The following is a 71,709-nucleotide window of genomic DNA, read 5'->3' as shown; positions in this document are numbered from 1 at the left end:
CTCCCATCCCTGTTCCCCGTCAGATACAGAATCTCCCTTAGGAAGTCCTCCTGCTAACATGCTTTCTCCAACAGTGCCACTCCCTTCAGCCTCACCACTACCGCTGACCCTTGCTCCCCGTTTCTTCTCTCTCTGGGACAATGGCACGTCTCCACCCATCTTACTCCCTTTTGGCGTCTTTGTCTCCCCGCTCCCGTCCTGCTGCCCCTTTAAGGCTCCTGCCTCTTGCACCCTCTCCTGGTCTTGCCCCCTCCTGCTCCCCAAGATGTACAATTCCCCGTCTTTCTTTGGAATACTTACACTTACCCCACACCTGCCTCTGCTCCCCCCACAGACACCTGAAGGTGAGCCATATTATGGCTTGACTCTTGTCCCTGACCCGTGATGTCCTTCACTGATTTTGTCCTTTTCCACCACACTTGGTGTGTTTTCCACCATTTCCATCCTGTTTTCTGCTCCGCAATTTTCTGTCTCTTCTTGCGCTCTTTCCTCATTCCATTCGGCGGCTGTGTCCTCCGCCTGCTCCGCTCTTCTGGCCACTCCACTCTCACCTCCTGCTCCTTCTCCCATCTCCTCATCACTCAAGTAGCTTCCTTCTGCCTCACACTCACAGCGTGTGGGGCCTTTGCGACAAACCGCACAGCTCTCTGCCTTGCAGTTCCGAGCGATGTGCCCAAACTTGCCACAGGTATAACAGTACAAGACTAAATAGTTGTGTCCAAGACAGTAATAGTAAACCTTCACCTGGTTATCATGCAGAACCCAGAAGTACTGCACTCCTTCCATTGTCTCGAATTTCATGCTGTAGGGTAATGACTTCACTCCCTCTGGGAACCGCACCTTTACATATCGGGTTCCATTGACAACTTGCCTTCCAGGATAGTATCTCCTCTTTATTACTGAGCAAAGTTTAATGTCCCATGATTCTAACTTTTTTATCAGCACATCGTCCTCAACATAAAGCGGCAGGTTTAAGAATGAAAGCACCACCTCTTTGGAATACAGCAAAGATCCATCCAAGTACTTCTCACTAACCTTCAGGCTCAGTGAAAGTCTTTCCACCTCCTCTTGGCCACTGACCGTCACTTCGAATCCAACATTCAGCTTTGGTCGGCAAGCAAAGCAACTTCCCTCCCCGCAGTCCTCATGTACGACCTGGATAATATCCCAAGCTCGTACCTGCTTATCTTGACAGTGAACCACCACCGTGTTTTCTTTTCCAAACCTCCTGGGGTCCCGGCCTAAATCTTTGGGCCTTTTATTCTCCCTTCTCAAGACATTCTCTCCCCTGATTAAATTCACACTGAGAGCATTGTCCTCGGAGGGGCCCGGCACTCCAGGCCCCCTCTGTGACCATCTGGCTGATGTTTATGGGCCAAAAAGGCCCTAAAATTTGAAATAAAACCACCCCAAAAATTGACTCGCAACTTTTTACAAACTTACTCCAACTCCTGCAGTAATCAGCAGGACCTGCTCACTCCTAGCCCCTCCCACCGAGAGAGTGCTGCCCACTGAGCCACAGCTGACACCGGCTCACGCTTGTAAAATCTTTCCTTATTGTGGGAGCTTCAAAATATCAAATCTCCGCTTTTGGAGATTGGAGAATTGTGACGGATCCTGGGGAGAGCAAAAAAAAAAGCAGGCCTAGAATTTCTCAGGATAATTTACAACTCTTGCGGTATTCAGACGGGGCTTCCTGCAGTGGAACGACAAAGGGAATGGTCCTGGATATCGGAATTCCAGACTTGGATCAGAAAGGCATTTACATGCATTCCAACTGAGAACAGTATTCCTATTCCTAGGAATTGGCTGCGTGCTAAATATCTGTCTTGCACTCAGAGAGAGAGAGAGAGAGCGAGAGAGAGGAGCATAGATTTAAAATGCACAGAGATCCCAGGATTTTCCACAGCCCCCAGTAACCCAGTGACTGGCAACCTGAGCAAAGAATGTTGGGCGGGGGGGGGGGGGGGGGGTAGAGAGAAAGAGGGAAGAAAGCGACAGAATATTTGCTCTCCGAGCCACGCTGCTGATTCTCCTCCATATATCTGGCTGCCGAGTGTTTATCATACAAGTAATATATCTTCCTTTGTCCGGGACCGTTCCTAATATCTTTCCACTTGCACATTTCCATGTCCAATTCTCCAGAACAATTTATGTCACTAGGAATTGCACAAAGAGCGCTGTTTATATACGACTGGAATTTTAATTTCCACTTCCAATAACATTTCGACCTTCTGATATAAATAAAGCCCTTAAAAGAGAGGCATTATCCTTTTAGGCGGCCTAACAGTACCTTATTTTGACATCACTCGCATTCTCTGACTAAATTTATTTGATCAAAGATATTGTCCAGATCCCAATAGAACGTACTTTTTCTGTCAGCTGCAGAGGTCAGTTGGCGCCTCTAGTGGCTCGCTGAGTAACTGCACGGCACTGTGTCGAATGACTCGCGTGGACCGGGAGGTTTTCAGGCTTGATCCGCTGGCTGTGCTGCCCGGCCAGCGTTAGGCGAGCTGTCATTAGCCTCAGTGCCTCCCTCCAGGGCCAAGAGCAGGAAAGGAAAAATCAGCCTGGGTTCCTGCCATCGAGCTTCCCAAAAATAACTGGATTCATTCGAGTCGCCATAGATGTACGTGTGCTTATTTCACAATTAAACCACAAGCAAAGGATATTCCCTGCCAGTAGACAAATGAAAGTAAAGTCAGGTCAATCTGCAGAGGCTTCAGTTTTCCTTTATTATGGAGCATATTGTTTTCTTCTTTATTCATTCCTGGGATGTGGGCGTCGCTGGCAAGGCCGGCATTTATTGCCCATCCCTATTTGCCCTTGAGAAGGTGGTGGTGAGCCGCCTTCTTGAACCGCTGCAGTCCGTGTGGTGAAGGTGCTCCCACAGTGCTGTTAGGGAGGGAGTTCCAGGGCTAGACTTTCCATCAGGGGGCCATCACTGAAAAAAATGGGCCTTGTTCCAGCGATGTGGAACGTCTCAGCCTTGCTGCTCGCTGGTACAGCGCCCATTTTTTTTTTGTTGCGATTTTCCACTTGGCCTCAGCCCGGCGATGTGGAATGGGCGATGTGGTTTTCCAGCAATGTCACGATTGCCCACAGAAAACGGAAGTCAAAAGAAAAAGCTTCCCTAGCAACGGCATTCTGCACATGTGTTAATTTTTTGGGAGGCCGATTTTTTTTTTAACTGCATTTTGGGAGGTCAGGGGTCATCACACATGCTCAGAAGGTACAGGGTGTAGGAGAAAGAGGGAGAGAATCAATTGAAAAGGCACTGAGACACATGGCTGAAATGAATACATCGCAAGTGGAGGCGTCGGAGGGAAATAGGAAAAGAGCAAAGCACTTTAGCGATGAGGCTAACGAGGCCCTCATCAGCGAGGTGATTGCACGCTGGGGGGACTTAACTCAGGGTGCTCATGGCAAACCCTCACCGCGTGCATATCGAAAAATCTGGGTAGAGATTGCTGCCGTGGTGACCTCAGCATCTAATGAGGCAAGGGGCTCGGACCGATCCGCAAACATTGGGATAGCCTGCACCAAGAGTAAGTAGCATTTTATTTTACTTATGAAAGTTGTAAGTATAAAATTGAATCCCCGGATGGAATTGTATTTAATGATTCATACATGTATTACATAAACTCCATGTTAAGATCCCATAAAGTCCATAGCGAGATGTATATGTGTAAGTGTGTTAAGCGATAGCATGTAATGTTTTAACTGTTGTGACTCCATGATACTACCTAGTCTATTAGCTTATGCTTGTGTGCTGCTCTTTTCTCGTTTGCAGAAGAAGATATCGAACAATAGGGCAGAGCAGAGGCGTACCGGAGGGGGGACTCCACCGATGGACCTGGAGGAGCGTGCGGCCGCGCTCGTAGGTTCCGAATCTCGTTCGGTCACCACACGCGGTCTGGCGGAGCCCAGCGATGCGTCTCGTGAGTAATGTGTCAAACAGTATTAAAGAGTAATGTACTGTGATGTCCTGCAAATATAACGCAATACGGAGTATACCATTTATGTCGTGTCATGTCATGTCATGCATGTAGCCTTTGTGCATAAGAAGCAGCCGCTGCAGCTTTCTGGGGTAGTGAAATATATTGATATGTAAAAGCCGCTCGTTAATGTGTGCATCCTTATGTTCTAAGCTCTTCGATAATCTCTAATTTGCTTTTAAGGTCACCCTGAAACCTTGGTTGAGGTGCAACCCAAACCTTCGCCTGCACGAAACGCGGAAGAGGAGGAGGCAAAGGAGCACCAGATGCCTACTGAACCTGACGAGGAGGGTGACATTTTTTGGGGGGGGGGGATGATCCTGCGGTCATCTCAATTGAGACAGAAGAGGCACCAGCACCAAGCGGCGTGCAGCCGGCAACGCCGAGGGGCACAATTTTGCGCACGCCGACCCCACGGAGGCCGGCTCAGCGAGGTCAGCAAATCGCCTCCGGCTGATCACTTGGAGGGCTTGATGTCCCTTGATGTCGCAACCTTCTCCAGGGGTTCTCACAGCTCGCGCAAGACTTCTCTCGGGTGTCTGCCGTGCTAGCCGAGCTATTGGAGGTAGCACGGCCGACCCTGGAAGGGGTACGCAAACAGAGCGCCGCAACAAATGCCCTTTGGCTGGACACGGCACTGCACCCCAAGGTGTCGTGTTACGTCCTGGTGACACCCCGAACACAACCCTTGTCTTCCACTCCGACACCACCGCCACGGCAGGAAGTCTTGGCGTTGCCCGCGGCAGGTCAGAGACGCCTCGGTCTGCGGGGACCAAAACGGGCAGGAGGGCCTAGGATGCAGGGGGGGGAAAGGATCTGGAGGGAGGCGTGGCTGCAGGTAGGTGGGGGAGGGCATGTTTAAAGTTCATATATAGTTGTGGGGGGGGGGAGGTGTTGGTGGGTGGGGGTTGAATAAAATCGTTCTGTCAAAATTAAAACTTTTATTTGAATCTAACAATTGTTGTGCATTGTCTTACAACAACAAAACTATAACTTTAGCTCAGTTAAGCATTAATGTAAATGTTGTATAACAATGGACAAGCAGGGCCAGTACAAGCGAGACTAAAACTAAACTCAATGTAACTCTAGGCAAATGCAACTTTTGTTTAACCATATCTGTTAATGCACATTTCACTGTCCCCAATGTAAGTTCATGCAAAGCGTTCATTTATGAGCTGCTGATGCAACAGCTTTGCAGGCGCGTAACTCCTACAGGGTAATGTCTTCCGGGTCTTCTGGGGGAAGGGGGCCATGGGACCACAGTTACATCGCCAGGCTGATTGTCCTCCCCGAGGCCCTCACCAGCCGCTGCCGCCGCCTCCTCCTCCTCCTCTCCCTCCTCCCCTCCCCCTCCCCTCCTCCTCCCCTTCCCCCTCCCCCTCCCCTCCTCCTCCTCCTCCCTCCTCCCCTCCGCCTCCTCCTCCCCTCCCCCTCCCCTCCTCCTCCGCCCTCCCCCTCCCTCCTCCTCCTCCCTCCCCCTCCCCTCCTCCTCCTCCCCTCCCCCTCCCCCTCCCCTCCTCCTCCTCCTCCCCTCCTCCCCTCCTCCTCCTCCTCCCCTCCCCCTCCCCCTCCTCCTCCCTCCCCTCCCCTCCTCCTCCTCCCCTCCCCCTCCCCTCCTCCTCCTCCCCTCCTCCCCTCCCCCTCCCCTTCTCCTCCTCCCCCTCCCCTTCTCCTCCCTCCCCTCCCCCTCCCCTTCTCCTCCTCCCCCTCCCCTTCTCCTCCCCCCCTCCCCCTTCCCCTTCTCTTCTCCTCCTCCCCCTCCTCCTCCTCTTCATCCCTCCTCCTCCTCCCCTCCCCTCCCCTTCTCCTCCCCTCCCCTCCCCCTCCCCTCCTCCTCCTCCTCCCCTCCTCCCCTCCTTCCCTCCTCCCCTCCCCCTCCCCTCCTCCTCCTCCCTCCTCCCCTCCCCCTTCCTCCTCCTCCCTCCCCCTCCCCTCCCTCCTCCCTCCTCCCCTCCCCCTCCCCTTCTCCTCCTCCCCCTCCCCTTCTCCTCCCCTCCCTCCCCTCCCCTTCTCCTCCTCCCCCTCCCCTTCTCCTCCCCCCTCCCCCTTCCCCTTCTCTTCTCCTCCTCCCCCTCCTCCTCCTCTTCATCCCCCTCCTCCTCCCCCCTCCCCCTCCCCTTCTCCTCCCCTCCTCCTCCTCCTCCCCTTCCTCCCCTCCTCCTCCCCCTCCTTCCCTCCCCCTCTCCTCCTCTCCTCCCCTCCCCCTCCTCTTCTCCTCCTCCCCCTCCTCCTCCTCTTCATCCTCCTCCTCCCTCCCCCTCCCTCCTCCCCCCTCCTCCTCCCCCTCCTTTCTCCTCCCCTCCCTTTCTCCTCCTCCTCCTCCCCTCCCCCTCCCTTCTCCTCCTCCTCTTCATCCTCCTCCCCTCCTCCCTCCCCTCCCCCTCCTCCTCCCTCTTCTCCCTACTCCCCTCCTCCCCTTCCCCTCCTCCCCCCTCCCCCCTCCCTCTTCTCCTCCTCCCCCTCCTCTTCTCCTCCTCTCCTCCTCCTCTTCATCCCCCTCCCCCTCCCTCCTTCCTCCTCCCTCTTCTCCCCCTCCCCCTCCTCCCCTTCCCCCCCTCCCCCTCCCTCCCCTTCCCCTCCTCCCCTCCCCATTCCCACTCCTCCTCCTCCTCCTCCCCCTCCCTCCTCCCCTCCTCCCCCTCCCCTCCTCCTCCTCCTCCCTCCTTCCTCCTCTCCTCCTCTTCCTCCTCCTCCTCCTTCTCCTCCTCCTGCTCCCCCTCCACCCTCTCTTCTCCCCTCCCCTCCTCCTCCTCCCCATCCTCTGCCCCTCCTCTCCTTCTCCCCCTCCCCCTCCTCCAACCCTCCCCCTCTTCCCCCTCCCCCCTCTCTTCTCCCCCTCTCTTCTTCCCAACTCCGCTCTTCTCCTCCTCCTCCTTCACCCCCCCCCCCCCCCCCCCCCCGGCTGGCTCTTCCATCTCCCCTCCTTTTGGAGGTGCATCCGCAGTCCCATCTGGCATTAGTTGTCGTCTCCTTATAGCTAGGTTATGTAGCATGCAACACACCACAATAAACTCAGTGACCTGGTCAGAGTGGTACTGTAGGATGCCACCAGAGTGGTCCAGGCATCTGAAGCGCTGCTTTAGGGCTTCAATTGTCTTTTCGACGATGTTGCATGTCGCTATGTGGCTTTCATTGTAACCTTTCTCTGCTTCAGTGACGCGGGATTACATAGTGGGATCATCAGCCAACTGGCAAGGCCATATCCCTTATCCCCCAGCACCCAACAGTGACCTTCTGGTCGGTTGACAAACAGGTCAAGGATAGTACTCTCACGTAGGATGTGCGCATCATGGATGCTGCCAGGAAATGTAGCATTTACTGTCGATTATTTGTTTGTGGTCGACAACAAGCTGCACAATTAGGGAGTGGAATCTCTTTCTGTAACGAAACAGCTTCGCATTCTGTAAAGGGGCTTTCAGGACGATGTGCGTGCAGTCTATTGCTCCCTGCACCTTGGGGAAGTCTGCTCATCTCGAGAAACCCAATGCCCTCCCGGTCTGTGCCTCCCATAGGGAAGCTTATAAAGTCCATCCTGCGAGCGTAAAGGGCTTCAGTCACCTGCCAAATACAGCAATGTGTGACGTGCTGAGAGATATGACAGATGTCGCCAGCTGAAGCCTGAAAAGATCCCGATGCATAGAAGGCTAGGGCACTTTCACCTCCACCTTCACCTCAACGGACAGTGCAGATCTGATGGTGCTGGAAGGCTGCAGATCACGCTCGACGGGCTGGAAAATCTCATCGATGACCTCCTTCCGGAAGCGCAGACTCCTAAGACAGGCGTTTTCAGACAAGTTGAGGTAAGATTGCTTTTCCAAGTAGCTTCGTTGGCTATACACTTGCCTCCTCTGTCCCCTCTGTCTCTGTCTACGCATTACTCTGCCACCTCTTTGATTGATCCTTTCAGAAATCATCGTGTGAGCAGTTACGAGTAAAGGCGCAGAAAGCCATGGCACTATCAATAACTACTTTCACTTAATTAAACTACTCTCTCTCTCTACTACTCTCTCTCTACTTTCTACTCTCGCTACACCAACCCCAGTCTAACACTGTATACCCGTCTAATAGGCCCCAACAATATCAATAATTGTTTTCACTCACTATAAATGCACTTTTCACAAAAGAATGCCTATCCACTAAGCTACTGTCAATAAATTTATATATAATTTAATATTCTGAGTTGATCTGTCCGTAAATACCTCTATAAATAACTCACAGCTATCGAGCTCGTTGTTTTCGGTTTCCTCCCCCCCCCCCTTCCTCTGATCTACAAAATGCCGTCCGTAGTGCCCAATTCCTTCTGTAAAGCCCGGGAAAAGCAACTATTTCTCAGCAATGTTTTCGGCCTTCCATCAGCCCGGCAAAGTGCTGGCGATGTGCCGAAAGTTGGGATGGGCCTTGTGTCACCGATCAGCTCGGCGATCAGCTCGGCGATCAGTTCGGCGATCAGCTCGGCGATCGGTTTGGCGATCGGTTCGGCGATCAGTTCGGCGATCAGTTCGGCGATCAGTTCGGCGATCGGTTCGGCGATCAGCTCGGCGATCAGCCCGCCGATCAGTTCGGCGATCTGTTCGGCGATCAGTTCGGCGATCAGCTCGGCGATCGGCTCGGCCATCAGTTCGGCGATCAGCTCGGCGATCAGCTCGGCGATCAGCTCGGCGATCAGCCCGCCGATCAGTTCGGCGATCAGTTCGGCGATCAGTTCGGCGATCAGTTCGGCGATCAGTTCGGCGATCAGCTCGGCGATCAGCTCGGCGATCAGTTCGGCGATCAGTTCGGCGATCAGTTCGGCGATCAGTTCGGCGATCAGCTCGGCGATCAGCTCGGCGATCAGTTCGGCGATCAGTTCGGCGATCAGTTCGGCGATCAGTTCGGCGATCAGCTCGGCGATCAGCTCGGCGATCAGTTCGGCGATCAGTTCGGCGATCAGTTCGGCGATCAGTTCGGCGATCAGCTCGGCGATCAGTTCGGCGATCAGTTCGGCGATCAGTTCGGCCATCAGTTCGGCGATCAGTTCGGCGATCAGCTCGGTGATCAGCTCGGCGAAGTGAGCCGAAACTTGGGGGCTTATTTTTCCGGCGATGTTTTGGGCCTAGTTTCCACTTTTTATTCCAAATGAGCGATAGAGGTCCATTTTGGGTGATTTTTTAAAATTTCAAAACATACTTTATTCATAGAAAAATTTGCACAATACATTGGAAAGCAGTTCAGTACATTTGGATGCTAACGGCAGTTCCATTCAATACATTTGCTTGCTTTACATTTCGAGGTGCAATTCAGTACAATCCAGGATACATTGTAATACAGTCATCAAATTACGTTACATGTGGCACTATACAATACACGGAATGGGTGAGGGTACAGTTACATTTCTTTGCAACATACATTACTAAACAGAACTTGCATTATACATGGCACTACATAGGTGTTTTCAGATCATGGTGCTCTATGTATACAAAAAGTTTACAAGTGCAGCCGGAGGAGAGTTTTGTACTGATTCCAGCCCCTTGGTTTACCGTGGTGGAAGGGCTTTAAACTGTGGCTCTTCCCCACCGTGCCTTTGCGGCGACTGCACCAATTTTTAGTGCGTCCCTCAGCACATACTCCTGGATCTTGGATTGCGCCAGTCTGCAACACGCAGACGTGGACATCTCCTTGCTCTGGAAGACCAGCAAGTTTCGGCAAGACCAAAGTGCGTCTTTCACCGAGTTGATGGCCCTCCAGCAGCAGGTGATGTCTGTCTCGGTGTGTGTCCCTGGGAACGGCCCGTAGAGCACAGAGTCCTGTGTTACAGAGCTGCTTGGGATGAACCTCGACAGCAACCGCTGCATCTCCTTCCAGACCTGCCGTGCAAAGGGGCAATCCTGAAGGAGATGGATGACAGTCTCGTCCGCACCACAGCCAACTCGGGGGCAGAGTGCCGTGCCTCTGAAACCCCAGCTGTACATTAAGGATCTGACGGGTAGGGCCCTCCTCACCGCCAACCAAGCTACGTCTTGGTGCTTGTGTGAAAGCTCTGGCGATGAGACATTCTGCCAAACGAGTTCAACAGTCTGCTCGGGGAACCACCCGACAGGATCCATCCTCTCCTCCATTTTGGGCGATAGATGGGCCTTAGATGGGCGATGTGAAGTGGAAAGTCTAGCACCCAGGATTTTGACCCAGCGACCATGAAGGAATGGCGATATACTTCCAAGTCAGGATGGTGTGTGACTTGGAGGGGAACTTGGAGGTGATGGTGTTCCCGTGTGCCTGCTGCCCTTGTCCTTCTATGTGGTAGAGGTCGCGGGTTTGGGAGGTGCCGCCGAAGAAGCCTTGGTGAGTTGCTGCAGTGCATCATGTAGATGGTACACACTGCAGCCACGGTACGCCGGTGGTGGAGGGAGTGAATGTTGAAGGGCTGCCAATCAAGCGGGGCTGCTTTGTCCTGGATGGTGCTGAGCTTCTTGAGTGTTGTTGGAGCTGCACTCATCCAGGCAAGTGGAGCGTATTCCACTACAGTCCTGACTTGTGCCTTGTCAATGGTGGAAAGGCTTTGGGGAGTCAGGAGCTGAGATTTTTCTTTGTGTCTCCTGTGTCACAAAGTACAGGCCATGATCTGTCTTTTCAGACACAAGGCCACCAACCATCGGCTTCAGCAGCCGCACATCCATCGGAAACTCCTCTATTGTTCTCCTGTGACTCCTTTTAAAAGACTGCATGGCTCGCTCATTGTATCCCCCTCCCTTGGTTGAATAGCTGGCTGCCCCTCGCTGTCTAGGCTCACACCTGTTGAACAGTGATATACTAGAATATGGTAGGGGCCAATGGAGGTGGACCCCGTCATGAGGTAGTGTCTGCTGGAGGGGAGGGAAGAGCATACTGGAAACCAAACATTCCCCGCCCCACTCCCACTCCGACATCTCCGTCCTCGGCCTCCTCTACTGTTCCAACAAAGCTCAACGTAAGCTCGAGAAACAGCACCTCATCTTTCGATTAGGCACTTTACAGCCTTCTAGACTCAACATCGAGTGCAACAATTTCAAACCCTAACATCTGCCCCAATTCTTTCAGATGGCAGCTTCTGCCATTCCCATTTACATCTCTTCTGGATCCACCGTTTGTTTCTTTACTTGTCCCATTACCATCTCCTTCTGCCCTGCACCATCGTCCCATTTGCCATTTAATCTCTCCTGCCTCCCACCCTATCACAGAGCTTCCCTTTTGTTCATTCCTCCCCTCCCCCTTTCCCTGTCCCTGCATTTGCTTCAAATCGGTTACATCTCGAACTTTTTCCAGTTCTGACGGAAGTCATTGCCCGGAAACATTTCTCTCCACAGATGCTGCCTGACCCACTGAATATTCCCAGCATTTTCTGTTTTTGAAGCCGAAAATATTGTTTTGTTCTTTCATTCGTTCCTCGTCCCTTCTTGGGTTTATGGTTCTTGTTCAATGTTCACACTTTGACTTTATCTCTTCTTAGCTCTTTTAGTGCCGTCACTTTCTCATCCATATTCCCCATGGGTAAAAGTTGCTGTTTACGGTGTTAACACATTAGTTTTAACAGCCGAGTTCAGCCATTGGGCAATAAATGCCGGCCTTGCCAGCGACACCCACATCCCGTGAATGAATAAATATACTCACAAATATATCAAGTAGGATATCCCGGCAGCGGCCTCAGAGGAAGGTTTGTTTGATTCCTGTTCCTCTTTCTCTAAGAATCTCATCATCATCATTATCATAGGCAGTCCCTCAAAATCGAGCAAGACTTGCTTCCACTCCAAAAGTGAGTTCTCGTGATAAATGGCAACATCCCCACCGACACTTGGGAATCCCTGACCAAAGACCACCCTAAGTGGAGGAAGTGCATCCGGAAGGGCGCCGAGCACCTCGAGTCTCATCGCCGAGAGCACGCAGAAATCAAGCGCAGGCAGCGGAAGGAGCGTGCGGCAAACCAGACTCCCCACCCCTTCCCTCAACGACTATCTGTCCCACCTGTGACAGAGACTGTGGTTCTTGTATTGGATGTTCAGCCACCTAAGAACTCATGTTAAGAGTGGAAGCAAGTCTTCCTCGATTCCGAGGGACTGCCTATGATGATGATTTGGAGTGTAGTTACTTTTGGAATGTGGGAAACGCGGCAGCCAATTTGCGCACAAGCAAACAGCAACGTGATAATGACCAGATAATCTGTTTTCGTGATGTTAGTTGAGGAATAAATATTGGCCAGGACACTGGAGAGAACTCCCCTGCTCTTCTTCAAAATAGTGCCATGGGATGTTTTACGTCCACCTGAGAGAGCAGACGGGACCTCGGTTTAACGTCTTATCCTAAAGACAGCACCTCCGACAGTGCAGCACTCCCTCAGGAGTGTCAGCCTAGATTTATGTGCTCAAGTCTCTGGAGTGGGACTTGAACCCATGGCCTTTTGACTCAGGCGAGTGTGCTGCCCACTGAGACACAGCTGACTATTGCACGTCCTGCTTTCTGAAAGTGTTAAAACATATAGCCGTAAAACCACACATGATTTCGAAGGAATGAAATGAGAATGTGGGCACCATGCCACCATTGTTTATTCTCAGTTTAAGCACCGTTTGGTCAGAGAACACAGCCACCTCTCTGTGTGTTGGGCAAGCAGATCTAAGGTGCTTTAGCAGCCTTGTGACATAAAATCTGTCGTTGTGACCCCGAAGCACCAGCGGACCACGGTCAGAGGTTTACCAACTGCTGATTGAAGCAGAAATCAGAAGAAATCTCGAGGAAACGTCAGGAAACAAATTTATCGCAACAATTTAAACGAAACAAGGCCCTGAGAGAAAGCTGCGAATAGCCAGCGAGATTGTCAGCACCCTCCGAGGGGCAAAAGACAGCTCCTTGACAGAAAGGGCACCTCGATAATCCTTCTCGTCAGCCACTGACCGAATTTATAAAATCTGGGCTGCAATTTTTCATTCATAATTCACAAGAGAAATGTTCACCCTTGCGAAGGTTTGTCGGCTGAAGTATTAAAAGCTCCGGTTACTTCTCCTCGGTCTAGATGGTTAAGGAGATGGCTGGTGAGATGCTCGGGGGTTAGAGATTTCGCTTTTCACACCTGCTGGGTAAAAGCTTTTGTAAGCAGGTTGTCCCTGATAGTGGTCCGCAAGCAAGGAGTGCATCAGTCGGCTTTGGGCAACTCTCCGACTGCACAATGCCTGGGATTTCGTTGCCCCGTCCAGCACAATTTACCAAGTTATACTTTTAACTCTCTTAGATGCACACTAGCATTTCTCCTCCGTCCCAACTTTCTCTTCTCCTCAAAATGTGGACTCGTATTGGCATTCCACAGGTGGCAGCAGCCCTTTAATCCCTGCTTGGTGGGGGACGGGGGCTATTCAACTGTGGGGTTAATCGAGCCGAATCTGACCCCGTGCTCAGCCACCTCCGCACATACACCTTCCAATTCGGGTTCCCAACCCTCCAGGGTTGGCCTGGAGTCTCCAGCAATTGAAGATTAAGCTCTTGCTCACTGCTGCAAGCAACCCCAAGAGGAAAAAAAAATCATAGCGGCATTAAGTTTTTCTCAATTTCTTTGAACGCTTTCATTTATTGGTTGTAAAACGTTTTGGATATGGGCTGGTGGCGGTGGGGGAGGCTGTTTGGGGGGTGGAGCGGGGCGGTTGGAGGCAGAAGGTCATGTGATAAAACCTCCAGGAATGTGTCCAGAGTTGGCAACTTACTTCCAATAAGCTTCCTGGATAGCAATCAGGAGCTGGGACCCTGACGAGGTTTTCTCCCCCCTGACAGATTTGGCTGGTGACAATTGCACTAATCCCTGGCTGTCACCGTCACTGAAATTGGCTAATGGCACGGAATCAGGATTGAGGCCTGCGACCTCCTGGTTCCGCATAGCCCTTGAGGCCTTGCAATACTCATTGAGCCAATAGCCAAGGTCCACAGGGGGTATTCTCCCGCCAGCGTTAACCTGCCTTTACATTAGAACATAAGAATTAGGAGCAGCAGTAGGCCATTCGGCCCCTTGAGCCTGCTCCGCCATTCAATAAGATCATGGCTGATCATCGACCTCAACTCCATCTTCCTGCACTATCCCCATATCCCTGGATTCCTTTTGTTCCCAAAAATGTAACGACCTCTATCTTGAATATACTGAAAGACTGAGCCTCCACAGCCCTCTGGGATAGAGAATTCCAAAGATTCACGACCCTCTGAGTGAAGGAATTCCTCCTCATCTCGGTCCTAAATGGCCGACCCCTTATTCTGAGACTGTGACCCCTGATTCTAGATTTCCCAGCCAGGGGGAACATTTTCTCAGTATTCACCCCGTCAAACCCCTTAAGAATATGATATGTTTTATATTTTATCCTCTATTGAGGATAGCTTGTGCATTCAGAAATGTTTTTTGATGCTCATCATATCCAGCATTGGGGACTTCCTGGATAATCGTATCGTAGTAAGTCTAGAAAACAGAATATGTAAAAATACTATGTACTATGTAATTCAATGGCAAAACAGTACACTGCTATATATCTTTATATATATATATATATATATATATGTGTATCTGAATGGTCCCTGATCTTGCTTTGTCTGTCTGTGATCTCTAACTCCACCCCCCAACCCCCTTAACCCCCCTCCCCTCCTCTCTCAGTTCCAACTGTCTCTTGTTTCTATCCATGAGGGAGGTGCCCTTACAACACGGCTTGTGGGCCAGGAGGAGCACAAGTGTTTCCCCCCGGCCCAACAAGTTTACCTCAGTAGCCCCCACCCACCGTGATCTCTAACTCCCCCCCCCACCGATCTCCGACACTCCCACTTCCCCACCGGTATACGACCCCGCCCCCTCCCCCCACGCCTTTTCTGACAACTCCACACCCCACGCCCCCGCCGATCTCCGACCCCCGCCCCACTTACCTGGCATCCGCTCCCTGGCTGCGTTCGTGCCTGACAGGCAGCCAAGCCTGCCAATCACCCTGTCGATTACCCTGTCGATCACCCTGTCAATTACCCTGTCAATCCCAATGTCAATCCTCCTGTCAATCTGGCTGTCAGGCCGGGAAACGTACTGAAAAAATGTAAAACCTGCAGTTAAATCCAGCAGGATGTCCGGGAAAGCCATACTTCCAGGTATCAGCTCCGGAGACCACCCCAAGCTCACGGGTATAGAGCGCGGCCTGTAGCTCTGTCCCATGCTGATCGGTGGATTACTGACCGAGTCAGACACTGAGCTCCTGTTGATCCTGACAGAGGGATTGACAGGGGGATACTGACCTGCACATCCCCAAATTTTCATCGCTCCACTATTGGGACCATGTCTTCAGTTATCTGGGCCTTAAGCTCTGGAATTTCCCCCTTAACCCCAATCCCTGCTCCCTCTCTATCTCCTCCTTTAAGGCATACTTAGTGCCTGGCTGTGAGAATTGTCCTGCCCGCTCGCTGTCTTTCACCGGGGTGGGCTTCAATTCGCTCTGACATTCAATTATTCCATTCAGGTTACTCGTTAAACAGACTGTCCCGTCTGTCAATTCCGGGAGCGAGACAGATGTGATTTGCCTCGTCTGAATTATTCTCAAGCTCAGGTTGTCTATTTGCTTTCTCTGTCCCTGCGGATTGACGCAGTTAATTAGACAGCTTTCCGACACACATACTGGAAGGCTTCCCGCAGAGTTTGAAAAAGAAGGGATTGTCCGTGTCCGTGCCTCTGCTGGAACAGGCTGCCATGGAACGGTCCTGTTAAGGTGCTTGACTGAGCTTGTTTGACTAAAGCCCAATTGAACAGAGCGGGTGAATTAAAAGGAGATGTTCTGCTCTCGGTGCAGTGGTAACATGATTGGAGGTTCACTGGGGCATCTCACGCCTCGGGTGCAGAGAGGATCCTGGTTTACCCCTCCCACATCTCTGCCATCCTCCAATTCTCACCTCCTGCACATCCCCGATTTCCATCGCTCCACCATTGGGGACCGTGTCTTCAGTTATCTGGGCCCTGAGCTTTGGAATTCCCTCCCTATACCCCTCTCTCTCTCTCTCTCTCCCCTCCTTTAAATCACTCCTTAAACCTACCTCCTTGACCAAGCTTTTGATCATCTGTCCTGGTTTCTCAATTATGTGACTCGGTGTCAAAGTTTGTTTGATAACGTTCCTGTGATGGGATGTTTTACTATGTTAAAGGCGCTATATAAATGCAAGTTGTAGTAGTTTTCTGATACCCCCTTACCCAATTCATGGCTGTGGGGAGGTGGGAGGGGGTGTTTCGGTATCTAGTCACAATGCTCCAACCACCATGAGTGTTGGGCAGACTGGATGGACCAGCTGGTCGTTTCCTGCCTGCCATTTTCGGATGTTCGAATGTAAATAATTGTTCAGTGCTCTAAACGTGGATTGAGACCTGTTCTGGATCAGTGGAGACAAAAATGAGCAACTGGGGTAACTTCAATACACGCCTTACTCTACCTGTGCTATCACTGTGGAGCGTTTAGCCATTGTTCCTTCGCACCGCACCATAGAAAGGATATATCGGCCTTGGAGTGGGTGCAGAGGGGATTCACCGGAATGATATCGGGGCTAAAAGGGTTAAGTTAATGAGGACATGTTGCTTGTATTGCCTCGAGTTTAGAAGATTAAAGGGTGATCTAATTGAAGTGTTTAAGATGATTAAAGGAGGTGATGGGGGAGATAGAGAGAAACGATTTCCTCTGGTGGGGGGGGAGTCCAGAACGAGGGGGCCTCACCTTAAAATTAGAGCCAGGCCATTCAGGGTGACATCAGGAAGCACTTCTTCACACAAAGGGCAGTGGGAATCTGGAACTCTCTCCCAACATGCTGTTGAGGCTGGGGGTCAATTGAAAATGTCAAAATTGTGATTGATGGATTTTTGTCAGGCAAGGGTATTGAGGGATATGGGGCCAAGGTGGAGTTCAGATACAGATCAGCCACGATCTCATTGAACAGGCTCGAGGGGCTGAATGGCCTCCTCCTGTTTCGATGTTTCTTGCTGCATGTCTATGAAATCTGCAGGGTCTCAAAAAGCAAGGAGGACCGTTGCCTTTTCAGAGAGAGGGTACGTTGAGCGAGCGGAGCTAAGGGAAGGCTCGGCGGCCTCGGTTTGGTGAGGCGCTCACCTCAGGAGGCACCTGGCCGGTCTGCTTGGGAAGTGACGGCGGAGCAGCTGAAGGCGGGGGTCTGTGCTCAAACGTCCTTCGTGCCAGATATGCAAGAGGTCTATAACTCCCTGGCGAGGCTCACTATGGCAAACGTGCGCTGACATTCTCCCTTCCTGCTGCTCTGGTCTGCCAAGGCTGGCACCACACACGCTGATCCCCACCATCCCCGGTCCCATACAGGGTCCGTGTTCATCTGGATGGCAAGACATGGGAGAGGGTGCAGAGGAGATTAACCAGAATGGTATCCAGGATGAGGAACTTCAGTTATGTTGAGAGTCTGGAGAAGTTGAGAACGTTAAGGGGAGATTCAATGGAGGTGATCAAAATTATGAGGGGTTTTGATAGATTTGGAGAAATTGTTTCTACTGGCAGGAAGGTTGGTAAGCAGAGAACACAGATTTAAAATCATTGGCAAACAAGCCAAGGGCAGAGACTTGAGCAGAAAATCGAGGCGGACAGTCCAGTGTAGTACTGCCATTCAGAAGTGCCATCATAGAGGATGCTATGAGGCTGCAGAGCGACTTGGATAAGTTAGGTGAGTGGGCAAATGCATGGTAGATGAAGTATAATGTGGATAAATGTGAGGTTATCCACTTTGGTGGTAAAAACAGAGAGACAGACTATTATCTGAATGGTGACAGATTAGGAAAAGGGGAGGTGCAAAGAGACCTGGGTGTCATGGTACATCAGTCATTGAAGGTTGGCATGCAGGTACAGCAGGCGGTTAAGAAAGCAAATGGCATGTTGGCCTTCATAGCAAGGGGATTTGAGTACAGGGGCAGGGAGGTGTTGCTACAGTTGTACAGGGTCTTGGTGAGGCCACACCTGGAGTATTGTGTACAGTTTTGGTCTCCTAACCTGAGGAAGGACATTCTTGCTATTGAGGGAGTGCAGCGAAGGTTCACCAGACTGATTCCCGGGATGACGGGACTGACCTATCAAGAAAGACTGGATCAACTGGGCTTGTATTCACTGGAGTTCAGAAGAATGAGAGGGGACCTCATAGAAACGTTTAAAATTCTGACGGGGTTAGACAGGTTAGATGCAGGAAGAATGTTCCCAATGTTGGGGAAGTCCAGAACCAGGGGACACAGTCTAAGGATAAGGGGTAAGCCATTTAGGACCGAGATGAGGAGGAATTTCTTCACCCAGAGAGTGGTGAACCTGTGGAATTCTCTACCACAGAAGGTTGTTGAGGCCAATTCACTAAATATATTCAAAAAGGAGTTAGATGAAGTCCTTACTACTAGGGGGATCAAGGGGTATGGTGAGAAAGCAGGAATGGAGTACTGAAGTCACATGTTCAGCCATGAACTCATTGAATGGCGGTGCAGGCTAGAAGGGCCGAATGGCCTACTCCTGCACCTATTTTCTATGTTTCTATGTTTCTATTTGACATTTTCTCTCAGGTGAATGAATGTAAAAGATCCCGTGGCACTATTTCGAAGAGCAAGGCAGTTATCCCGGGTGTCCTGGCCAATATTTATCCCTCAATCAACATCACAAACAGATTATCTGGGTCATTATCACATTGCTGTTTGTGGGAGCTTGCTGTGCGTAAATTGGCTGCTACGTTTCCTTCGGTTATATTTCTGATAAAGGATCATGGACCTGAAATGTTAACTCTGTTTCTCGCCACAAATGCTGCCTGACCCGAAGAGATTTCCAGCATTTCTGTTTTTATATCAAAGAATATTTAATTGGCTGTAAAGCGTTTTGATGTGTCCTGAGGTTGTGAAAGGCACTATATAAATGCAGGTTTATTCTTCAATGAGACCGATACAGTTGGAACACAAAGCAGACAAACAGACAACTCTCAGGTTGATCGCGATCAGTAAAAGCTCCTTTTTATTGTCACAGACGTAGTACACGGGACGAAACACGACATTCACCAACTCTTGTTTCTCTCTCCTTTTTATTTCTTGTTTTGTTTTAACGGCAAGAAGACAACAAACGGACTTCGCGTCAGTTCACGGGAACCGTACAAAAAGCAGCAAAGCAGAAGAGAAATGAGAGGAGGACCTTGGGGAGAAGGGAAGCGCCCCGTGGCAACGCCCAAGGCCCGTGTTGTAAGTATTGCCGGCCGAAGACATCTAAGGGTGGGCCGAGCGTAACGCTGGAACATTGCGCACAGGCCAAGGTAGCCAAGGTGGCGAACATGCCGGGAAGCATACCCAAGGAAAATTTACACCATACATTCAGAGGGGACCGCATCAGATCCACAAACAGCCCCAGAACTTGAGTCAAGAGTCTGGGCATGGCCAAATCTGCGTAAAGTGAAAAATGACAGTTCGCCCACCAGCAACAGTACAGCTCCAATGGATGAGAATGTCTGCCTGAGAGTATCACATACAAAAGTCTTTATGTCATATATATGTACATATATTTACAGGTTTATATAAATTAAATTGTGCAAATAGGCTTTAACAATTCATAGATTTTGTGGGTTTTTTTCTCACATGTCTCCAAAGTCCGGTCGATTCAGAATTCATTACACATTTGATGCACTCAAACACTTCTCATACAACTTTAAAGCAAAAAAAAACTGACATTAAGCCTATTTATAGTGGCCCACTGTGCAAAAACAGTAAGAGGTGAGGCTGTGTGTGTTACTAAGCATCGTACCTGACCTCAATATACAAATCACCCAACAAATGCTGCCATTAAACGAAGCAAGACATGCTACATGGGACACCATGGAAGGGACTGTCAATAGAAACACAAGGGTGACTGTCAGCAAACCGCACCCTCCCCCCCCAAGACATGCGTTGCGGGTACTTAAAAAATAACGTTACGGTCCCATTTATAAATCTGCGGATTAAAAAAAAACATTCGATTACAAAGATAAGCACAAAAGTTTCCCCAAGATCAAGTTGCCCCCTTTAAGGGGTATTTACTGCTAGCTTCTTTTTTCCTCCTGAAGATTTTGTGTGTAAACCAGATCATCAACCCATCCTTTACAGTATCACAGAGGAAAGATTCTCCCAGATCTCCGCACACCGCTGAACAATATTGGTTCATCACTAGCTCCACATCCCCACTGAACGCACAGTTTTTCGGGGTGGGTGGGATAAGAATTAGGAGTAGGCTACTCGGCCCCTCGAGCCTGCTTCGCCATTCAATAAGATCATGGCTGATCTTCTACCTTAACTCCACTTTCATGCACTATCCCTATATCTCTTGATTCCCTTAATATTCAAAAATCTATCGATCTCTGTCTTGAATATACTCAATGACTGAGCATCCTCATCCCATGGCACTATTTTGAAGAAGAGCAGGGAAGTTATTCCCGGCGTCCTGGGGCTAATATTAATCCCTCAATCAACATCATAAAAACAGATGATCTGGTCATTAGCACATTGCTGTTTGTGGGAGCTTGCTGTGCGCAAATTGACTGCCACGTTTCCTACGTTACAATAGTGACTACACTCCAAAATGTACTCCATTGGTTGTGAAGCACTTTCAGACATCCGGTGGTCGTGAAAGTCGCTATATAAACGCAAGTCATTCTTTCTTTTCCTCCCACAATCGTCAGGCTTTAAAACTCCAAAACTTGGCATCGCTGATTTACCTCAACTTCCCTTTTACACTTTTCAACCTTTGCTGGAGTCTTTCAATTGCCTGAAACTGGCCAACTCCGCAGTGGCCGCCGATGGTACCTCAGGCTTGTTTGGTTCTGTTGCCATGGAACTCCTGCCGAGCAGTCACCTGATCCTTCCTAGTAACCTTTGAACTCTTTTCCTGACCAATGGTACTTGCCGCCTGGGCCCGGGGGACAGAGTCTAGTGGCCAAGCCTGTTCTAAAGAAGCTCAACTGCACAATCAGGAGAAGTGAGAGCCAGCACGAGAGACTAGGAACTGGTGAATACACAAGAGCCCTGCCCTCTCCGTCTCTTTTTCCTCCTTCGAGTTGCTCCTTAAAACCTACCTCTCTGACCAAACTTTTGCGCTAATTTCTACTTATGCAGCTCAGTGTCAAATTTTAAAAAATCTTATAATACTCCTGTGAAGCGCCTTGGGACGATTCACTATGTTAAAGGCGCTATATAAATACAAGTTGTTGTTGGTTAGATGTAGAATTCCAAAGCTCGGATTCTTATCCAATATTGTAATCAAGGGGTTAAATCCGGCGGGTTTGCAAAAATGGCGGCTGCACATTAAACACCCCACCCTGGGCTTGAACTGAAGCCAATGGAAAGGAAAATGGAGCGGGGTGTATAACGGACTCTCCCCATTGGGCACTTCCATCGAATTCAAACCTTAGCCCCCTAGGAGTCACAGAGAAAGAGCGTTGAAGCAGGGACGAGTAGACAACTTGCTCTTGTTAAGTTTGCACCAGCCTTTATCTTCAATCATTTGACTGGCTGCCCAGTTTGGACACAGCTAGCAGGGCGGTGGCTGAGAGGGGTTTAGGAGTGGGGGGGGGGAGGGTTCACCTTCAACGTACTGCTGGAGGGCAATACTGACATTATGGGCCGGGCACCCAATACAGAAACTGCCCAGCTTTGTTCTCCATTGACTTGAACAGAATCGGTAATCGTGTGGGTCCTGTAATGAGCCCCCACCCGCCCCTGGCTGACCCCCAATGCCACGCAGGGACATGGCTCACAGTTAGCACCTGGTTCAGCACATTTGGCAAAATGCCGATGCCCCTCATTCACAAATAATTTGCTTGAACGTCTTTGGTACCCTTTTTCTCAGATCCTGCAATAGGCCATTTGTCAAAAAGGATCACCAATTGTTGATGGTGGAACAGCAGAGTGGTTGGGATAGGACTTGTTTGAGCCCTGTCATCTTCATAGAATCCTACAGAAGGCGACCATTCGGCCCATCGTTCCAGTGCCAGCTCACTGAAAGGTCAATCCAATTAGGCCCACTCGCCCAATACTCTTTCCGCAAAGCTCTTCCTTCTCAAGTATGTATCCAATTCCCTTTTGAACATCACTATTCAACCATCCTTTCAGGCAATGCATTCCAGATCACAATAACATTTCTCATCTTCCCCCATGTCTTGTTCTTTTGCCAATCATCTTAAATTGGTGTCCTCTGGTTCCTGACCCTGCTGAAAGTGTAAACAGTTTTGCCTCCTCGACTCAAAATCTCACATAAATATTAAACACCTCTATTAAATCTCCCCTTCACCTTCTCTGTGCTAAAGAGAACACTCCTAGCGTTTCTCTTTTTGAAATTGAAGATCTGTCACTGCATGTTCTGAAATTCCCCAGTGTAACAGAACTCTCCCTAGTGGACCAGTGATGTACTACAACTACTGTTGTAAATACAGTCAAAGGATCATGTGGAAAAGTCACATGATGACAGTGTGTGTTAAGGAGCCATCTTGTGCTGTATTAGTGATGTTGTAAGGATATATCACATTGACGATGAGGATGGGATAATCGGATTCCCTAGCTGAAATTTTTGTTGGTGGATAATTCAGCCAACTGACAGAGAGACGCTGAGAGGTACTTTGTTTTGCAGAACAGCAAAAAATCCGCGGTAAAATTCAGGCACACTGGGTCCTCCTGTTTAACATGTGATCAAATCTGGATCACAACACACCCTTCAATCCAAACCCACCCTGGCTCCAAAAAAAACCCTGACTACATCCCACCCCACCCCGACCCCACCCTCGATCATACCCCACCCCATCCTGACCCCACCTTCGATCACACCCGACTCCATCCTGACCCCACCCTCGATCACACCCCACCCCATCCTGACCCCACCCTCGATCACACCCCACCCCACCCTGACTGCAATCCTACCCACTTCCTTCTGCACCGAGTGGAAAGCAACAGCCCAATTACTGAATGTTCCAGCGAGCCTGCTGAAAATTATAGTTAGAACCTGTTCCAACCACTGAGCTGCTGAACTGAAATTTGGATCTGGGTTGGGGACCTTCAGTCAAGTAAAGGTGTTCTTATATTTGCTGTGTGGTTCCAAGAATTGCTGCTTAAATTAAGACTCACGACCTTCCCCTCTTCTTCCGACAGCTGGAGACTCACAATTTCTCTTAGGACAAAAGCACCACCTCCATTTACATAGCGCCTTTCACACAGGAAATGTCCGAAGGCGCACCTTCCTCACCCTGCCGCCGCAGATCAAATTCTATTCAGAAACTCCCAAAATAAACAATAGGTTCCAAAACTGGTGTGTGGTGGAACTTTTGCTTTCATCGCTCCCCCCACCCAATATAAAACGACACATTCTCGAAACCAGGAAGTGCTTCTTTTTGTGGTAGCCCTCTGTTCCGAGTCAGAAGGAATTTGGCTGTACCTGCTCCTGCTGCATGGAGACCCAGGAGCAACTCTCAAGTCCCATAGGTGGCTTGACCCATCCACCTCCACGGGGGTGTGTGGGGGACCTGACCCATCCACCTCCACGGGGGTGTGTGGGGGACCTGACCCATCCACCTCCACGGAGGTGTGTGGGGGACCTGACCCATCCACCTCCACGGAGGTGTGTGGGGGACCTGACCCATCCACCTCCACGGAGGTGTGTGGGGGACCTGACCCATCCACCTCCACGGAGGTGTGTGGGGGACCTGACCCATCCACCTCCACGGAGGTGTGTGGGGGACCTGACCCATCCACCTCCACGGAGGTGTGTGGGGGACCTGACCCATCCACCTCCACGGAGGTGTGTGGGGGACCTGACCCATCCACCTCCATGGCACGAACCTAGTATTGCAGTACTTCCAGGAACAGTGCAGTGGCTCTAGGCCTTTTGGTTAAGAGCATTGGCGCAGAGTGATCCTTGGCGTGTGCAAGGTGACCTCTGGCGTTTGTGATTTGACAAAGAATTGGAACGATTGGCTACGAATTTCAAAAAAAAAAACTCTCAAGTCCCATAGGAAGGTGTCTCCCCGCTGGTGTGAGAATAGAAGGTTATGTCCTTTATATTTACAAGTGAAACTGTCACTTGTAACTTCCATGATTGCCAGTCATGGATCAGTGGGTAGCACTCTCGCCTTGGAGTCAGAGGTTGTGGGTTCAAGTCCCACTCATAAGAAATAGGAGCAGGAGTAGGCCATCTTTCAATTAGATCATGGCTGATCTGATCTTGGCCTCAACTCCACTTTCCTGCCTGCTTCCCATAACCCTTGACACTCTTATCGTTCAAAATCACTCGAGATAGAGAGACTTGAGCACATAATCTAAGCTGACACTCCAGTGCAGTGCTGAGAGAGTTGCTGCATTGTCGGAGGTGCCGTCTTTGGGATGAGACATTGAACTGACGCCCCATCTGCCTGTTGAGGTGGATGTAAAAGATCGCAGGACACTATTTGAAGAGGAGCTGGGGAGTTCTACTGATGTCCTGGAGAAGAGCCATTCCTTAACCAACATTACCAAGAGCAGATCAGATGGTTATTTCCATCAATACCGTGCGCAACTTGGAGTGCAGTGACCACACTTCAATGGTAAGTCATTGGTTATGAAGTGTTTTTGCACATTCTGAGGATGTGAAAAGGCGGCAAACAAATGCAAGTTCCTTCTTTCTGTAGACTCCCCTCGGAGGACTACGACATGACCTTTTCACAGCTCAGTGACATCACAGTGATGAGCAATTCGAGCTAATGGGAAAAAGCTTGGCTGACGAATTTAGACGGGGGTCACACTTTGCAACTCTCACACTGAGATCCAGCCTCCTCACAGAATCCTACAGCCCAGAAGGAGGCTAATCGGCCCGTTTGAAAGAGCAAGTTCGTCCCACGCCCCAGCTTCTTCTCCGTAAACCTGCCAATGAGTCCTCTTCAAGTACGTGTCCAATTGCTCTTTGAAAGTTCCTCTGGAATCTGATTCCACCACTCTTTCAGGCAGTGCGTTCCAGATCTTAACCATCCTCTGGGTGGAAACATTTCTCCTCATCTCCACTCTAGTTCTTTTGCAAATTATTTTAAATCTGTGACCTTTGGTTAGCGACCCGCTTGCCAGAGGAAACAGTTTCTCCCAACTTGCTCTCCCCCTAACTAAACACAACACGTAGGAGTTATTCCCTAGCATGCACTGAGCCTCCCTTGCAGTCGGCCATATCTGGACACTGGGCAGGGAGGGGCAGGAACCACTGCTCCCTGGGAGTTTACAATAATCCATCGAAGGATGGTTCAGCTTTTAGAATGACTGCTTACATTGAGGCCATGGCTGATTCCAGGGAAGAGCTTGATTCAGTTAAGCCCACCCTTGTAGACAATCTTGGCTGTTTCTGAGCAGAATTGGATCTGGAGGCGATAGGATGAGAAGGGAGGCAACTTTACGGCGCAAGATGGTAAATGGTACAGAGAAGGGGAATTGGGAATCCCGCATCAACCTGAACCTTGACAGCAGGACTTGGGGATGAAACTGGCACAAAGCAAATGGAGGACTGGTATCAGGCTGGCTCTCGTCATACAAGAGAGTGACCAGGACACGGAAATGGTCACCTGGATACTATCGTGGAGGGGCAAACATCTTCAAACTCACTCATAGGTTAGATGATGTGATGGGGAGAAATGTACGTTTTCTTCATTCTACATTGAAGACCTAAGATGGGTCTCTCTCAGCCACAACTATCTTCTGATCATGGCCCAGGGCTTCAGATCCTCAAGCTAAGCCAGAAGGAGGAGCAGGAATTCTGGTGGCGCGTCCAGCAAGACTTGTATGATTTCCCATCCATCTGCAAGTGTGATTTACCTTAAATGAGTGATCCCCGACACCCTCCAAGGAGCTCAGGATAAAAATATAACAAGTTAAATTCTCCAAGTAATACCCTCCAGTGTAGATTCACTGAAGGAAAGGCCCTGCTTTTTCTTATTTGAATAAGAGCTCAGAGGGGGAATTCCCCAATACAAGTTGGCTGCAATGCAATATCGGAAGGTTGTGGGTTCAATCCCACTCCAGGGACTTGAGTACAAATAAATCTAGGCTGACACTCCCGTGCACTGTCAGAGGTGTTGTCTTTTGGATGAGACGTTAAACTGAGGCCCCGTCTGCCCTCTCGGGTGGATGTAAAAGATCCCATGGCAGTATTTCGAAGAAGAGCAGGGGAGTTATCCCCAGTGTCCCGGGCCAATATTTATCCCTCAACCAACGTAACAAAAAAAACACATGATTTGGTCATTATCACATTGCTGTTTGTGGGAGCTTGCTGTGTGCAAATTGGCTGCCGCGTTTCCCACATTACAACAGTGACTACACTCCAAAAGTACTTCATTGGCTGTAAAGCGCTTTGTAACATCCGGTGGTCGTGAACGGCGCTATAGAAATCCAAGTCTTTCTTTCTTTTTATGAGGTGGCTGATCTATCAGAAAGGGATTGGCTCTCTGGGTCTCTCCTGGAAATCCTCCCGCTCCCGTGTCACATTGGATGTCAAAAGCAAATGGGAAAGCAATACTAGGGGAGATATGTTCGAAGAGTAAGCAGAATCTGAACCACTCCAACAAATGTTTGTCACATTCATCAATTCTAAGGGTTATTTATGTATGACACAGGTCTCTGGTAGGGATACACCTCCATCTGTGGCATCTCATCATTGTTTTCTCAGTGTCGGGGGAGCGGAGGGGGTTGGGTGGTTATAGAATCATAGAATGACACAGCACATGAGGCCATTCAGCCCATCGAGCTGCTGTTGGCTCTCTGAAAGAGCCGATGCAATTACTCTCACTCCCTATTGCTCTTTGCCCCATAGCCCAGCAAATTTTGGGAACAGATTCTTCTCATCTTGTGTTTTGTTTGTTTGGGGCTTGCTGGCTTTGATCCTGCTGACCCTAGTTCTGTGCTCACTGTCCAAATCCAATCAGCTACGTTATCTTCTGGGACAGCGCCAATGTCATGAGAAAGCGACTCTTCCCCTTGCTGCTGTGTCTGTCTGAGGAAGAAGGGCGAGCCAGCAATGTCAGATTCTTGCGGGAACTGCTACTCACCAATGTCCCCTCACCCTACCTCGGTGTAGATCTTAAGACCTATCTATCTTGTGCAGAAATAATCATGGCAAATGCGTAGAATTGCGTAGAATTTACAGCACAGAAATGGGCCATTGGTCCAACTTGTCTATGCTGGTATTTATGCTCCACACAAGCCTCCTCCCATCCCTACATCATCCCACCCCATCAACATATTCTTCCACTGTTATATTTAAAGTTCCACAGATTCAAACTTCAATGTCCAAATTTGGATTCAAGAGTCAAAGTCACGATAACTGCAGGCACAGTGCTCGGCCCGAGATGTCTACGGCACGCCTGACCATTATCTTATCAAACATGCTCGTGGCCCAATCCCAGTGTTTCTCCAACGCTGACCTATTAAATCTGCAGGCTGTCGGGCCTGGTTCTTTGATCCTTTCTGTCGCGCCCACATCCAAAGTCAACCGTCTGTTCAGCATTTGGCAAAATCTACTGTAGATAAATTCCGTCCCATTCATCAAAACCCGCAGAGTCCTGAATCTCCCCCTCAACACGGAAGCAGGGGGGGGGGGGGCGGAGGGGAGGTGCAGGGGATCATACAGGGGGGGGGTGTTGTGGAGGGGGTGGGTCTGGTGGTGTGTGGGCAGGTACGGGAGTACATGGGAGGTGGGCGGGGTTGGAAGTGTGTGGGTGGGGTGTGTGGGGGTATGTGGGGGGTGTGAGGGGTGTGCGGGGGTATGTGGGTACGTGGGGGTGTAGGGGGTTGTGCGGGGGTGTGAGGGGGTACGTGGGGCGTGTGAGTGGGGGGTGTGGGGGGTTGGTGGAGGGAGAGGCTCTGATCAGGTTCTGAAAAGGCCGTTTTTGCAAAGCAGATCTTGTGACAATGACGTGATTTGATCACCTGTCCCACCGGCTTTCTATTCTGACTAACCGGGGCCCTGGGCCTTGAAATGACACGGTGAGTTCACAGTGTGTGTGTGTGCTAAACACGGATATCCTACACATCCTAATTTCAAGGCCATATTTTCTACTCTTCACTAATTTCAGTGAGAAACCCATTTTATAGTCAGGGCAACTTTGTCACTGAAGTCAATGAGTGATGAAAATTTACGGCTCCTTGGAGTTTCAGGGAGCTGAGGACGGGAGAGAGGAAATCAGCACAGTGAATTTCACCAACCCCAAAATCCAGCGTCACTGCGAAATCTTCATTATCTTCATATCAAATGAAGATGCGTTGTGTTTTTTTTTGCATTCTAGCCACACATGTGAAACATATCGTTTTGAGAAGAGTGGGGGTCCCACTCACCCGGTGTCATTCATTAATGAAGGGATAGTCACAGTTGGGGAGTGGAGTCCTTTAGCTCACGTATCGCGGTCCGGCTGCTATTCCACACCCACCACGAGCTCGGCTTATACTTCAGCGCATTGAATAACAGCAAACGTGCAGCTCCCACCCGACCGTCCCTTCCTGACGGACAAAGGCCGACACTATATCGAACACCTTATCTGTAGGAGGCTGACCGGTTGGCCAGCAGCACACGCACACATGCTATGCACACACGGCAGCTAATGTAGTTAGCCAGGGCTCAGACAATCAGAGTTGCTGGGCTGTGCATTAGGCTAAGGGAGATCTGTGCACCAGGGTTAAAGTCGCGACCCCTCTGTGTCCTTGCTGCATCTCTCCCTCGAGTTGCACCCTCTCCTTAAGCCGCCGAATACATTAAATAACACGGTTCTTCTTCAGGTGGGGCGGGCGATATTAAAGTCCCATTTGGAATCCATTTTCCCTTTCAGTCGCTGGTGCTGCTTAAGGTCGTTCACCGTTCCCAGTCAGTGGCAAATATATCGCTTTTGATCAATTATCACCTGAATTGATTTATCACCGCAACATCGTTTTTTTTTTAAAAAAGTACTCATGAACATCAGTCCACAGCCAGGCACATGTACAGCAGGAAACTCATTCAGAAAGCAAGGGTGGAGTCAAAGTGTTGCACATCCGAGTTCCCCTGACGTTTGTCGTCAGGCATTCTGTGATGGGTGAGCTCCTCTTAGCTTTGTGCTATCAATCAGATTATTCCCAACGTCTTGCCTTTGGGCTCACCGCCAGATCCTCCTCGCCCGCTGCCCAGCGGAAATCTGCCCGCCTCTCGTCTTAACAGTTACTCTCGACCAAGTACAAGGCCTTGTGCTCCGTCACTTTCGGGAAGTCGTAGCAGCGTAGCTTCTCGCTCAGGGTGCTTTGTTCAGCGAACCGGCCCGTCTTCTCTGTGTATTGTGGGGCGGAGTGCACCGTGTGGTTGGTCTCGGCCGTCCCGTTGTGGTAGTTGTTGACCAGTTTGTGTTCCTCCAGGTTGGCACTCCCGTTCCTGGCGTGTGGGGGCTGGCTGTAAGTGTGCCGATACTCCTCCTCAATGTCTCGCCCCAGCTTCCACCGCCTCCATTTCTTCAGAAGCTCTGACTGTACCTGGGACGGGAGGAAGTAAGAAATAACATTGAAAGAAAGACTTGGATTTATAGAGCGCCTTTCACGACCACCGGACGTCTCGAAGCGCTTTGCAGCCACTTTTGGGGTGTAGTCACTGTTGTAATGTGGGAGCCCATTTGCGCACAGCAAGCTCCCACAAACAGCAGTGTGATAATGACCAGATAAATCTGGGTTTTTTTGTGATGTTGATTGACTGATAAATATTGGCCAGGACACCGGGGATAACTCCCCTGCTCTTCTTCAAAATAGTGCCATGGGATCTTTTACGTCCACCTGGGAGGGCAGACAGGGTTTAATGTCTCATCCGAAAGACGGCACCTCCGACACTCGAGTGTCAGCTGAGATTTATGTGCTCAAGTCCCTGGAGTGGGACTTGAACCCACAACCGCTGGGGATGAAATGGAGCGAGAGAAATACTGATAGAGGTGACTGCGTGTCACGAGCAACACGATGCCAGGAGGGCAACTAGTCAAGGAAGAAGGGAGGTCCATGTTTGTGATACCCATCGGACAGCAATAGTACAGTGCTGAGGGAGCGCTGCACTGTTGAAAGTACTGTCTTCTGCATCAGTTGTTAGACTGAGGTCCTGTCTACACTCCCAGGTGGGTGTAAAATATCTCATGGCACTACTCTTAGAGGAGTAGGGGATTCAACCCAACCAACATCACTAAAACAGACTATTTGATCATTTATCTCATTGCTGTTTGTGGGACCTGGCTGTGTGCAAATCGGGTGTCACATTCTCCTACATTACAACAGAGACTGCACACTGGGATGTCCTGAGGTCATGAAAGGTGCTATAGAAATGCAAGTCTTTCTTTCTTTACCTTAAATTGAGTATAAGATAGCTTCTTTGTAAGGTATTTGACGCTCTCCTCTTTTCTTGACTCTTCTCATGCCATATACCATGCTGAGGGAGAGGGGATGTGGGCAGCAACATAGCCCACCCCACCTCACCGCACCATGAGGTGATTCTCCCATTCTCCATGAGGGATACACCTGACCTCAACAGCTACGGCTTCAACTGTTCTTGACCAAGCCTCATCATCATAGACCATCCCTCGAAACGAGGATGACTTGCTTCCACGCCAAAAAAGGATGAGTTCACAGATGTTTCAATGAAGATCCCGAATTACATCCTGAAGGGTGGAAGATATCTGTGCGTGGATTTTTTTAACATGTGGTGGCCATTACACACCAGCCACCACACCGGGCTTGACAGAGCTAGGTCTTGGTCCAGTGGCAAGGATCACCCAAGACGACTGGAGACCAGCTCTGCTGCACGGACCTAGTGCGCACACATATCGCAGTGTGGGCTGGCCCGTGCTGCCCCTGGACCCCTGGCCCAGAACTCACGCCTCCCCTGGGCCTGACACCAACAAGTAATCTGATGAAACCTGGATTGCTTCAGATGTTGTAATGGATACCAGGGTGCATGGCAATATGTTAAACCAAGACTCTGTTTTCCTAGGATTTAAAAAGATGCTGGCCCTCCAACACACGTGAACGCCACGGAGCTTTAGACAGCTCACCTTCCAGATCCTATCTAATTAGAGCGTGGTACTTATAAGTAACAGATATTAACGTTATAGACCATCTTACCTCTCGGTTGACAAAACAGTACAATATCGCAACCAGCATACCCTGTAAGGGAGGAAGGAAGATTGCGGTCAGTATCTCTGTGAATCTTTGCTCGATTGGATTTAATGACAAATACGTTTGAAGTGAGGACCATCTTATTATTGGGTCCAATGGTTGGGCCATTGCAATGGAACACTGCGATCTGAAGAAGTACAGGGTGGGAGGAGGCTCGTGTGGAGCATAAACATCGACAAAATAATTCGATGCATTTACCACGATTAAATCTATTTCTGCACAAGATAGATCGGTGTTAAACATAGAAACATAGAAAATGGGTGCAGGAGTAGGCCATTCGGCCCTTCGAGCCTGCACCACCATTCAACAAGATCATGGCTGATCACTCCCTCAGCACCCCCCTCCCACTTTCTCTCCATACCCCTTGATCCCCCCCAACCGCAAGGGCCATATCTAATTCCCTCTGGAATATATCCAATGAACTGGCATCAATGACTCTCTGCAGCAGAGAATTCCACAGGTTAACAACTCTCTGAGTGAAGAAGTTTCTCCTCATCTCAGTCCTAAATGGATTACCCTTATCCTAAGACTGTGTCCCCTGGTTCTGGACTTCCCCAACATCGGGAACATTCTTCCCTCATCTAACCTGTCCAGTCCCGTCAGAATCTTATATGTTTCTATGAGATCCCCTCTCATCCTTCTAAACGCCAGTGTATAAAGGCCCAGTTGATCCAGTCTCTCCTCATATGACAGTCCAGCCATCCCTGGAATCAGTCTGGTGAACCTTCGCTGCACTCCCTCAATAGCAAGAACGTCCTTCCTCAGACTAGGAGACCAAAACTGAACACAATATTCCAGGTGAGGCCTCACTAAGGCCCTGTACAACTGCATTAAGACCTCCCTGCTCCTATATTCAAATCCCCTAGCTATGAAGGCCAACATACCATTTGCCTTCTTTACCGCCTGCTGTACCTGCATGCCCACTTTCAATGACTGATGAACCATGACACCCAGGTCTCGTTGACTCTCCCCTTTTCCGAATCTGCCGCCATTCAGATAATATTCTGCCTCCGTGTTTTTGCCCCCAAAATGGAAAACATCCACATTTATCTACATTATACTGCATCTGCCATGTATTTGCCCACTCACCTAACCTGTCCAAGTCACCCTGCAGCCTCTTAGCATCCTCCTCACAGCTCACACTGCCACGCAGTTTCGTGTCATCTGTAAACTTGGAGATATTACACTCAATTCCTTCATCTAAATCATTAATATATATTGTGAAGAGCTGGGGTTCCAGCACTGAGCCCTGCGGCACCCCACTAGTCACTACCTGCCATTCTGAAAAGGACCCGTTTAACCTGACTCTCTGCTTCCTGTCTGCCAACCAGTTCTCTATCCATGCCAGTACATTACCCCCAATATCATGCGCTTTGATTTTGCACAAAGATCTACTCCGAGGCAGGGTGAAGGGACATTGGTGAGTAACAGCTCCCGCAAGAATCTGACATTGCAGGCCGCGCCCTTCTTCCTCAGACAGATGCAACAGCGAGGGGAGGAGTCACTTTCTCGTGATTTTGGTGCTCTCCCTGAAGATAATGTAGCTGATTGGATTTTGACAGTGAGCACAGAACTAGGGTCGACAGGATCAAAACCAGCAAGCCCCAAACAAACAAAACACGAGATGAGAAGAAACTGTTTCAATAACGTGTGATGTGGAACAGGCCCCAATGTGTGATGTGGAACAGGCCCCAATGTGTGGTTGTAAAAGAGGCCCCCAGCAGAAGCTGAGACAATGAAACTGCTTCAAAAATGAGCTGGATCTTCTGGGGAGCAGGACGGGAGGTTACGGGTCTTGGCTGAGATCAGCAAGCTCTCCAAGGGACATGCGGAGTTCCTGTGCTGTTGATGTGGGGGGGGGGGGGAAATCTGGGACTGTTGTCTGTTGAGAGCAGTAGCCCAGGGTTGAGTAGTGAAGATGTGAGGATGGATGAGTGACATTTGACCATCAGGGTGCATTTATGCAGCGTGGAAGATGGCTTAGCAGGAGGTAGAGTTCAGGACAAGACAGATTGTACAAGGGCTGTCGAAGGAGTGGACTCGAGGGGCTGAATTATATTTAGATGACCTTCCTGATCCCCATTGCTGGGACGGTCCCTTTCTGGAAACGCTACGTGTGTGGACCTCAGATAAGGTCATGCCTGCACTTGGTGATGATGCTGTGTCAGTAACAGTCAACATTCATTGCCTAGGTTTGGCAACTCGGCTCAGGTACTGAGTACTGAGTATATCTCCTTGGCCCCTGTAACCAAGGAGCTGAACTTGTCAGTGAACTGACCCTCCAGACAGTGGACTGACCCTCCGGTCAGTGGACTGTCCCTCCATCCAGTGCACTGACCCTCCTGCCAGTGAACTGACCCTCCATCCAGTGCACTGACCCTCCGGCCAGTGAATAGACCCTCCGGCCAGTGAACAGACCCTCCCTCCAGTGGGCTGACCCTCCCTCCAGTGGGCTGACCCTCCGGCCAGTGAGCTGACCCTCCCTCCAGTGGGCTGACCCTCCCTCCAGTGGGCTGACCCTCCCTCCAATGATCCTGGGGAAAGAGGACATAAAGGCAAGAAATGGAGCTGGGGTTAAGGTGCCACCTAACCTGACAGTCTACCTTTTGGTTTAAAGGGTCAATGAGCTTCCAGCAGGCTCAGTAACTCCCGATGAGATTGTCGGTGGCCAGCTTGAATAACCGGAGAGAACTGTGTCTCAGTTAGTCTGGGAGACAGACAACACGTCACCAATGATTCTAAAGCCATAACCGTACCTGAAAGGAATTGAAAAACAAGTCGAAGAAAAGCTTGACGTGCCGAAGTGTGCCCTGGGCGTGCTCATCGGTGACAAAGGCAAAGACCACCTCGTGCATCCCTAGCAAGGGGATTAGTGTCAGCGTAGACTTGGCCAGTCTGGGAAGGAAGAGGAAGCAGGTTAGACGGTCAATGCGGGTGACAAGCGACAGATTAATACAAAAGCAAAATACTGCGGGGGCTGGAACTCTGAAATAGAAACAGAAAATGCTGGAAATCTCAGCAGGTCAGGCGGCGTCTGTGGAGAGAGTCAGAGGGAGGGGAGGAAAGGACAAGAGAGAAGGTCTGTGAAAGGGTGAAAGGCAGGAGAGATTTAAGTTCTTTCCTGTAAAGTCCTGTCCCCTCAGTACAGATTCACACGAGGCATGTAGTGAAGTCAAGGTCACTCTGGACCTGCACCTTTATTTCACAGCTCTGGAATGCTGCACTTGCCTGAGACCTGTCCTTATATACCTGTCTCTTGCAAGTGCACCCCTGGTGGTAAGGTATGCTGGTGGTTACAGGTCATATCTTATTACAGTCATGTATAGCATGTTAGGATACAGTTATATATAATAATGTAAGATACATTACATCACCCTCCCCCAAGGTCTTATTGTCTTTATAAGTTCAGTCTCTCAGGTGGTCTACACTCTCGCGTGGAGCGTCTGAGTTGTGGTTCAGTTGTTTGCCTTGGAGTCTGTTCTTCTTTGGGTGTGATTGCTGGTATCTCGCCTGGGCTGTCTGTTCCGATTGGTGTGATTGTTGTTGACTCGCCTGGGCTGTCTGTTGGGAGTGCCCTTTCCTCAGGTTGTTCCCTCTGTCTGTCCACCAGGTGTAGTGCGAGTTCCACATTGTAGTCTGCCTCTTGTTCCGCAGTGTTGTTGGTAAATCTGCTTTTGACTTGGTCTACATGCCTCCGGCAGGTTTTGCCATTGTCCATTTGTACTACCAGTAGCCTGTTTCCTTCCTTGCCCATTACTGTCCCTGCAAGCCATTTGGGACCCCTGCCATAGTTTAGTACAAACACTTTTTCCCCTATCTCATTCCATCTCCCCTTCGAATTTCTGTCATGGTACTCAGTCAGCTTACGGCACTTTGCCTCAACAATTTCGTGCATGTCTGGGAGGATTAATGAGAGCCTTGTTTTTAAAGTACTTTTCATCAACAGTTGCGCGGGGGGGAATCCCAGTCAATGAGTGCGGACGAGATCTGTATGCCAGCAGCAGTCGCAACAGGCGGCCCTGCAGCGTGGGACCTTGGATTTTAAGCATGCCTTGTTTAATGATTTGCACTGCTCTCTCCGCCTTGGAGGCCGGCTTGAACGGTGCCGTCTTGACGTGATTTATGCCGTGGTCAATTATAAAGTCTTGGAATTCTGCGCTGGTGAAGCACGGACCATTGTCACTGACCAATGTGTCAGGGATTCCGTGCATTGCAAACATGGTTGCGAGGCTCTCCGCAGTGGTGGAGGTTGTGCTCGAGTTTAAAATGGTGCATTCGATCCACTTTGAAAATGCATCTACAACTACGAGGAACATTTTGCCCATGAATGGGCCCACATAGTCTACGTGCACCCGCGACCACGGTTTGGTAGGCCAGGGGCTCAGTGGAGCCTCCCTGGGGGCATTGCTGAGTTGGGCACAAATGGTGCACCTTCAGACGCAGAGCTCCAAGTCCACGTCAATACCAGGCCACCAGACGTGGGATCTGGCGATGGCCTTCATGAGAATGATCCCCGGGTGCTCGGGTTGGAGCTCCCGGACAAATGCCTCTCTGCCTCGCAGAGGCATGACTACTCGGCTGCCCCACATCAGGCAGTCTGCTTGTAGTGATAGCTCATGCATGCGCCTGTGAAAGGGTTTTAATTCCTCGGGGCAGGCATCGCGAGCCTCTGCCCAGTCACCGGTTAGGACACATCTTTTTACTAAGGATAACGTGGGGTCGCTGGCCGTCCAGGCTCTGATTTGGCGAGCCGTCATGGGCGAACCTGTGGACTCAAAGGCATTGATTGCCATGACTATCTCACAGTTCTGTTCGTCAGACCTTTCCATGGTCGCCAGGGGTAGCCTGCTGAGCGCATCGGCACAGTTGTCTGTGCCTGGTCTGTGCCTTATTGTGTAGTCGTAGGACGCCAGCATCAGTGCCCACCGTTGAATTCGCGCCGAGGCGTTGGCGTTTATTGCCTTGCTCTCGGATAGGAGGGATGTGAGGGGCTTGTGGTCAGTTTCTAACGCGAACTTGGCCCCGAAAAGGTATTGGTGCATCTTTTTGACACCGTACACGCACGCGAGCGCCTCCTTCGCTACCATTCCGTACCCGCGCTCCGCCCGCGAAAGTGACCTGGAGGCATAAGCTATGGGTTGTAATTTGCCCGCACTATTGACATGTTGCAAAACGCACCCGATCCCATACGCTGACGCATCGCATGTGAGAACTAGCTTTTTACCTGGGTCAAAGAAAGTCAAAACACTGTTGGAACACAGAAGGTTGCGTGCCTTATTGAAGGCGCGTTCCTGGGCGTCCACCCAAAACCAATCGCACCCCTTCCTGAGTAGCTCCAGTAGCGTGCTTAAGTTCTGCATAAAGTTCCCAAAGTAATTGAGTAGCCCGAGAAAGGCGTGCAGTTCTGAGACATTCCAGGGCCTGGGTGCCAGGTGGATTGCTTCTGTGTTGGACTCTGTTGGGCGGATTCCATCAGTGGCAATCCTTCTGCCCAAAAATTCAACCTCGGGTGCGAGAAACAGGCACTTGGATTTCTTGACTTGTAGGCCTACCCGATCCAACCGCTTTAGTACTTCCTCCAAATTACGGAGATGGGAGTCGGTGTCCCTGCCCGTGATAATTATGTCGTCTTGAAATACAACCGTCCCCGGGATGGACTTGAACAGACTCTCCATGTTGCGCTGGAATATGGCAGCTGCCGACCTGATGCTGAATGGGCATCGATTGTACATGAAAAGTCCTCGATATGTGTTGATGGTGGTGAGTAGCTTGGATTCCTCGGTCAATTCTTGCGTCATATACGCAGATGTGAGGTCTAATTTTGAGAAAAGTTTACCTCCAGCCAATGTGGCAAATAAGTCTTCCGCTCTGGGCAGCGGGTACTGGTCCTGTAGGGAGACTCTATTTATGGTAGATTTGTAGTCCCCACAGATTCGTATGGATCCATCAGGCTTCATGACTGGACCGATGGGACTTTCCCAGTCGCTAAATTCCATAGCTAATATAATGCCTTCCCGCAGAAGCCTGTCTAGTTCGTGTTCAATCTTTTCCCTCATCACATAGGGTACAGCTCTGGCCTTGTGATGGACCGGTCTAGCATCCTGTGTGATGTAGATTTTGACTTTGGCCCCTTTGAAAGTGCCCACACCTGGCTGAAAGAGATGTTCAAATCACTTTATAACTGTTGAGCAGGAGGTCCGTTCCTCTAATGACATGGCATGGACATCATCCCATTTCCAGTTTAGTTTTGCCAGCCAGCTTCTCCCCAGCAGTGCTGGGGGATCTCCGGGGACAATCCATAGGGGAAGTCGGTTCACTGTCCCTTTGTGTGTGACAGAGAGCATGGCGCTGCCGAGGACTGGTACGATTTCTTTGGTATAGGTCCTTAGTGTGGTGTCGACCCTTGTGAGTTTTGGTCTGTCTCTTTTATCCGGCCACAGTTATTCAAATTGTTGAGCGCCCATGAGAAATTGACTCGCTCCAGTATCCAGTTCCATGTTGACAGACATCCCGTTGAGTAGGAACCTCATCATTATAGGAGGCGTCCTGTTGTAGGAGCAGCGGCCATTGATCGTGTTGACCCGCTGTACACCGGTGTCCCGGGTACTGTCCCCACCATCTTCTGGTCTGCTTTCCGACCCATCCGATTCGTATACCAGCTGAGCTGCCGGTTTTTTGCACATGCGGGCCAAATGCCCTGTATATTCACAATTTCTGCAAACAGCCTGCTGAAATCGACATCCCCTTGACGAGTGCCCACCCCCACACCTCCAGCACAGACCTGTTCCATTGTTCAAAGAGTTCCCAAAGAATGAGCTGCGTCTGGCTGATCTCTCTTGAGCTTCTCTCAGTTTGTAGTTGATTGCTCGCATTGTGGGTTGATGAGGAGTGAACGGCCGTTCCTGTGGCCCTTGATGGCTTCTGCCTGCTGTTGAGAGCCTGTTCTCTCGGTTTTGTCTGTGTATGGGGGTAGCAGCTTGTTTAGTGCTGTGAACTTCTTCTTCCGATATTTCGTTAGTTGTCGTACCTGCATTGTAAATCAACCTCGTTTCTTCTTCCCTTACCAAGAATGTCTGTGCAACCAGTGCTGCTGCCTCTAAGGTCCAGTTCTTGGTCTCTATGAGCTTTCAGAATATGCCTGCGTGGCCTATTCCTTCAATGAAAAAGTCTCTCAGCATTTCTCTCCTCAGTTCATCGGAGAACTCATATAAACTAGCCAACCTCCGAAGTTCCGCCACAAAGTCGGGTATGCTCTGGCCCACACAGCGTCTGTAGTTGTAGAACCTGTGTCTGGCCATGTGTAGGCTGCTCGCTGGCTTCAGGTGGTCTCTTACCAGTGTGCTCAATTCTTCAAACGACTTGCTTGCTGGTTTCTCGGGTGCCAACAGATCCTTCATTAAAGCGTATGTTTTCGAGCCACAGCTGGTCAAGAGATGGGCTCTTCTCTTGTCTGCCTTATCATCGCCTAACCAGTCTTTGGTTACAAAGCTTTGCTGGAGCCTTTCTATAAAGTCCTCCCAATTGTCTCCCGCATTGTACTTTTCATCTGATCCGTTGTTCGCCATTCTGTGGATTCTGTAATCCCGTAACCCGTCGCCACTGTAAAGTCCTGTCCCCTCAGTACAGATTCACACGAGGCATGTAGTGAAGTCAAGGTCACTCTGGACCTGCACCTTTATTTCACAGCTCTGGAATGCTGCACTTGCCTGAGACCTGTCCTTATATACCTGTCTCTTGCAAGTGCACCCCTGGTGGTAAGGTATGCTGGTGGTTATAGGTCATATCTTATTACAGTCATGTATAGCATGTTAAGATACAGTTATATATAATAATGTAAGATACATGACATTTCCCTTCCCCCTTTCAGGGACCCAGCCCCTGAAAGGGGGAGGGGAAAGAATTGGTTACATTTTGAACTATCTCCAGTTCTGACGAAGGGTCATTGACCCGAAACATTAATTCTGTTTCTCTCTCCACAGATGCTGCCTGACCCGTTGAGATTTCCAGCATTTTCAGTCTTTATACAAGCGACAGATCAAAGTGATTGGGGGCGGGTCTCCCATCCTCTCTGCAATGAGTTATAGCCCAGAGTCCGAGGGACTTGGCACGTTGGTCCATTCCTCAGCCTTGCTGCAATGTAGCCTGGCTCTCCCCTGCAACCCTGGGTCTTCCCCCTCCTGACAGACCGGACTGTGACAGCCAATCAGCAACCCCGAGTTTCACCCCTCCTGACAGACCGGACTGTGACAGCCAATCAGCTGCCCTGGGTCTCACCCCTCCTGACAGACCGGATTGTGACAGCCAATCAGCAACTCTGGGTTTCACCCCTCCTGACAGACCAGATTGTGACAGCCAATCAGCAACTCTGGGTTTCACCCCTCCTGACAGACCGGACTGTGACAGCCAATCAGCAACTCTGGGTTTCACCCCTCCTGACTGGCTGTCACAGTCCGGTGTGTCAACTGCCCTGGGTTTCACCCCTCCTGACAGACCGGATTGTGACAGCCAATCAGCTGCCCTGGGTCTCACCCCACCTGACAAACCGGACTGTGACAGCCAATCAGCTGCCCTGGGTCTCACCCCACCTGACAGACCGGACTGTGACAGCCAATCAGCTGCCCTGGGTCTCACCCCACCTGACAAACCGGATTGTGACAGCCAATCAGCTGCCCTGGGTCTCACCCCACCTGACAAACTGGACTGTGACAGCCAATCAGCTGCCCTGGGTCTCACCCCTCCTGACAGACCGGACTGTGACAGCCAATCAGCTGTCCTGGGTCTCACCCCTCCTGACAGACCAGACTGTGACAGCCAATCAGCTGCCCCGGGTCTCACCCCTCCTGACAGACCGGACTGTAACAGCCACACAGCCAATCAGCTGCACCGTTAAAATTTCGGCCGGTTGCTCGGTGCCGATTAGAAGGGATTGCCATCTGTCCTCTCGGCCAACATGCATAAAAGTGTCGGTAAGGTTTATAAAAATATTCTGCAAGTGCATGTTACATCAAACCAGGGCCTTTTGTCTGCCTCACGGTGGTTTAAAGATTGAATAATGATTGTAAGAGTTGAGTCAGAATATATTTACGAAGGACAAATGAAGCTGGGGTTGTTTGTCCTTGGGCAGAGAAGGTTGAGAGGAGATTTGATGGAGGTGTTCAAAATCACGAGGGGTCTGGCCAGAGCAGATCGAGAGAAAGTGTTCCCATTGGCGGAAGGGTCGAGAACCAGAGGACACAGATTTAAGGTGATTGGCAAAACGCAAAGACCGAAATGTGACATAAGAAAAAAACTTTTTACGCAGCGAGTGGTTAGGATCTGGAATGTGCTGCTGGAAAGGGCGGTGGAGGCAGACTCAATCTTCGCTTTCAAAAGGGAGTTGGATAAGTAGCTGAAGGAAAAAAAATTGCACGACTATGGGGAACGGGCGGGGGAGTGGGACTAGCTGAGAGTCGGCACGGGCTCGACGGGCCGAATGGCCTTCCTCCGTGCTGTAACCGTTCTATGATTCAGCAGAGAGATGCGGGGTTTAGAATGTGCGATATACTTCAGTGTCGCACCTTTGGAAGAGTAAAACCTCACGCAGATTAAACTTTACTGTGCTCGGGTGTAACGGATTGCCAGGTCGCAGAGCGCACAGAGAAAGATCGGACGGGAATGATTCCTGCTGGGCTGTCCGCTATTCAAATCACTGGTTGGAAAATCAGGCCAGTTCTGTTACAGCACGGGAGGGAGGGGAAGGGAAGAGGAGGAGAGAGTGACGAGGGAAAACGAGAGTGACGAGGGAAGAGGGGGAGAGAGAGAGAGGAGGGGAGAGATGGGAGTAAGAGAGAGAAGAGATGAGAGAGGGATTGAAGGGCAGGGAGGGAGAGTGGAGAGGAGAAAGCGTGAAGGGGAGGGGAGAGAGAGGAGGGAAGGGATGGGAGTGGGAGGGAGGAGAGAGAGAGAGAGAGTAGAGGGGAGAGGGAAGGAGGAAGGATGAGAAAGGGAGAGGAGAGGAGAGGAGAGGAGGAGAAACTTCTTCACTCAGAGGGTGTTGGATCTCTGGAATTCTCTACCCCAGAGGGCTGTGGAGGCTCAGTCTTTGAGTGTATTCCAGGCAGAGATCGATAGATTTTTGGATATTAAGGGAATCAAGCCATCGTGCAGGAAAGAGGAGTTGAGGTAGATCAGCAAAGATCTCATTGAATGGCGGAACAGGCTCGAGGGGCCGAATGGCCTACTCCTGCTCCTAATTCATATGTTACGAGAGAGAAGGAGAGGAGGGGAGAGAGAAAATATAGGGCAGAGAAAGGAGGTGAGGGAGGGGAAGGAGAGGGAAAGGGAGGGAAGGCGAGGGAAAGGGAGGGGAAGGAGACAGATGGACGAAGAGGGGGAGAGGATATTAAAACAGAAACTTGAGGGGCAAAAGAAGACCCTTACCTGAATTTATAATCAGTGTACCTCATCTGGTGAGCTCGAAGCTTGGAGACTAAAATATGAATAATTCTGATAAAAATGAAAAAATTGATCTGAAAAATAAGAGAACAAAAACCACCAGAATTAATGTTACTGGCCCTTCGAAGCTTGACAAAGTAGCCTGAGATGTGCGCTGAAACGCGGTGTACAGTACCAGTATAGACAGCAGGATAGGCGAACGGATAATCCACCAGTAGGCCATGTTTTCATTTGTTGTCCAACACCTAGAGATAAACAACGTGCGGGTGAGCTTCAGCGTCAGAACTAAAACAAGAAACCTGTGCAGACACCCGTAACAAGCCCACCTACTTCAAAGAATCAGAGGAATTTACGACACGGAAGGAGGCCATTCGGCCCATCGTGTCCACGCTGGTCGACCAAGAGCTATCCAGCCTAATCCCACTTTCCAGCTCTCGGTCCGTAACCCTGCAGGTTACGGCACTTCAGGTGCACATCCAAGTACTTTTTAAATGTGGTGAGGGTTTCTGCCTCTACCACCCTTTCAGGCAGGTGAGTTCCAGACCCCCACCACCCTCTGCGTGAAGACATTTCCCCTCAAATCCCCTCTAAACCTCCCCCCAATTACTTTAAATCTCTGCTCCCTGGTTATTGACCCCTCTGCTAAGTGGAATAGGCCCCTCATAATTTTATACACCTCAATTAAGTCGCTCCTCTGTTCCAAAGGAAACAGCCCCAGCCTATGCACTTCCACCACTACTCCTACATCATCATAGGCAGTCCCTCAGAATCGAGGAAGACTTGCTTCCACTCTTAACATGAGTTCTTAGGTGGCTGAACAGTCCAATACGAGAGCCACAGACTCTGTCACAGGTGGGACAGATAGTCGTTGAGGGAAAGGGTGGGTGGGACTGGTTTGCCGCACGCTCTTTCTGCAGCCTGCGCTCGGTTTCTGCACGTTCTCGGCGATGGGACTCGAGATGCTCAGCGCCCTCCCGGATGCACTTCCTCCTACACCACAACAGTGACTACACTCCAAAAGAACTCATTGGCTGTAAGGTGCTTTGAGACATCTGGTGGTTGTGAAAGGCGCTATATAAATCTACATCTTTCTTTCTTTTTACTACCGGGTTTGTGCCCGCCAGTGTGGGTTGTCCTCGATTCTCTCACCACAGGTGGAGGGTAGACAAAGCTATGAGCTCGACCAGGAAAGGCAGCTTGACCAGGGTGGCTGGTCAGGGTCTGTATGTTGGGGGTGGGGGGGGGCTTGATTCCCTGCATTCATTGGACATCTTCTTCTATCGGGCTGATCGCGTGGCGAGGGTCAGCGCTTTGCAGTGGGGGCGCTGGGTGGGAAATCGCGGGGCTGCACACCCCAACTTTCTGCAATTGTCGACCCGCTGATCTCTGCAAGTGTTAATCCTTGTCAGAATCCGCTGTTGGGGGCTTCATCCGCTAGACTTCTAGATTTTTGGGGGCGGGGGGGCGGGGAATAGGAATCGAGTGGCTAGATACATTTAAAGGGAAGGTCGATAAGCACAAGTAGGAGAAAGGAATTGTGTCGACGGGGTGAGATGAAATCAGTTGGGAGGAGGCTCGTGTGGAGCTTAAACACAGAATTGACCTGTTGGACCGAATGGCCTGTTTCTCTGCTGTAAATACTATGTTATTCTATGTGATGCTGTTAGGTAACATCAATCAATCAAATATAATGGATGATTCTGTTCAAGTCACTAGTATTGGCCAACCACCCCGTCCCTCTCATCATCATCATCGGCGGTCCTTCGAAACGAGGATGACTTGCTTCCACGCCAAAAAAGGATGAGTTCACAGGTGTTTCAACGAGGGACCTGACATTCCAGGTCCCGAACTACATGTTGAAGGGTGGAAGATGCCTGTGCGTGGATCTTTTTAACGTGTGGTGGCCGTTGCACACCAGCCACCACACGGGCTTGACAGAGCTAGGTCTTGGTCCAATGGCAAGGATTGACCAAGATGACTGGAGACCAGCTCTGCTGCACGGACCCAGTGCGCGCACATATCGCAGTGCGGGCTGGGCCGTGCTGCCCCTGGGCCCCTCTACCAACCACACCACCACGGTAAAGAGATCATATTCATTTGGGTTTGTGAGATGTTTACTGAAGGTTCATGTGTGAACCTCTCCTTTAATGACGAACACACACACACACACACACTGGATGGTTGCACACCCTGCCCTTTCACCTCTAGGCCCTGAGTTCAAATTCAGCCTCTACTAATGGGATGAGCGTCTCGTCCGAGGACCATCGCAGGGTCCCGAGGGAAACTCCGACTCTCCGCAGGTTGCTTGGTCACCGACACGCGTCTAGTTACATTTGGGTGTATCCAGACCGACCCTGTGAGCTGTCTGCAGAGAATAGGTGGCTTTAGAGGCGCCACACAGCACTGTCATGCCACGAGGCGACTTACCCGGCATTTTCATATAAATACTTGACGACCACCCAAGGAACAACGAATAACACTGGCGCTCCTGCAAACCAACATAAAGGAGCATCAGTCTGGGTTACTGCACAATCAAACTGAGAATGCTTTGAAAGACATTGTGCTATGTTAACTTTTTCTCTTAATCTGGTCTTCTGTCTTTGCCTGAAGGTGGTCACTAGTTTCGGCTATTCTTCATTTGCAATGAAGGGCAGCGATTGTTGACAAGTGATATTCAGCGAGGGGAGGGTGGGGGCAGTGGGTGAGGGAGGGGGAGGGGGAGAACGAGTGAGGGGGAGGGAGACGGAGGGTGAGGGTGAGGGAGGGAGGAGAGGGGGAAGGAGGTGAAGGAGGGGGAAGGGAGGGGGAGAGTGGGAGGAGGGAGGGGAGAGAGGGAGGGTGAGGGTGATGGAGGGGGAGGGAGGGGTAGAGGGAGGGGGATGGATGGAGGGAGGGGGAGGGGAGAGGGAGGGTGAGGGGAGAGGGAGGGGGTGGGGGAAGGTGGGGGAGGGGGAGGGAAGGAGAGGGATGGCGGGGGGAGGGTGAGGAGGGAGAGGGAGGGTGAGGAAGGGGGTGGGAGAGGGAGGGTGGGGGAGCATGAGGGAGGGTGGGGAGAGGGTGAGGGTGAGGGTGGGAGAGGGAGGGAGGAAGGGTGAGTGTGGGAGAGGTAGGGGGAGGGAGGGAGGAAGGGTGATGGTGAGGGTGGGAGAGGGAGGGAGGGTGGAGGGAAGGGGAGGCGGTGTGGGGGGAGGGAGAGGGAGGGTGGGGGGGGAGGGAGAGGGAGGGTGGGGGGGGGGGGAAGGGTGAGGGAGGGGGACCTCAGTGCCCTCCCCAATCCCGCTCTCACCTGAAGCCCCATGTGATATTTACAACACCACAAACACACAGACTACAAGATGGCTCTTAACACAGGAACGTATTAGGTGACCTGCCTTTATTGGATTTACAGTAATGACTGCATTATCACAGGTACACTAGGTGGAGCTCTATATTACACCCACCCACCTGTACTTTCCAGCAGGATCATTGGATGCCGATCGGGAGCCGATGTCCTGGCTGATTCTTCCTCCGGCTAACCCGGGGAAAACTTAGACCAATGGAGATTCCACCACTGCCCCATAGATCAGGTCAGCGACTCAAACACAGGCTGGATTAAACCCAAGTCCTTCCCAGTCAAGAGGTGCATTTACCGAGCCATCAGGGGGAACCTGAGTGGACACTTCTAACTCCCTCAATGATTCCCTTAAGCCCACAGCGGAGGCTGCAGGAAAGCGAGTTGCATGTTCGAGGGTGTTTGCCAATACCTGCTCCTCTCCGCCCTTGCCTCAGCTCGATCGCTGCTGAAGCCCTCATCCATGCCTTCGTTACCTCTAGACTTGACTATTCCAACACACTCCTGGCTGGCCTCCCACATTCTACCCTACGTAAACTAGAGGTGATCCAAAACTCGTGTCCTAACTCGCACCAAAACCCGCTCACCCATTGCCCCCTGTGCTCGCTGACCTACATTGGCTCCCGGTTAAGCAACGCCTCGATTTCAAAATTCTAATCTTTGTTTTCAAATCCCTCCTTGGCCTTGCCCCTCTCTATCTCTGTAATCTCTTTCAGCCTCACAACCCCCTGAGATGTCTGCGCTCCTCTAATTCTTCCCTCTTGAGCATCTCTGATTGTAATCGCTCAACCATCAGTGGCCGTACCTTCTGTTGCCTGGGCCCCAAGCTCTGGAACTCCCTGCCTAAACCTCTCCACCTCTCTACCTCTCTTTCCTCCTTCAAGACGCTCCTTAAAACCTACCTCTGTGACCAAGCTTTTGGTCACCTGCCCTAATTTCTCCTTATGCGGCTTGGTGTCAAATTCTTTGTCTCATAATACTCCTGTGAAGCGCCTTGGGATGTTTCACTACGTTAAAGACGCTATATAAATATACGTTGTTGTTGTTGTTGTTGTTCACAAGGCATTGCCCTATAATGGAACAGCTGAAGTCAGCCATCCCAGGTGTAGGGAATTGCAAGTTGTGTGATGGTGGTGCAGTGGTAAGCATGGTTGCCTTCCAAGCAGTTGACCTGGGTTTGATTCCCAACCATCACATTACTTAATTTCTACTTGAGGATGAAACGATCCTCTCGTTGCAAGCAGATCTTACAGTCGCATCTCAAGGATTTTCCGGAACCTCCCTCAGGAGCCGGCGCCTCACAACTTGAGCCGCCTCGGGGAAATCCCCTCCGTGCCTTTCAGTTCTGCGTGGAGGGGTTTCCTGTACGGGCTGCTCCTGCACACTCTCAACTTTGCCATCCTCGTCTGCCGTCCGGACACGCCATGGCGTACCATCTTGCCGTCCGGAGGTGGCGGGGTTCCCCGATGGAGGGCACTCTACGCGGGAGTCCTCCCACTATTTATCGGGGACTTGGCCTGGAGGGTGGTGCACGGAGCAGTCCCGTGCAACAAATCTTTAAGCCGGTTCACGGACTCCCAGACCGCCTGCAATTTCTGCGGTCTGGAAGAGTCCGTGTTCCATGTTTTTATGGAGTGTGTGAGGTTGCAGCCTCTGTTTCATTATTTAAAGGGGCTGCTCCTCAATTTCTGGCTGCACTTCAGTCCCACACTCCTGATCTTTGGGCACCCTTTGCGGAGGGGAGCGGGTAGGTCCAAGGGCCTCCTCGTAGGACTGTTCCTGGGCACGGCCAAGGGTGCCATCAGCCGGTCCAGGCAGCAGGCGGTCGAGGGGGTCGTTCAGCCTGACTGCCTGCCTCTCTTCCACGCATACATCCGCGCCAGGGTGGCCTTGGAGATGGAGCACGCGGTGTCCACCGGTACGCTCGCGGCCTTCCGCGAGAGGTGGGCACCGGAGGGACTGGAGTGTATCATCACCCATGGCAACCAAATTTTAATTTGATTTTATGTTTTAAAGTTTAATTTGTTTTAATTGCCGGTGTTTTTAGTGTCCCCCTCCCCTTTTATAGGGGGCACTTGGAAAAAATTTTTGATTTTAGTGCCCCCAAAAAAAAAACACAAAAAAAACACCAAAAAAGGGCCTTGAAAATGTTTGGAGTGTCCCCCAGATCGGGGGTCACTTGACCTAATGTTTATTTGTCTCCTTTAAAAGAGGTGTAGGGAATTGCAAGATCCAACAGGCACAGACCGGAGGGAATGGTGAATTTAAGGCTCAAGGACACAGATATCCAACACTGAAATTCTGTATGTACTTTGGAATTATTCTCTGATGGTAAGGAACCTGACTGATGTGATCATAGAATCATAGAAATTCACAACACAGAAGGAGGCCATTTAGGCCCATCCTGTCCCTGCCGGCCAGCAAAGAGCTACCCAGCCTAATCCCACTTTCCAGCTCTTGGTCCATAGCCCTGTAGGTTACATCACTTCAAGTGCACATCCAAGTACTTTTTAAATGTGGTGAGGGTTTCTGCCTCTACCACCCTTTCAGGCAGTGAGTTCCAGACCCCCACCACCCGCTGGGTGAAGACATTTCCCCTCAAATCCCCTCTAAACTTCCCACCAATTATTTTAAATCTACGCCCCCTGGTTGGTGACCACTCTGCTAAGGGAAATAGGTCCTTCCTATCCACTCTATCTATGTCCCTCATAATTTTATACACCTCAATAAGGTCTCCCCTCAGCCTCCTCTGTTCCAAAGAAAATAACCCCAACTTATCCAATTTTTCCTCATAGCTAAAATTTTTCCAGTCCAGGCAACATCCTCGTAAATCTCCTCTGTACCCTCTCTAGTGCAATCACATCTGTGGTGACCAGAACTGCACGCAGTACTCTAGCTATGGCCTAACTAGTGTTTTATTACAGTTCAAGCATAACCCCCCTGTTCTTATATTCTATGCCTCGGCCAAAAAAGGCAAGTATTCCTTATGCCTTCTTAACCACCTTATCCACCTGGCCTGCTACCGTTCAGTGATGTTAATGGGTCCCAGCCCTCCCCACCCAGATAATAATGCAATGAACAAGAATGAACTGAACACCTACCCCAGCCGATACATAAATAAATATTAAAGTAGCTCTTTTCGGAGAAGACTGCAATCACCAGAAGGTTGTGTAGGTAGATCCCCTCGATCAGTAACCAGTAGTAATTAGCCCCGATGCAGTACTGCATCAGCACTTGAGCTGTTCTGCACCCTGCCACAGTCTGTTTGAGGGAAAGAAACACTAGGTTAGGGCTTCACATCATAAAGTTGCGGAATGAACGTGTAATTGGCAAATGAACTTCAATATAGATAAGTGCAAAGGTGAAGAAAGACTTGCATTTATATAGCACCTTTCATCACCACCGAACGTTCCAAAGCGCTTTACAGCCAATGAAGTACTTTTGGAATGTAGTCACTGTTGTAATGCAGGAAACGCGGCAGCCAATTTGCGCACAGCAAGCTCCCACAAACAGCAATGTGATAATTACCATATAATCTGTTGTTTTTGTTATGTTGATTGAGGGATAAATATTGGCCAGGGCACCGGGGAATAACTACGCTGCCCTTTTTCAAAATAGCACCATGGGATCTTTTACGTCCACGTGAGAGAGCAGATGGGGCCTTGGTTTAACGTCTCATCAGAAAGACGGCACCTCCGATAGTGCAGCACTCCCCCAGCACTGCGCTGGAGTGTCAGCCTAGATTTATGTGCTCAAGTCCCTGGTAGTACATTATGGTAGGAAGAATAAGGAAACCACATACTCCTTGGAAAATAAATGTGTGATTGGGGTAGAGGAACGGGGGGTACAGATACACGAATCACTAAAAATGGGTTTATAAGTCCATAAAGTAAACCAAGCATTGGAGTTCATTTCTAGAGTGACAGAATTGAAAAGCAGAGAAGATATGTTAAACTTGTATAGAACCTTGGTTAGTCCACACCTGGAGTATTGTGTACAGTTTTGGTCTCCTAACTTGAGGAAGGACATTCTTGCTATTGAGCGAGTGCAGCGAAGGTTCACCAGACTGATTCCCGGGATGGTGGGACTGATCTATCAAGAAAGACTGGATCAACTGGGCTTGTATTCACTGGAGTTCAGAAGAATGAGAGGGGATCTCATAGAAACATTTAAAATTCTGACGGGTTTAGACAGGTTAGATGCAGGAAGAATGTTCCCAATGTTGGGGAAGTCCAGAACCAGGGGTCACAGTCTAAGGATAAGGGGTAAGCCATTTAGGACCGAGATGAGGAGAAACTTCTTCACCCAGAGTGGTGAACCTGTGGAATTCTCTACCACAGAAAGTTGTTGAGGCCAATTCACTAAATATATTCAAAAAGGAGTTAGATGAAGTCCTTACTACTCGGGGGATCAAGGGGTATGGCGAGAAAGCAGGAATGGGGTACTGAAGTTGCATGTTCAGCCATGAACTCATTGAATGGCGGTGCAGGCTCGAAGGGCCGAATGGCCTACTCCTGCACCTATTTTCTATGTTTTTATGTTTCTATGTTTCTATGACATAGAGACACTGGATAAGGTGCAAATATATATTTACTAGAATGATACCAGAACCTATCAGGAAAGGCTGGGGCTCTTCTCTCTGGAGAAGAGAAGACTGAGGGGTGACCTGATAGAGGCCCTTAAGATCATGCAAGGGTTTGATAAGGAAGACGTAGAGAAGATGTTTCCACTTGTGGGAGAGACCAGAACCAGGTGTCTTAAATATCAGATCGTCACTAATAAATCCAGTAGGGAATTCAGGAGAAACTTCTTCACCCAGAGATGGTGAGAATGTGGAACTCGCTGCCACAGGGAGTGGTTGAGGCGAATAGTATCGATGCATTTAAGGGAAAATTAGATAAGCACATAAGGCAGAATGGAATAGAAGGGTAATGAAAAGGCACTGAAGGGTTTTGGGGAGCAGGCAGGGAAGTGGAGCAGACCAGGATCAGATCAGCCATGATCTTATTGAGGGGCCAAATGGCCGACTCCAGCACCTATTTCTTATGATATGTCGATGGGGTTAAAGGAAGAAAGATGGGAGGAAGTTCGTGTGGAGCATAACCACTGGCACGGACCTGTTGGGCCGAATGGCCTGTTCCTGTGCTGTAAATACTTTGTAACATTTTGTAAACAACAGGGTGTATAGCACCAAGGAGCGGAGAGCTTCGGTGGAGACTAAAATTGGGCGGGGTGTAAAACCAGCCCTGCCCTCGATCCCATCAGCTTCCTGCTGGGTGGCTTCGGTTAAAATTGCTCCCATTATCACTGGGCTGTGTAGAAATGCTCCAAGGTTGTCCCATTGGAACTTCAGAGCTGCAGCAACAAAACCCAACTACACAGCCATTGCGGCTGCACTACCACCGACACAGGAGCCTGCGTGACATCATACAGTTATCAAATGTCTTTTCACATGTTATCTGATGTATTTTTTCCTCTCTCTGTGTCTCCCAGCTGGTAATTATCCCGCCATTCACACCCTATCGAGACCCATCTTTTTCTAACTCCTGCCATTACCATTTCAATTCGGCCCACCATCTCTTTTGTCCCTCAAATCTCTCTTGCCTTCCACCCTATCACCATCATCATCATACGCAGTCCCTCGGAATCGAGGAAGACTTGCTTCACTCTTAAAATGAGTCCTTAGGTGGCTGAACAGTTCAATACGAGAACCACAGTCCCTGTCACAGGTGGGACAGATAGTCATTGAGGGAAAGGGTGGGTGGGACTGGTTTGCTGCATGTTCTTTCTGCTGCCTGCGCTTGATTTCTGCATGCTCTCGGCGATGAGACTCGAGGTGCTCAGCGCCCTCCCGGATGCACTTCCTCCACTTAGGGCGGTCTTTGGCTAGGGACTGCCAGGTGTCGCTGGTGATGTTGCACTTTATCAGGGAGGCTTTGCGGGTGTCCTTGCAACGTTTCCGCTGCCCACCTTTGCTGTGAAGGAGTTCCAAGTAGAGCCCTTGCTTTGGGAGTCTCGTGTCTGGCATGCGGACAATGTGGGCTTGCCCAGCGGAGCTGATCGAGTGTGGTCAGTGCTTCAATCCTCGCCCCCTTACAGTGTTTCTTAAGAATCTGTTACATTTCGAACATTCGCCAGTTCTGACGCAGGGTCATTGACCTGAAACGTTAACTCTGTTTTTCTCTCCACAGATGCTGCCCCACCCGCTGAGATTTCCAGCATTTTCTGCTTGTATTTCAGAGCATCTGTACTATTTTGCTTTTGTATTAAGTAGCATTGCATCTGTTTAGCGAGCCAGATTAATAGCCCTGACTGAATTTGGGACGGGATTTAATCCCAGCCCTTTGTTTGAGGTGGTGCGTTTTTTTATAAAAAGGCATAAAGTCACATCCAATATACATTTGCAAGCGTTGGGGGAAAGAAAATACAGGAAATATCATAAAGGATGTGTTATCAATCGGGGATAAAGACCAGCACACTGTGAAGTCTAAAGCCTGCTCAACAGTTTGGGTGCTAGCGAGGGATTAGGATCATTTTGGCAAGCCCAGTGATGGAAAGAAATAATCTTCAATGTTTTCTTAACACATACTGTCTAAACCCTTTCAAGATTACAGCCAAACTGACCTTAAATGGAAGGAGCGTTTGGTGGAATGGGGAGAAAGAGGTAAACATTCAGAATCCCTCATGGCTGATCGCTAAGCCGCTTTACCGCCACAACTCAGAGGCTCGTGCTATCCGGTTGCCGTGGGAGATTACAGCCAATGGCACATTTTTGGTTTCCTTAACGAGCGCTGGCCCTGGCCAAGCTGAGGAAGGTCTGGGCAAGGAAAATGTGTGCCCTTCCTGGCTTCGGTCACCTAACGTTAGCACCGAGCACTTGAGGTCCGACACGGCGTGGGTCTAGATGTGAGGGCAGTGGGGGTAAATTCATGCTTCCACATACCAGCCGGGAGATCCTGCAAGGCCAACGAGCACAAATTCCTAGGGAAGCCATTATTCTCGAACCCCGCCACATACTCCGTTCCCGAGCCACTGACTCCATCCCTCTTCCCAACTCCTCTCTGAGGTTGAAGCAGACTGTTCACAATCTTGGCCTCATATTTGACCCTGAAATGAGCTTTCGACCACGTATCCACAGCATAATTAAGACCGTCTATTTCCACCTCTGTTACATCGCCCGTCACCGCCCTTGCCTCAGCTCATCCGCTGCTGAAGCCCTCATCCATGCCTTCGTTACCTCTCGACTTGACTATTCCAACGCACTCCTGGCTGGCCTCCCACATTCTACCCTATGTAAACTAGAGGTGATCCAAAACTCGGCTGCCCCGTGTCCTAACTCGCACCAAGTCCCGCTCACCCATCACCCCGTGCTTGATGACCTACATTGACTCCCCAGTTAATCAACATCTCAATTTCAAAATTCTCATCCTTATTTTCAAATCCCTCCATGGCTTTGCTCCTCCCTATCTCTGAAATCTCCTGCAGACCCACAAACCCCTCCGAGATGTCTGCGCTCCTCTAATTCTGTCCTCTTGAGCATCCTTGATTATAATCGCTCAACCATTGGTGGCCGTGCCTTCTGCTGCCTCGGCCCCAAAGCTCTGCAACTCCCTGCCTAAACCTCTCCGCCTCTCTTTCCTCCTTGAAGACACTCCTCTTTGACCAAGCTTTTGGTCACCTCCGCTAATTTCTACTTATGCGGCCCGGTTACAAATTTTTATGGTATAATATTCTTGTGTCGCGCCTTGGGACGTTTCACTACGTTAAAGGCGCTATATAAATACAAGTTGTTGTTGTTGTATCTGCTCCAAGTACAGGACGCTCTGCTCCAAGAATGCAAAATTCACCGGGGCTAATTGGAACCTAAGTAGCCAGGTGGGAATCCCATGGGATCGGGTGGAACGCCGCCCTTACCCCGCCCGATGTTGCTCTCCACTGACTTCACGGTAAAATTGGGACAGGCTGTAAAATCAGTGCTGTCCCCAGTCACACCAGTGTCCTACTGGGTGGTTCGGTTACAATTGCTCCCGTTCCATCGACCCTATAATCTTCTGTGCTTCAACCAAACACACAACCGATGATCGGAAAACTGCGTCAGTGTGACAGTTTCTATTTCCCACATGAGCCCTCCCTTTTGGCTTCCTTCCCTGAGGTGGCCAAGCTGGTGTCAATTTAGGGCCAGCTTCTTGCCACGGACCTTGGTTCATTTAACCTGGATTGAGGAATATCCAACATCGTTTCATGCAGGGCCCTTAAAGTCAACAGAGGGTCTCTAGGCTAACGTAAGCCCCGGAAGGGAAAAAATTAAGAAGAATGAAAGGGGATCTCATAGAAACATATAACATTCTGACGGGATTGGACAGGTTAGATACAGGAAGAATGTTCCCGATGTTGGGGAAGTCCAGAACCAGGGGTCACAGTCTAAGGATAAGGGGTAAGCCATTTAGGACCGAGATGAGGAGAAACTTCTTCACTCAGAGAATTGTGAACCTGTGGAATTCTCTACCACAGAAGGTTGTTGAGGCCAGTTCATTAGATATATTCAAAAGGGGGTTAGATGTGGCCCTTACAGCTAAAGGGATCAAGGGGTATGGAGAGAAAGCAGGAATGGGGTAATGAAGTTGCAAAAATGATCAGCCATGATCATATTGAATGGTGGTGCAGGCTCGAAGGGCCGAATGGCCTACTCCTGCACCTATTTTTTATGTTTCTATGACTCACGCAGTGAGCAGGAGTTCCCACTACTGGGCAGCTTCAGTAAAAGTTCTCCAGCACTTTAATGGTCTGTCGTTATAGCTCTGAACATGGGTTAGACCTCATGGGAAGCACAGTTCAATCAGGCTGTGTTCATTCCATAATTCTGGATGTACTAGGGCTGAACCTTTCAAGTAATCCTATAATAAGCAGACGGTTTTGTTTTGTTAATCATTATATCCTTAGGTTAAGCACACTGGGCCATTGTGAAAGAGATTTCAAGAGCAGAAGAACGTATTTTATCTGGATAATGAACCCTTTTATGTTTCTCTTATCCCCTTTCTTTAAGCAGAGATGGGGGGGAGAGGTCACTGGGACCAGGGATTTGGTCGTCACTTTGTTGCGTTGGTTAGGATATTTTTTTCCCCATTTTCTCCCATCTCCTCCCTCCTCTTCTGACTGTTCGGATGTAGAGGATGGTCCCATCTATGCTGGCAGCCCATTGGCATCTCATCCAATTTGACCTTGTTCCTGCATCATAACTAAGACCAGTCCCACCTTCACCCAACATCCGCCCATGCACACTTCCTGGCGGGATTCATCGGACAGTGAGCAGAAGTGGGAGCGCTGGCTGCTCTCCACTTCCTAGCTCGGGGCTGCTGACGTTAATTGTGCCTCCAATTCAGCACGGACTGGGCATTGAACCTGGGACTACCTGGGTGAAAGGACTCTGTAGCAGACCAGGTGTGGCATTTAGCCACTATGTAGAACTTACTGGGCCGGAGAATAAATAAACATGCTACTTGGCCTTGCAACAGTAGAGCTCGGACCAGATATCTTAAACAGTGCGATAAAATACTGGCAAACAAAAAGTGCTGTAGAGTATATCAAGACCTGTTATTGGTTAAACAATGCAATATCATTTAGTAACGCTTGGCTCATCAATTAGTTCTCTGCCCCCTCATCATCATAGGCAGTTCCTCGGAATCGAGGAAGACATTTTTCCGCTTTTAAAATGAGTCCTTAGGTGGCTGTACGGTCCAATACGAGAACCACAGTTTCTGTCACAGGTGGGACAGACAGTCATTGAGGGAAAGGGTGGGTGGCACAAGTTTGCCGCATGCTCTTTCCGCTGCCTGCGCTTGATTTCTGCATGCTCTCGGCAATGAGACTCGAGGTGCTCAGCGCCCTCCCGGATGCACTTCCTCCTCTTAGGGCAGTCTTTGGCCAGGGACTCCCAGGTGTCAGTGGGGATGTCGCACTTTACCAGGGAGGCTTTGAGGGTGTCCCTGTAACGTTTCCGCTGCCCACCTTTGGCTCGCTTGCCGTGAAGGAGTTCCGAGTAGAGCGCTTGCTTTGGGAGTCTCATGTCTGGCATGCGAACGATGTGGCCCACCCAGCGGAGCTGATCGAGTGTGGTCAGTGCTTCAATGCTGGGGATGTTGGCCAGGTCGAGGACGCTAACGTTGGTGCGTCTGTCCTCCCAGGGGATTTGTAGAATCTTGCGGCGACATCGTTGGTGGTATTTCTCCAGCATTAGAAAATATGGGGGTCTTTGTAACATTTGTCGATAGTGTATAACAGACAATATCAGATTTTTATACACCTCTTCTGATTGTCCTTTCTGCTGCCTTCACTGGAGAGGAAAATGGGGCAAGATGTATAACAGGCGGCAATCCAATGTCGCCCGGTGCCACACAATCGCCGAATGTTGAAATGACTGCAGAATCCCATCACAGGGAAGGGCCTGAACTGCCCAGCAGTGTCGCACCATACACAACATGCTTCTGGCAACGTAAACACGACCTAGTCCCAAATTAAAACAAACACTGTCCTGCTGAATGATTTTCAAGCATTATTATTTACAATAGAAATAATTCATCACACTGTCTGATTCCCAAAGGTAGCAGGGCATCTATATTGCCACAATATGGTAGCCAAACATCTGCCTGAAGGACCTTGTTACAAGAGGATGCTTCCTTTCTCTTTCCCCACAAAACAATACCAGCCCACCAGACAGGTGCCTACCTCATTGTTAAACCAGATTTTAATGTCACCGTCCTCTGGGATTTGGTTGTACTGTGTTTTGAAAAGAGCATCTTTAATGAGGATTGACACTGCTCGAAGGATGAATGAAGCAAACAGGTTCATGTGGATGTAGTTCCTCATACAATGTAGCTTCCTGCAAGAAGGAAAGGGAAGAATGATGTAGGTTAGGACGAGTTATAGATCAGGCCGACGGGATGGATTCTCTCTGTGAATGTCGCGTGAACAGATGCGAGGGATGCTGGTGGTGGGGAACTGAACACTGTCCCATCCTTGGCCAGCCCGTTGTCCCCATCAAGGATGCCAAAGTTGGGCAGAGGACAATTAGATTCAGAGTAAAACTCCCTCCACTCTGCTTCAACACCAGAACTTTCTCCATTTATCCACAACTCTCGGAGTCAGCATGCCATGGAGTGCTGAATTACGGGCGTTCTTTGCCGTGGGCTCATGTGCGTCAGCAACGAGGCTCAAAGTGGCCATTTAGACTCTTACTGCCAGCAGAGAGCGACGACTTTCATCACAGCCCTCTGGGCTGGATAGAGATCCAGCTGCTAGAGGCGAAAGGTCAGTACACTAGAAGCGAAAGGTCAGTATAGCTGAGGTGAAAGGTCAGTATACTAAAGGTGAAAGGTCAGTATACTAGAGGTGTGATGTCGGAGTCCATAACCAAACTCCGGCAATGCGGGACAGGGATCGGTGCCTTACTTTGGACAATAAGCAGGCGGGTTTTAATGAGAGTGCGAGACAGCTCTTACCTAAATCCCACTAGAATTCCCAGGGCCAACGCCAGGGTTCCGAGGGAGAGTGAGTATCCCACCGTGTACATGACCTTGAAACCATGCAGAATCTTCCCCTGTTCCTGCTGAAATGTGACAACAATCAACAATATAGATTAGTACAGGTAGGGAATGTGTGTCCTTTGCCAAATGCAGTGACATAGATGACAAAATTCTGTCCATATCACGATGGACGGTTAGCCGAGGATACCTGAGGATCCTCGGGTAGAGAAAGTAATAAATACCTTTCAGAAAAATAAACAAATCTTTTGTGGGTGGGGGAATGAAATGACGACAGTATGGAACAACACAGCACAGAAGGAGGCCATTCGACCCATCGTGCCTGTGCCGGCTCTTTGAAGGAGCAATCCAATTAGTCCCACTCCCCCCTGCTCTTTCCCCATAGCCCAGGGGCAACAACGTTCCTTTAAAACACGATTGGGTAGAAATTCGCCTCTGGCGGTATCCCATCAAGCACCCGTTATACGCCCGGCCCGATATTCGGTCCCGTCAATGTCAGCTGACCATGAATAGCGGGGACCGGGCGTATAACAGGGGGCCGATGCGATACCGCCTGTATCGTGCCTGCTCCCAAGGTTGAATTTCCGCCCCTGTGCATTCGCTTGAGAACATACTGCGATTGCTGCAATCACCCAGGGACTGTGACAGGTACCCAGTGCTGGGAATATCCGCTGTCCTTACCTGAGCCCGGTCATCCTTGGGATCGGTTTCGCATTGGCTACTGTCTCGCCAGTGCTGCTTCACGGAGTCCATCACCCAGCGTCCATCAGGCCCACATTTCCTGAACATGGAGCCACCCTGCACTGCAAGAGAGAGAAGCCAGTCATAGAAACATAGAAAATAGGAGCAGTAGTAAGCCATTCGGCCCTTCGAGTCTGCACCGCCATTCAATATGTTCATGGCTGATCCTCTATCTCAACACCATATTCCTGCTTTTCCCCCCATACCCCTTGATGTCTTTTGTTTCTAGAAATCTATCTATCTCCCTCCTAAATATATTCAGTGACTCGGTCTCCACAGCCTTCTGTGATAGAGAATTTCACAGGTTCACCACCCTCTGAGTGAAAAAATTTCCCCTCATCTTAGTCCTAAATGTCATACCCCGTATCCTGAGACTGTGACCCCTTGTTCTAGACTTCCCAGTCAGGAGAAACATCCTCCCCGCATCCAGTCTATCCAACCCAGTCAGAATTTTATACACTTCAATGAGATCCCCTCTCATTCTTCTAAACTCTAGTGAACACAGGCCTAGTCGACCCAATCTCTCCTCAGACGACAGTCCTGCCGTCCCAGGAATCAGTCTGGTGAACCTTCGCTGCACTCCCTCTATGGCAAGTATATCCTTCCTTAGGTAAGGAGACCAAAACTGCCCACAATACTCCAAGTGTGGTCTCACCAAGGCCCTGTGTAACTCCAGTGACAAGACTATGGCTGGGAGTGCGCTGGAAGACTGGAAACACTTGAAGGACCGATTAAACGATAGGCCTGTGATTCATTCGCAAACAGCCAATGTTTTTAAAAACATTTTAATGGGGGGGGGGGGGAGGGAAATGCGGGCAGACACCTTCCACCCGAAATTTTTTTAACAAAAATACCTAGTGGTCCCGGAGGAACGTAGGATTGTGGTCGGAGGCCAGAGTACAGGAACATGTCCTCCAGATACGGATTTGAATCCTGGGATCACGTGGGCCGGGACCACCAATCACTATGTAGTATTCTAACTGATAATAATGGGAGCTCCGTTTGTACGAGCTCCCATTACTGTCAATGAAAGAAAAACATAACACAATAAATTTAAAAAAACCCCACACATATTCAAAACTAATTGAAATTGAATGTTTTAAAAAAAAATTTTTTTTAATGTGTTTCAATAGGGTTAAAAATAAACTTACCTTAATGGACACGGTTTTTAATGTAATATTGAATTTAATTTTTCTATGTTTTAAAACTCTTATGCTGGTAAAAGTTGGCTCTACGTCTGCTTTTACAAGGCCTAAGAGTTTGGAGGACATTCGTTGGGCCAGAGTTGGGCAAATAGCCCAGTCTCTCCCCCGTGGATGTCCTTCCCACGGGGATGCGTGCGATTGGTCAAAAGAAATTGTGACAGATCGCAAAAGCCGGTTTTCGCCACACGTGCATCGCGCACCGAGAACCGGCATTTGCGAGGCCTCTGCGGGTGTGAGCGCACTTTGTACACACCCGGAGAGACCGCAACTTTCAGCCTATTAACTCATCACTGCTAAGGCCGGCATTTATTGCCCATCTCTGACTGCCCTTGAGACGGTGGTGGCCGTCGGGAACCACAGCAGTCCGTAGGCTGAAGGCATTACACTTTGTCGTAGCGGTTTGGTACAACTAAGTGTCTCGCTCGGCCATTTCAGAGGGCAGCTGTTGTGGGCCCCGAGTCACATAATAGGCCAGACCGGGTAAGGGCGGCAGATTTCCTTCCCTAAAGGACATTAGTGAACCAGATGGGTTTGTACGACAATCCGGTCGTTTCATGGTCACCATTACTGATACTAGCTTTTCATTCCAGATTTATTTAATCAACTGAATTTAAATTCCCCAGCTGCCGTAGTGGGATTTGAACTCTTGTCTCCGGATCATTCGTCCAGGCCTCTGATTACCGGTCCAGGCCTCTGATTACCGGTCCAGGCCTCTGATTACCGGTCCAGGCCTCTGATTACCGGTCCAGGCCTCTGATTACCGGTCCAGACCTCTGATTACCGGTCCAGGCCTCTGATTACCGGTCCAGGCCTCTGATTACTGGTCCAGGCCTCTGATTACCGGTCCAGGCCTCTGATTACCGGTCCAGGCCTCTGATTACCGGTCCAGGCCTCTGATTACCGGTCCAGGCCTCTGATTACCGGTCCAGGCCTCTGATTACCGGTCCAGGCCTCTGATTACCGGTCCAGGCCTCTGATTACCGGTCCAGACCTCTGATTACCGGTCCAGGCCTCTGATTACCGGTCCAGGCCTCTGATTACCGGTCCAGTGTGCACGGAGGAGAGCAGCCGAAAGGGCCCATTGAGCCCATTTTATCTCAATCCACGGGTCTCACTGTCCCATGTCTATCTGATGTTTACTCAAGGGTCCACTGTGAAAGTTCTCACTGCAAGACTAAGGGCTGGGTTTTTGGGCTTCTGCCACCCCTGTTGGTACCCCGGCGGGGCGGAAATGGTGGCGGTAAGCACTTCCAGGCGTTGCAGCCTGCTTCCAGCGCCACGCCGGGACATTCGGTACGGGTTCCGACGGGGCTCGGAGCAATACCGGCCGGAAGTTGCAACGCCGCTGGTTGCGACACCAGCTCGAATTTTGCCTGTCGCCCGACCCGTGCCGCTCGGCAGTGTTGAGACCGCCAGTGGAAGCGGGCGTTCTGAGCTGTAGCGGACGCAGTGAGGTAAGTGTGCAATTGCTCTTTATTTATTTTCTTTGCGATTTAAGTTGTGGTGGCGCGAGTTATTTATTGGGTATGTTTTTGGTGCGTTTTTTCAGCTTTTTTTCTCCTCGCGAGGCCTCTCTTCGGGCGCTCCGAGGCCGGCTGTTTAGCTCGGGATTTTCACTTGCTCAGCCGGCCTAGCGCCCTAAGAGAGGTGCGCAACGCCTCCCTTCGCACCCCGCCCCACGCTCAGGGCCAAGCTGACACAAACCATTTGCCGCTCCGCCAGGGACACCGCCCCAATTAAGGCGCGAGTGAATTTCTCCCCCGAAGGACTTTTACCTGCACTGTACCACGGCAAGTACCAGGGACAGGAGATATTCACGATGGTATTTGGGAGACCATCGGGCCAACAGGCGTACTTGTCAAAGGTCCGATTACACACCACACCTACGGAAAACAGACAAAAGACCAATGCTGCTCAGTAAAGGTTCACGGAAAGAAGGAAAGAAACAGATGTTAGCCGTGGCTCAGATGGTAAAACTCTCGCCTCTGAATCGGAAACGAAAGTCCAACTCCAGAGACTTGAGCACAAAATCCAGGCTGACACTCCCAGTGCGGTGCTGGGGGAGTGCTGCACTGTCGGAGGTGCCGTCTTTCTGATGAGACGCTAAACCCAGGCCTGGGTCTGCTCTCTCAGGTGGATGTTAAAAATCTCACGGCCGCTATTCCTAGAAAAGCAAGCGGGAGTTCTACCGGGTGTCCTGACCAATATTTATTCCTCAATCAACATCATTAAAACAGATTATCTGGTCATTTTCTCATTGATGATTGTGGGAGCTTGCTGTGCGCAGTTTGGTTGCCGCATTTCTCACAATACAACACTGACTACATGCCCCGAGATCTCAAACGGCTTCGCCGAGCGAACCCCGCTTTGCACCAGCGACGGTCCTACCTTTCGGCTGTGAGGCCCTGGACATGTTTCTGAAACATTCGTCGGAATATATTTGCCACTTTTCCAAGGTGCTCTCCAGAACTATCGCTGATGCCCTCTGCAAGAAAGAAATCAGAAGAGAAAATTACAAATGCTTCCAAGGAGTTGCCTTCATGTAGAAAATGAGGGCGCTCAGTGAGAGGGGGTGGGGAACACAGTCAGTGAGGGGGGGGGGGGGAGGACAGGGTCAGTGGGGGGGGGGGTCAGTGAGGGGGTGGAGGAGGGGATCAGTGAGGGGGGGACACGGTCAGTGAGGGGGGAGGGTCAATGAGGGGGGAAGGGGGGGAGACGACGATCAGGACGGGGGATGGGGATGGGAGTGGGAAGGGAGTGATCGGGGCTGGGGAGGGAGAGGTGGGGGCGATTGGGAAGGGGGAGGAGGAGGTGAGAGGAGGAGGGGGGATGGGTAGGGGAGGGGAAGGCGGAGGTGATCGGGAAGGGGAGGAGGGTGGGAGGGGGAGATGATCGGGGAGGGGGGAGTGGGAGTTGATCGGGAAGGGGAGGGGGGTGGGAGGGAGGAGGGGGAGATGATCGGGGAGGGGGGATGGGGAGGGGGTGGTGATCGGGAAGGAGGAGGGGGGTTGGGGAGGGGAAGGTGATCGGGGAGGTGGGGATGGGAAGGAGGAGGGGGAGGGGGAGGGGGAGGGGGAGGTGATCGGGGAGGGGGAGGGGGAGGGGGAGGTGATCGGGAAGGGGAGGGAGGTGGGAGGAGGCGATGATCGGGGAGGGGGGGATGGGGAGGAGGAGGATCGGGTGGGGGAAAGGGATCGCGAGGGGGAGGGGTGGTGATTGTCAGGGGGAGGCAATCAGGAGGGGGCGGGGGAAAGGGAGTAGGAGGTGATCGGGAAGGGGTAGGTGATCAGGAAGGAGGAGGGGGAGGTGATCAGGGAGAGGGGTGGAGGAGGAGGGGGAGGTGATCGGGGATCGGGAGGGGGTGGGGGGAAGGGATCGGGAGTGGGAGGTAATCGGGAGGGGCAGGGGGAGGTGATCGGGAAGGGGAGGGGTGTGGGGAGGGGGAGGTGATCAGGAAGGGGAAGCGGGAGGGTGAGGTGAGCAGGGAGGAGGAGGTGATCGGGAATAGGGAGGGGGTAGGCAGGGAGGGGGAGGTGATCGGGTGGAGGGGGGAGGGGGAGGTGATCGGGGGGATGGGAGGGGAAGGTGATCGGGGGGATGGGGAGGGGGGAGGCAGGGAGGGGGAGGTGATCGGGGGGATGGGGAGGTGATCGGGGGGGAGGGGGAGGTGATCGGGGGGATAGGGAGGTGATCGGGGGGATAGGGAGGTGATCGGGGGGATAGGGAGGGGGAGGTGATTGGGGGGATGGGGAGGTGATCGGGGGGAGGGGGTAGGGGAGAGGTGGAGGTGATCGGGGGGGTGGGGAGGGGGAGGTGATCGGGGGGATGGGGAGGGGGTAGGGGAGAGGTGGAGGTGATCGGGGGGGATGGGGAGGGGGGAGGCGGGGAGGGGGGAGGTGAATTTGGCAGTGGGAGCATCGCCTGTGCAGATTGGCCGCATGCCGGCCCGGTGCTAAATTGGAATGATCTGTGTCTGTTTTACACTGGAATCGATTCCACGCTGATTGCATTGGGCGCTGAGGGGAGATTGAACCTCGAGCACACACCTTATAATAGTGTTACATTCAGAAGATTAATAGATTGCACAGATGTGTCTCGATTAAGAGTGATATAGAAGAGCTGCAGAGGAAAGACTCGCATGAGTTTAGTTAAGAGATCAGAACATTGTGGGTCTTTAATTTGTTACGGTATCAATAAAGCTTTTATGTATTTCTAAACTCCATGGTCTAGAAATTGGGCACATAGCATTCATTTTTCAGGCACTTTACGGCCTACTAAGGCCCCAAAATGGCGGACAGGAAACTTACCTCTGGCTGTAAGTGGGCTGCCCGCCATCTTGGTCAAGGACAAACAAAAGGCATCCTTTACCCACACCTGAATCTTTCCATTTGTCAATAAGGGGCCTAACGACTGTTTAAGGCCCTTGAGAAGGTGGTGGTGAGCCGCCTTCTAGAACCGCTGCAGTCCGTGTGGTGAAGGTACTCCCACAGTGCTGTTAGGGAGGGAGTTCCAGGATTTGGACCCAGCGACGATGAAGGAACGGCCGATATATTTCCAAGTCAGGATGGTGTATGACTTGGAGGGGGAACGTGGAGGTGGTGGTGTTCCCATGCGCCTGCTGCCCTGGTCCTTCTGGGTGGTAGAGGTTGCGGGTTTGGGAGGTGCTGTTGAAGAAGCCTTGGCGAGTTGCTGCAGTGCATCTTGTAAATGGTGCACACTGCAGCCACGGTGCCGGCAACTGAGTAGAGACATCTCTGGCGTTGCTGACCTGAGAGAAGACAGAATCCTCAAAGCCAGAATGCCCACCACCATCTTCTCAAGGGTCAACTAGGGATCGGCAATAAATTGTTGGATCAACTGTTTGTGAACTATAGAAGGATGGGGGTTGACTATGATACGCTACGAGTAAGCACGAGACACTTGATGGTGGAGTACACGGAATAGACTTTATACAGCACAGGTGATCAATCTGTGTTGTACAGAGAGTATCTTATAGATCTCTCTACCTTTCGAGCTCTCTAACTAACTCCTGAAACCCACGCTCCTTTATACATCTTAGTTTATCTACATCAAAGGCACATGTCACACGCTGTTCGCAGGAGCGGCGAGAGATTGTGGAGGGACGTGATCGGGCCCAGGAGAGGCGTGAGTTCGGGGCCCAGAAGAGGTGAGGGCCCAGGGGCAGCACGGACCAGCCCACACTGCGATATGTGCGCGCACTAGGTCCGTGCAGCAGAGCTGGTCTCCAGTTGTCTTAGTTAATCCTTGCCACTGGACCAAGACCTAGCTCTGTCAAGCCCGTGTGTTGGCTGGTGTGCAACGGCCACCACACGTTAAAAAAATCCACGCACAGGCATCTTCCACCCTTCAACATGTAGTTTGGGATCTGGAATATTAGGTCCTTCATTGAAACACCTGTGAACTCATTGAACACATCCCTTTTTGGTGTGGAAGCAAGTCATCCTGGATTTGAGGGATTGCCTATGAAGAAGATTTGTCACAGATACGACCTCATGATGTATCGGTTCCCGAATCCTTTGAAAACAGTTTACTTCAAATTTTTTGGTCTCCTTATCTAAGGAAGGATGTACTTGCCTTGGAGGCGGTACAACGAAGGTTCACTAGATTGATTCCTGGGGATGAGAGGGTTGTCTTATGATGAGAGATTGTGTATAATGGGTCTATACTCTCTGGAGTTTAGAAGAATGAGAGGTGATCTCATTAAAACATATCATGTTCTGAAGGGGATTGACAGGGTAGATGCTGGGAGGATGTTTCCCCCGGGCTGGAGAGTCTAGAACCAGGGGGCTCACAGTCTCAGGATAAGGGGTCGGCCATTTAAGACAGAGATGAAGAGGAATTTCTTCACTCAGAGGGTTGTGAATCTTTGGAATTCTCTGCCCCAGAGGGCTGTGGATGCTGAGTCTCTGAATGTATTCAAGGCCGAGATCGATAGATTTTTGGAGTTTAAGGGAATCAAGAGATATGGAGATTGGGCGGGAAAGTGGAGTTGAGGTCGATGATCAGCCATGATCTTATTGAATGGCGGAGCAGGCTCGAGGGGCAGTAGGGCCTACTCCTGCTCCTTGTTCTTATGTTCTTATACTTCCCTCAAACAAGACTTCTCGACCTATTTGTTCTTGAATCCTGTGAGGAGCGATGTTCCCGTTAAGCCCCGCGGCCGCGAGCTCCCACGGAACCAGCGCGCCGGCTTATAAATAGAAAAATAACGCGCCACGCGGGAATTTGAACGGGACGCTCAGCCCGTTAGCAGGGCCATGCATCGAAACAAAAATTGCAGGGAACATTGTTGAGGTGCAGTTTTATAAACAGCTTATCTTCCTGAACATCTCTTCTACATGAGAGGAAATTGACCCCTCGGCCTGTTTATTGCACTAGCCGCTAATGTTATACTTTAATCACACTTGGCCGATGTCGTCCCAGTCACTTAATTCCTCACTGAGGCATCCTACTGCTCTATGACAAGTTCTACTTGTACAGGTCCGTTTGATTATTAACTCTTAACTTCCCCAACATGTCCAACATAAATGCTGGCCTTTCCAACATCCCGAGAATGAATATTAAAAAAGAACCCATTGACAGGCGCTGTGCACATTGACAGACAGTGATCGCACATTGACAGGCAGTGATCGCACATTGACAGGCACTGTGCACATTGACAGGCAGTGATCGCACATTGACAGGCAGTGATCGCACATTGACAGGCAGTGATCGCACATTGACAGGCAGTGATCGCACATTGACAGGCAGTGAACGCACATTGACAGGCAGTGAACGCACATTGACAGGCAGTGATCGCACATTGACAGGCAGTGATCGCACATTGACAGGCAGTGATCGCACATTGACAGGCAATGATCGCACATTGACAGGCAGTGATCGCAGATTGACAGGCAGTGATCGCCCATTGACAGGCGCTGATCGCCCATTGACAGCCGCTGATCGCTCATTGACAGGCAATGATCGCCCATTGACAGGCAATGATCGTATATTGACAGACACTGTGCACATTGACAGGCGCTGTGCACATTGACAGGCGCTGTGCCCATTGACAGGCGCTGTGCCCATTGACAGGCGCTGTACCCATTGACAGGCACTAATCGCACATTGACAGGCACTAATCGCCCATTGACAGGCACTGATCGCCCATTGACAGGCAATGATCGCACATTGACAGGCAATGATCGCACATTGACAGGCAGTGATCGCAGATTGACAGGCAGTGATCGCAGATTGACAGGCAGTGATCGCAGATTGACAGGCAGTGATCGCTCATTGACAGGCGCTGATCGCCCATTGACAGCCGCTGATCGCCCATTGACAGGCAATAATCGCCCATTGACAGGCAATGATCGCCCATTGACAGGCAATGATCGTATATTGACAGACACTGTGCACATTGACAGGCGCTGTGCACATTGACAGGCGCTGTGCCCATTGACAGGCACTAATCGCCCATTGACAGGCACTAATCGCCCATTGACAGGCACTAATCGCCCATTGACAGGCACTAATCACCCATTGACAGGCACTGTGCACATTGACAGGCAGTGATCGCACATTGACAGGCAGTGATCGCACATTGACAGGCACTGTGCACATTGACAGGCAGTGATCGCACATTGACAGGCAGTGTGCACATTGACAGGCAGTGATCGCACATTGACAGGCAGTGATCGCCCACTGACAGGCAGTGATCGCCCACTGACAGGCAGTGATCGCCCACTGACAGGCCATGATCGCACATTGACAGGCAATGATCGCACATTGACAGGCAATGATCGCACATTGACAGGCAATGATCGCACATTGACAGGCAGTGATCGCACATTGACAGGCAGTGATCGCACATTGACAAGCAGTGATCGCACATTGACAGGCAGTGATCGCCCATTGACAGGCAATGATCGCCCATTGACAGGCAATGATCGTATATTGACAGGCAATGATCGTATATTGACAGACACTGTGCACATTGACAGGCGCTGTGCACATTGACAGGCACTGTGCCCATTGACAGGCGCTGTGCCCATTGACAGGCGCTGTGCCCATTGACAGGCACTAATCGCCCATTGACAGGCACTAATCGCCCATTGACAGGCACTAATCGCCCATTGACAGGCACTATGCACAGTGCATATTGACAGGCACACTCCAAAACCATCGTTAATACCGACAGTAGACAACACACACAACAGGGGTGCTTTCAAGTGCCATCAATTTAGATTATTGAGATTTTCTAAAGCATGTATGTCCTTATCTGAGGAAGAATATACTTGCCTTAGTGGCGATGCAAGGAAGGTTCACTAGACTTATTCCTGGGATGAGAGGGTGGTCCTATGATGAGAGATTGAGATCGGGCCTATACTCTCTGGAGTTTAGTAGCATGAGAGGTGATTTCATTCAAACATAGAAGACTCTGAGGGGGATTGACAGGATAGATGCTGAGAGGTTGTTTCCCCCTGGCTGGAGTGTCTAGAACTGGGGGCACAGTCTCAGGATAAGGGGTCGGCCATTTAGGACTGAGATGAGAAGGAATTTCTTCACTCAGAGGGTTGTGAATCTTTGGAATTCTCTGCCCCAGAGGGCTGTGGATGCCGAGTCATTGGATATATTCCAGACTGTGAGAGATTTTTGGATTCCAGGGGACCCGAGAGATATGGATGTCACGCCCATGTTTGCATACACAACCTGAGCAGCTTTGGATGACAGCGGGATTCTTACCTGAAAATTCATGCACAATGCTACAAGGAGGATGAGAAATCGAGCCTGTGACATGCCTCTGCAGTGCTGCCAAAAATCATCGGTGCGTCTGGGACCTCCTGCGATGTTCAGCGCTCAGATGGAGTGGCCGCGGGTACAATGGCTGCTAGCACGGCCTCCTGCAACAAAGGGGTCATAGGTCAATCAACCAATCACGGCAAACTCAATCTGTAGTGGATACCAGCAGCAACCAGTCACGGTGAGAAAGGTTTATACCGTTTCGCAACACACCGTTAACAAAGTACTGTGTACAGTTTTGACCTAAGGAAGGAAATATTTGCCTTAGTAGGAGTGCAACGAAGGTTCACCGGAGTGATGTCTGCAATAAAGGGATGGTCCTATGAGGAGAGATTGAGGAGACTAGGCCTATATTCCCTCGAGTTTAGAAGAATGAGAGATGATCTCGTTGAAACATTAAAAAATTCTTACAGGGCTTGCTTGACAGGGTAGATGCTGAGAGGATATTTCCCCGGGCTGGGGCGTCTAGAACCAGGGGTCACAGTCTCAGAATAAGGGGGTCTCCATTTAAGATGGAGATGAGGAGGAATTCCTTTATTCAGAGGGTTGTGAATCTTTGGAATTCTCTACCCTTGTGAATGCTGAGTCATTGAGTATATTCAAGACCGAGATTGATAGAATTTTGGATATTAAGGGAATAAAGGGATATGGAGATTGGGCAGGAAAGTGGAGTTAAGATTGAGGATTAGCCATGATCGCATTGAATGGTGGAGCAAGCTTGAGGGGCTGAATGGCCTACTCCTTGCTCCTATTTCTTATGTTCTTATGTACTAGTTCAATAGATAGAATTTTGTTAATTCATCAAGTTTCCTTGAGGAAGATTGAATCTCACTCACAAGAAGTGGTTTGAAGTAGATAGCCCTGCCGGATTTAGGGGAGGCTTGATGCATACACACGGGAGAAGAAGATATGAGGACAGGGTGTGTATCATCGAATCATAGAAATAGTACAGCACAGAAGGAGGCCGCCATTCGGCCCATCGAGTCTGCGCCGGCTCTTTCGAAGAGCAATCCAGTTAGTCCCACTCCTCCGCTCTTTCCCCATAATCCCTGCAACTTTTTCCCCTTCAAGTATTTATCCAATTGCTGTTTGAAAAGGTTACTATTGAATCTGCTTCCACCGCCCTTTCAGTCAGTGCGTTCCAGATCGTAACAACTCGCTGCGTAAAAAATGTTTTCCCCATGTCGCCTCTGGTTCTTTTACAAATTACCTTAAAGAGGTACATAATAGGAAATAGGAGCAGGAGTAGGCCATACGGCCCCTCGAGCATGCTCTGCCTGCTTAGAGTGGCAGTAGGTACAGTCTACTAAATCTCTCCTCATTGGACACCTTCAGAGTGAAACTTCGTTGCACTCCATCTAAGACAAGTATATCCTTCCTTAGAACATAAGGAATAGGAGCAGGAGGAGGCCATTTGGCCTCTCGAGCCTGCTCCGCCATTCAATAAGATCTTGGCTGATCTGATAAGGAGACCAAAACTGTGCACAATACTCCAGGTGTGGTCTCACCAAAGCTCTATATAATTGCAACAAGACATCCTTACTCTTATACCCAAACCCCTTGCAATAAAGGCCAACATATCATTTGCCTTCCTGCTGTACCTGCATGTTAACTTTCTGTGATGTGTGTACAAGGAACTCCCAAATCCCTCTGAACACCAACATTTTCCAGTCTCCCACCGATTAAAAGATACTCTGATCGTTGCATTCTTCCTACCCAAATGGTTGGCTTTACACGTTGTACGCATTATACTCCATCTGCCACCTTCTTGCCCAATCACTTAACCGGCCTATTTCCCTTGGCCGCCTGTTTGCATCCTCTGTGGCTGGAAATAAACCAATGAAAAGTAGCTCGTCTGTGTCAGCCTTGTAATTAAGATGTCCTCAATGTGTAACGGAGCAGATGGCCATTGATGTGGTGATACACACAGTTACTGCCGTGCCCTGCCCTGGCAGCATGCTTTACTACAGGTGGCTTTGGTCAGTTAGCCGTCTGTCAATTAGAATGCTTAGCTGCAGAGAGAGAACAACAGATGGAGCGTGCTCTCCCGGGCGTAGGTCTGGCATGTTGGGAGGTTCACCGCCTGTCATAAGCGCAGAGGCACTGCTCAATTCGTTTCCGCTGTTCTCCAAACCTCAAAGCTCACTCCCAGCCACTCTTTCGGATTTTTGTAATGCGTACGGATTTTTTGCTTTCCCTGCTGTTTTTTATTCTATGTTGCAATTCCTTTGCTCCGTAGCCGCACTTTAGCCAGATTTAATATCTTCCATCGCTCCTGCCAATTTCCCTGGCCCATGTCACTCCAGCCGGTGACATTTGCTCCTGGCTCCACCGTCACGTGACAGGAAAAGGGAGATTAAAGTTTACGAGGCTGGGTCAAGGAAATATAATTTGAATATCTGACATGGAGAGGACAGAGAGTAAAACTGTCTGTGTTATAGGGGCTAACACATGGGCTGGAGCGTGTTCTATAAAGGACGACACAGGGCTGGAACGTGTTATATGAAAGATGACACAGGGCTGGAACGTGTTATATGAAAGATGACACAGGGCTGGAACGTGTTATATGAAAGATGACACAGGGCTGTAGCATGTTATATCAAGGATGACACAGGGCTGTGGTGTGTTATATGAAAGATGACACAGGGCTGTAGCGTGTTATATGAAAGATGACACAGGGCTGGAACGTGTTATATGAAAGGTGACACAGGGCTGTGGTGTGTTATATGAAAGATGACAACAGGGCTGTAGCGTGTTCTATCGAGGATGAGACAGGGTTGAAGTATGTTATATGAAGGATGATATACAGGCTAGGGACTGTAACAAAACAGGGGAATGTTTGATAAAAGAATGATACGTATTACATAGAGAATTAAAATAATTCTTGGGATATTGGGCAATGTTGCCATTTATTGCCTGTCCTTACTTGCTCTGAGAAGGCGGTGAGCCGCCTTCTTCAACTGCTCAAGTCCAACAGTTTGACACAACTGAGTGCTTGCACTTAAAAGTCAGGTATGCCATACAAAGGATATAAAGTTGGATGAGCTATGCTAAACAGACGATCATATATCGATTAGAATACGTCACACATAGGATGGCATTGCAGTAACACATCGAATTCAGATGATGTTAGAAAGATTATCCGGTCCCAATGTAACCAGTTCCTTTAATGTTTTGATCAAACAATAAGGATCTGCCTCCATTTCAGGGGGAAAAAATTCCCACTCATACTTCAGGAATAGAAAATACCCCGAAGTGCACCACAGAAATTACATTTTAAGAAAATACTTAGATTTATATAGCACCTTTCACGACCACCGAACATCTCAAAGTGATTTACAGCCAATAAAGTATTTTTGGAGTGTAGTCACTGTTGTAATGTGGGAAACGCAGCAGCCAATTTGCGCACAGCAAGCTCCCACAAACAGCAAGGTGATAGTGACCAGATGATCTGTTTTATCAGTTATGTTGATTGAGGAATAAATATTAGCCAGGACACCAGGGATAACTACTCCTGCTCTTGTTCGAAATGGCACCATGGGAACTTTCATCCAAAAGACGGCACCTCCAATAGTGCAGCACTCCACTGGAGTGTCAGCCTAGATATTTGTGCTCAAGTCCCTGGAGTGGGATCTGAACCCACAACCTCCTGACTCAGAGGCGAGAGTGCTGCCCACTGAGCCACAGTTGAGACTGTCAGATCTAAGTCAGAGTGCGCTACACAAATGTGCAAAGCATAAAAATAAATCAAGTGAATTCAAAGCACAAATTCAGCTCAAAGGGCGCCAGGAGTGACCATTATAGAGACCTGGCTACAAGCTGGGCAGGAGAGGCAGCTTAATGTTCCAGGCTGTAAGACCCTCAGAGAGGGCCGGGAAACAGGGGAAGGAGAAGGAATAGCAATGTTGCTGAAGGGCAGCAGTTGAAGACAAGGATATCAGTGAGGGTGTGCGGGCCGTAGAAACAGTCTGGGTAGAATTAAGAAACGACAAAGGTTGCAAGAATCTGGCGGGAGTCATCTACAGACGTCCTGACAGCGGTGACGCACTAGCGGGATACATAGATACGGAGCTCAGAGAAGCTCGCAACACAGGCAAAATGGTTAGAATGGGAGGTTTTACTGGGAGATGCAAAAAAAAATAGCTCGAGTCGCAAAGGCAATGACTTTCTCGAGTGTATCCAGGACAAGTTTCCTTAAACAACATGTTTCAAAACCGGCAAGGGAACAGGCCAGGCTAGATTTAGTAATGTGTAACCAGCCAGGATAAATTATTAATCTGACAGTAAGGGAGCATCTGGCAAACAGGGACCATAACATGACAGAGTTTGACAAGGAGAAAGAGAGCAAAGTTATAAAGTTAAGTGCGGCTAAATTTGAAGAAATGAGACACAAGCCAAACACGTTAAACTGGGCTATGTTTTTAACAATTAAACTTACAAAGAAACAGTGTGTGCTACTGAAAGATGTATTTAGTACAATACAAGACTAGCACATATCCTTAAAGAG

General features: G+C 50.1%; 1 protein-coding gene across 1 annotated transcript; it reads right to left on the bottom strand.

Annotated features, from left to right (window-relative positions):
• Positions 1 to 29,163: 29,163 nt before the first annotated feature.
• On the bottom strand, positions 29,164 to 67,199 carry LOC139227174 (glucagon receptor-like). The gene is made up of 13 exons (XM_070858238.1): positions 67,146 to 67,199; positions 60,789 to 60,885; positions 60,176 to 60,283; positions 57,136 to 57,257; positions 56,413 to 56,519; positions 55,640 to 55,793; positions 48,019 to 48,178; positions 44,014 to 44,074; positions 41,762 to 41,831; positions 41,572 to 41,660; positions 33,909 to 34,047; positions 31,099 to 31,140; positions 29,164 to 29,475 (listed from the first exon to the last, which is right to left on the bottom strand). The coding sequence occupies exons 1-13, from the start codon at positions 67,197 to 67,199 to the stop codon at positions 29,164 to 29,166; spliced, it is 1,515 nt and encodes a 504-aa protein (XP_070714339.1).
• Positions 67,200 to 71,709: the final 4,510 nt, after the last annotated feature.

Source organism: Pristiophorus japonicus, chromosome 16 (assembly GCF_044704955.1).
Source record: "Pristiophorus japonicus isolate sPriJap1 chromosome 16, sPriJap1.hap1, whole genome shotgun sequence".
Classification (NCBI taxonomy): Eukaryota; Metazoa; Chordata; class Chondrichthyes; family Pristiophoridae; genus Pristiophorus; species Pristiophorus japonicus.
Note: the sequence above shows the minus strand (reverse complement) of the source record. Positions and strands in the feature narration are given on the sequence as shown.

What these genes read in the sequence shown, in the direction of transcription:
- LOC139227174 (XM_070858238.1), bottom strand. Translation starts at nt 67,199, where the DNA reads ATGTCACAGGCTCGATTTCTCATCCTCCTTGTAGCATTGTGCATGAAT. An exon ending in CTTGCCGTGGTACAGTGCAG is followed by an intron (nt 57,258 to 60,175) that starts GTAAAAGTCCTT and finishes TCTCTCTTGCAG; the next exon opens with TGCAGGGTGGCTCCATGTTC. An exon ending in GGAATTCTAGTGGGATTTAG is followed by an intron (nt 55,794 to 56,412) that starts GTAAGAGCTGTC and finishes TCCTTCTTGCAG; the next exon opens with GAAGCTACATTGTATGAGGA.